Here is a 72,089-nt window from a genome sequence, read left to right as displayed (position 1 = left end):
ACCCAGTTAATCACCTTCTTTTTCCTTTATGAATGGTATCCCTCTCTGTCTTCCTTTTATGAATGGAAAAAACCAGGTTTATCAAGTCCTTCCTTGAGGCTTACATCTGATACACTACTTAAACAGCTGACCATGCTGAGAACAGCCAGTTCTAGCCGTGAGCTGAGAGTACTGTTTGTTACTAGAATTCTGTGTTACAAACTGTAGACCCTAGTTACTACAGTTTGCCTAATCTCTGTTACATTCCATTTTTGCCTTCATTGCCCCATTTGGCCACTTTGGTTATGCTGCATCATTTCATGCATTAGTAGCAGATCTGCTTTGTAATGCATGTGGATAGGCAGCAGTCAACAGTTTAGAAGTGTGTTTCCTTTTTTGTGTAATTCTATTTAGTGTCTAGAACATTGGGATTCCAGTCCTAATTGATAGTAGTTGTAAGAGAAATACATATGAGAAGCCCATGTGCTATCAGAGGTATTTCAACAATAGAAGGTCTCTCAACGGGTACATTTTCTTCTCTCTGCCATGGCAAAGGCCTCTCTGTATTCATGTATACCACCTCAACAGGAGTATGAACTGAATTCTGAGAAAACTTCAGCCATGCTGCTAATAAGAACAGAGTAACTCTTTCAGCAGTTATAAATGCATCACTGTTAGTAAAATGTCACCATCAATTAGCAGCTCCCTTTTTACTAAGGAAATATGACTTGTTTGATTTAGGACATTGTTTCCCTGGTCAGCACTTGGGATCTCTTTTGCTTCTGGCTGTCCATTTTTGGATTTCCTTTTAGCACCTACCATCCTCACAACCTCTAACAAGCTTTCTCCTTTGAAGGAGCATATTCAGTAGACGCATTCTGCGTAATACTCTGCATGATGACCAGTTTTTAAAAACACTTCTAGAGGCTTAATTTAAGTTTGTTATTCAAGAATTACAGTAAAGATCAGAGAGATGAGTTTACTTTTACACACAGACTTTTGTGGCCACATGCCACCAGACAAATTTTTATGAACTTTGACTAGTCAGTATGATACTTAGATGTAAAATTCAGCAAAATTACAAACGCATTCAAGTGTGCTGAACTACCTTCTGATCAAAGCCTCACAGACTCACAGAGGTTTTGTTTCGTGAGACAACATTTGAAATCAAGGTGTACCTTTGTAATAAAAACATTATTTTGAATACTGGGAAAACAGGTTGCTCAATGAATAGTGTCTTTCCTGTTATCTGTATTAGCGTGAACAGTTTAGTATTTTAGAGTTTAAGAAATGTTCAGAACATGTTCTCTACCCAAAAAATGGAGCCTGTAATTGATAAACCACATTAATGCAGGCCATAAAATGAATGTGTTTTTTCTCCCGCTAAGAGCAAAGTCTAATCAATATGTCTGTTTAGAAATCCGTTTAGAAATCCTGACTATCTACTCCTTAAGTAGCAATAAATAATGAATAGCGGCACAAACTTGTTTTAAAATATTGATATGTAAATGTGTGTGAAGAGTTCAGTGTAAAAAAAGTGTTTTATTGCATATGATACAGCAACAGGATGCTATTCTTAGTCTCACTTAGTCAATTTTTTGCATCTCTTCTTCATGAAAATAAGTATCAGCTACAATGAAAATTGCAAAGCACTTAGGTGTAGACTCCACTTCGCTCAAATATATGCATACATATGTGTATATATATGTGTATATATATGCATATATACATACATGCATAAAAGTGAAATGATTTTTTAAGTGTTTTGCTAAATAAGGCGGGTCGGTCGTCGAGAGCTTGCCAGGGCCGTTGCTTTCACTGAAGCCTTTCAGCTGTGTAAATTCAGGAGACGTAGTTTTGACGTGAAGTTTTCATATCTTGGATAGTTGCACAAGTTGTATTAATGACAATTAAGAGTATAACTCCTGTGTCAGATGTACCTTTCTTTAACCTCTGTGATAAGTGGGTTAGTGGGTCATGATTGCTGTCCTGGAGTACTTTTGGCTGCAAAGCCAAAAGCCGAAGCAAAAGGGCTTGGCTTGTCTTCCTTACAGTTCATCTCATCTCTAGATATTGCAGAATTGAAATACCTGACTGTGGGTCTTACAGCTAGCTGTACTGTGGAAAAAAAAAAAAAGCCTACATATAGAAAATGCCAGTTGGATAGTTTAAAAAGCAGACAGTAAAGCTTCATCTGAAAATACCTTTCTTTCCTTAGGATAATTCTGAATATAAAGAAACGGAGATAGCGATGTAGATTTGGATTATTTCCTGGGATCATGACTCACTGGATCACAGCGTAGGCTCCTACTGCTGTTGGGGATTCAGTGTAACCCCTTTCATAAATACATGAAACTCCCAATTCATAAGAAATCATTTTTTCCTCCACTGCTAGAAGCAGATTCCAGTATCTGGCTGCTTGAATGGTCAGGGGCTTCCTTTGAGGTTCCGGCCTAAATGTGTTTGTTCATGGGCTGCTTTATTCGCCACATAGGGGATATGGGGATTCGTCAGGATTCTCTGCTCCAGGTCCCAGTCCAGAACCTTCTTTTGGATCCATTTCTAAGGTACTTTCTTGTAATTTTTAATTTGTATTTGTTTTCTTCTAACATATTTTCTCAATTGAAAGATAGTTATTTGGATCAATAGAATTAGCTATCCAATATTGGACAAATATTGGGTAAATCCCCAATTCTGCAGCTTTCCGCTGTTCAGGAAAATGTGTGTACACACTGCTTTCAAACAGCGCTTACGTTCTTTCTTTGGTGGTATAGGAAGGCATTCTTTTTTATAGTAAATCACAGTAGCAGCATCGAAATTAATAACAACTTCGGTCAATTTGAGTCAAAAAAAGGAATCTCTCTCATAACCAGACCTCAGGAAAAAGGAAGTTGAACAGTTACTATCACCAGTCTGATAAATAAGCATCATCCTGCATGTTAAAGCTCTTGATTTGCTACAAAATTAAATGCTAGTCTCTCAATTAATTCGATAGTAATGCCTACAGTTAGCAAGAAAATCTAACAGTAAAGAAAGGTTGAAATATGATGGAAGACTATTATTGAGCAAATATGGCTCCAAATAGGCGTGCCTTTTCATGGGTTTCCTCAGCAGTTTTTGAAACATTCAGATTAGAGCAGCTGATCTTGGGTCAGTGAGCATCGCAAGTAGTCTTCACAAGGAAGTCCTGCTGTGACAGTGGAAGAGCACATGTTGGCTACAAATTTGGGACAAGCCATCTCACGCAAACCACTTTTCAGGTGCTTTGGTTGATTCCTGCATTACTGCTCTCCTGCTTGTCTCAGGATTGCATGTTGTCTCTACATGCAGTTCCCCAGCTTTGCTTTCTCTCTTTTTTTTTTTAAATGAAACCATCACTTGAAAAACATCTAGCTTCTGTTTAGTACTTAGTGCAGGATATTCTCCTCATCTTGTACTCTTCTGGGTGTGCACTCACCGAGTCATTAGCAGTACGATCTCTTAGAACTGACTGTGATGGCAACTGTACGTACCTTGTTGTCAAGATCACTTTATATATAAAAACAGGGTGTTACTGCTATTTACTTTACGTATTGTTCATTCATTGTGTCTGCTTTGCTCTTCTGACCTGGCTGGAAATAGAGTGGGCAGGTGCTGCTTTCTCAATTAACCTGTTCCTTTCAGAGAAAATTACATTATCATTAGCAATTGCTTTATATTGTCTCTGAGAACACTGTTCCTGCACGTATCCATTTGCCTCTGTTATTCAGATAATAACAGTTATCTTTAAAAATGTATGGCCAGTGAAAAAACTTTTTTTTGAATTTGTGCTTTTTCAGAATAAAACCTTTGAAGATTGAGAAGCATGCGTGCCTTACATTATCCTGATACACGTACGTACAAATTTTCCCTTCCGTGTGCCACTTCATTTCCTGAGGCAGGGGCTACGGTGCGGTGTACGAGGTGCAGGGCCCAGCGCCGGCACCGGGGGCTGCGGGGCGGCCCCTGGGCGGAGAGGCCGGGGCTGCCCCGTGCCGGGCACAGCCGGTTGCAGCCGGCTCCAGCCGAGCCGCCGCAGCGCACGGCTGAGCCCCGCAGCCGAGATGGCGGCGGCTCGGGGAAAGCCCATTTAGGAACGGGTGAAGAACGCTGCACGGCAGCTGTGAGAGAAGTGAGGAAAACATGGGAGCAACAGCCCTGCAGACACCAGTGCCAGTGGAGAAGGAGGGGAGGAGGTGCTCCAGGTGCCGGAGCAGAGACCCCCCTGCAGCCCGTGGTGAAGACCGTGGTGGAGCAGGCTGTCCCCCTGCAGCCCATGGAGGAGCACGGTGGAGCAGATACCCACCTGCAGCCTGTGGAGGACCCACTCCGCAGCAGGTGGACGTGCCCTGAGGGAAGCAGCAGCCCGTGGAGGGCCCACGCGGGAGCGGGCTCTTGGCAGGAGCTGCAGCCTGTGGGGGACTCACGCTGGAGCAGGCTGTTCCTGAAGGACGGTACCACACGGACGCAGTTCCTGAAGGACCGTGTGCCGTAGGAGGGACCCCCCGCCCGGGCAGGGGAACAGCACGAGGAGGAAAGAGCAGCAGAGAGGAGCTGTTATTGGCTGACCGCAACCCCCATTCCTCCTCCCCACTGCGCCGCCTTGGGGGTGCAGGAGGTAGAAGAGTTGGGAGTGAAGGAGTGAAGTTAAGCCTGGGAAGAAGGGGGGCTGGTGTTTTTAGGAGGGGGAAGTGGGAAGAAGGGGGCAAGTGTTTTTAGGATTCTCACCATCGTACTCTTATTTTTAATTGGCAGCAAGTTAATCTTCCCCAGTTGAGTCTGTTTTGCCCATGGCAGTAACTGGTAAGCGATCACCCTGTCTCTACCTCAACCTATGAGCTTTTCCTTCTTATTTTGTCTCCCCTTGTCCTGTTGAGGAGGAGGGAAAGAGCGGCTGGGTGGGCATCTGGCAGCCAGCCAAAGTCAACCCACCACATACAGCATAGTGCATTAGGCCATATGCCACAGTAAAACTTAGGTGTTTATTAGACTTTTCAAGTCTAATAATGTAAAATGAGCAGGCACTATATACAACAACTAAATAATTAAAATAGCAGCTAAAAATTCCTGCATCACTATGTCATTATACTTTCAAACAGCATTAGAAACAGTGTCAGCATGGTTTCTTGTGGGTAGGGGGTCTGAATCTGCAGACTACCAGTTGGTGCTCAATAATGTGTACAAAGTGATCTGTAATAAAGTAACATAAAAGACACTAAAGGTATATGTTCATGTAGTGAATTTATATTCAGCAGTTAACACATGTTGGAGAACACACAGAAATACCATTCCTGTTAGATTCTTTTCTCTGCCAGTACAATGATTTATATATGACTTCTCTAGAGAAAACTGAAGTAGGGCATTGGAGCTGCAAGCAGCAGAAAAGGGCATGAAATAACGTTCAGGAGAACAGCAGAAAAGTCTGTAAGAAAAGAACAATCTAATTCCAGATTGAAACATTGGCAGTGAAATCGAGGGAAAAAAAATAATTTACTTGTTGATCAAAAATATTTATATAAGCAATTCTTAGGTACCATCAAACAAATACCATCTCAGGACGAGGACACCATATTCTATACTCCTAGTCCTATAGTTCTATACCCCTAGATTCATATTTCTATTCTCCCACTCCTCCATTCCACCCCCCTCCTACTTTCACGTGCACTGATTGTGATGCTGGATTTTGTCCTTTAACATTTTTCAAACAATGAGCCTAAGATTGGCTGGCTGCCAGACTACTTTTTTTCTGGGTTGGGCAACTGTTACTGTGTCTTTTTATGTCACTGTTGTGAAAATATGTTTGTCCTCAGCTACAATTCTGAAAAATGTTACTGTTTCGGGAAAATCAGATGTTTCTCTTAGTGTTTTCTAAATGCCATCAACCATATAGACATTACAGTGAATTGCTAAAGTCCCAGTCTTCCAATTTCCTATACAACTGTCATTCTGAGACAGTTCAAGCAGAATTACAGACTCTTTAGTGAGTCACATGAGTTTTATTACTGTAATACATGAAGCCTCCTTATCTGTTTTGTGTTCAGTTTTTCAATTTGGATTGTATTGAATACATGTTAAGTACTAATAATACCAGCTTTTGTTTCTGAAAAACATCACTCCTCGGAGGCTCTTGAACAATAACATTAAAATTCTTCCTTAATTTTCTACTTCATCCCAACTGCTTCGTCTAGCCAAGTGAATCCAAAATTGTGTTGTTTCAGGCTCTTTTAAATAGTTACACATTTTAGATGGATGTCCTAAGTAGTGCTGTCTGACCTCTGAAGCAGTATCCAGCACAATGTGAAAGATTCGTGGTAAATAAAAAGAAGGTAAATCTCCCCTGGAGGAGAAGTAATAACAGGAAAATTAATTTTTTTACGAAGAAAACGGATTCTGTATTATATTAAAAAGCTCTTCTGCTGTCATTTTGTCTTTTTTTCCTTCTGCAAAACCAGTACCGCTGAACTCACGCAAATGGCTCCTATGAAGTGTAGGCCAAGGATGCAGACTACCACAGAAGAGGAATTTCCTATTCTGTGCTCTGCTTTAAAATTAGTACTCGTGGGCTTTTATTCTTTTTGACTGAGGAAGCATAGGAAAACATGATTCTGCTCAGAATGAGAGATACATCAAGCACGCAATTAAACGCTTTTATAATGCTTAACTCGAACTTGCAACTCAGGAGGCAGTTCTGGGCCTCATCACTGACACCTCTTTGAAATCACTGGCCTAGTGCGCATTAGCAGCTGAAAATACAACAGGATGTTGGCAATCACCAAAAGGGTGCTGAAAACAGGTCAGAGGCGTCTCCTTGCGGTCGAAACCTTGGTGAGCCCGTGGCTTGTGGGTACCATGTCCAGTTCTGTTTTCTGCATCTCAGGAAGGATGTAGTGGAGTTAGAGAAAGCTCAGAGAAGGGCAACTAAAACAGTCATGTAGTGGAACAGCTTCTTTGCAAGAACAAATTAGAAGGACCAGGACTTCAGTTTGGAGAAGATAAGCCTGACTGAGGATATGATTGTGGTTTAAAAAATCATGAAGGTGGTTGCCCAAGGGCACACAGAATTGTTATGTGCTAAATCCCACATTTGCACAACTAAGGGACATTTTATGAAACAACCTGGAGATTTTGTGTAAAAAATAAAAGTTCTTACATAGCAGGTGTTGAACTTGTGGAACTTGCTGCCCAGAAGCTTGTAGAGGCAGACAACGTGAGCAGCTTTGAAAGATGGATTACACAAAGTACTGGGTGAGAGGTCAATAATGGACAGCAACAGGACGAGGTGTGAATGTCCTCCTCAACGCGCCCAGTGAAACAGCTGTGGATGCTGGGAGAGTACAAGGGGAGCGGACTGCAGAAAAGGGCCAGGCTTTTGTGCCCACACAGCATTTCCATTGGTCACTGTAGGAGAATGAATATTGGGCTAGAGGGACACCTGGTCTGAACAAGAAAGATGTTTGTTGATTCTTATTAATTTCTGAATAGAAATTTTCTTTCATTTATAAGCAATAAAATATTTGATCTCTGACAGATCTGAAAACTCAGATGACGATTTTAGCAGTTCAGGTAAACTGTCTGAAACAGACTTAGGTTTTGTTTTATATGTGCTTCATTATTCTTGAAATTCTTAAAATGTTATCTTTCCATTATTTATCCAACCTTACCTAGTTCTGAAAATGGAGCTTAATTTGTAGAAAAATTGAATCTAGCTCTAAATTATTTAGCCTTTCTATGATTTTTTGGCAAAAAAAAATTGTCCTTGACAGCAGTAATGTTGCTGACTCTTTTAAATTTGTCCCAAGTATATTGAAATTTAGTGGTATCATAGTTCTTATTTTTGTGTGACGCGTTGCAAAAAAGTCATTGTAAAGCCTGAAATCTTTTCATGTGCAACAATTTTTGTATTGTTCTTTAAGTGCTTTTAAATAGGGAATCAAACTTCACATCACACTATAAAAATGTGGTGCTATGAACTTCTTCCATTATGATTAACTAAAATTAATCATACTTTAAGTGCACTGTCTTTTTAGTAAAGGCAAACGAAGAGTTAAAATATCAAAGTTTTGAAATTAATTTATACAAATGCCACAGATCATTACACAAAAAAACAGTAACATTTTCTATTTAAATGTGTGACTTTATTTCCTCAAAATACTCTCTTGCACAGTACAATCACTTTTGAGGTGTACTTTTCTGAAAGACAGGTGCTAAAAAATCATTCTTCCTGTGGTATCCTTCTCTCATGAAGTGAAATTAATTTTGCATTCTGAAGATTTGAGCATTCTCTAAGTAATGTTATTTGGAACTAATACTGTCCTTGTCGTTACAGTATAGTCTGTAATTTATTAAATTTGGGTTAGAAGTATGCAAGTTCATTCTTTTATTGCTTGTATGTCTTACATGTCGTAAAAGTTAAACTACTTTTATATTAAGAAATAAAACTGGCTTTGTAAAACATGAAAGGTTCTTTGGTATACTTAATTTTTTCTTTTGGCATTACAAAATTATCAAACTTTCTTTCCTTTCCTTTTTATATTTTTATAACTTTCAGGAAGTTAACAATTTCTTATTTGCATTTTAGAAAACTTGATGCCTGTTTCAATGCCTTGGCTAGATGTTTATGAAGTTGAGTGAATTTCTGTGGTTTTGGTGCTTAGGGCTTGCATATTTTGGGAGCCGTTCATATGCATAATGAACTAGCAAAGGATTTTTCTCAGGCGACAGGTGCAAAAGGTGTTTTAGGAAGATCCTGAAATAAAATTTTTGTTTGTTCAAAATAAAAATATGTTACTTAAGATCTTAATGTATAATTTAAAAGCCCAGTAAAAACAGCACAAATATTTATCTTTAATGTAAAAGAATAATTTACCTTGAGAATTTACTTTCGTGTGGAAATTGGTAAGCTTCACCTGAAAGAACAGTTTAAAAGACATTTCTAACAATTTTAATGCTTTTGAGAAAGAGTAGAATTTGATTTAAACAAGAAAACATGTTCCTTCCCTTTCACTGAATTTCATCAAAAGTTTTCAGAAAAATGGCCTCCAATTCAGCTGACTTACTCACATGAAGCTATTAGCAAAGAAGATGTAAAAACAAACAAACAAAAAGGAAATAACAGAAATTGCCCACTAAAACAATGTAACTTTTAGTGTAATGGGATTATGTGACGGAATACTGTTGCCAGAATAGATCATAATCCAGATTTCACAGTGGGTTGTCTCCTCAGAAGATCCTGATCTAAAGCTTTAAATACACATTTCTCTGAACTTTAAAATTTAGCTGCAAATCTAGATGGATATCTAGAAAATGGCACAAAAACTTACTAAGATGAAATTTTAGTTCATCCTTGGGAAAGTATAAATTATCTAGCGAAATATGTAGACAATATTACCTCAATACAAAATAATAAAGACTCTTTCTAATTGTTTTCATGAAGATTCAGAAGACTAGGCAATATTTTCTAAAAAAGTTCTGAATTTCTATGGTTTTTGTTACGAACTTTTGATAAAGGCCTTCTACATTTTAATAAAATACACATTCAAACCTTACTTCAGGTCAAAACCAAGAATACATTTATCCAGTTCCAAATATATTTGTTGATCTTTTAGTTCTCTCTTTTTGAAAGAAACTTGTATCTAGAAATATAAAATGGTCTATGGATTACCCTGATAGAAAATCTCTCAAATTCAAAGACACAAGAACTACCCAAGTATGCAAAAATTCTGAGCCTCAGCGAGCTTCATTTACTGTCACATGGGGACTTGCCATTAAAAGAAAGTGAGAAGTCATTATATATTGAGTAAAATGTCAGAAGTGATTATACTAGTAATGATGGAAAGCTGAGCAGAAGAAATACATTTATTATTATAATTATGCACTAAATATTTGAAGAATTAATTCAATTTCATTGACTTAATCCAATGGTATTTAGCTCTCTTACCCTCTATAGCTAAGTACAGGGCTGGTAATGAAAGCTGTGTAAGAACCATCTTCTGCTTCATCCTGCGCTGCTCGCTGCCTCTGCCTGATCTTCTCCAGGCCAAGGTGCGCAGGCATTCAGAGGGAATGTCTGGCTGTTCCGCAGCAGCGCCAAGTACGGCAGCTACCTGGGTGTCTCGGTTCCCGTCTGTGCCTCTTGGGAGTTGTTTTATCTGGAAAATTCTGTGTTCTTCAGGCATTAGGATCCCTTTGCAGTGCCATCTTATGCATTAATATTACAGAGCTGGAATGAGAATAGACAATATGCCTCCTTTCAACCATATAAATCCATGTGATTGAGCCTGTTGTAATCCATACGTTTCATCAGCAGATAGAAAGCATATCTGAAAGCTACCCTAATGAAAACCCGCATTTTCCATCCTTCTTCAGCACTGATACTCAAAATTACTACCAATTTCAAAATTAGTATATAGTAATTACTACTGTTACTGTAACTTACTCTGGCAGCTCAGGCTGTGCAGGTCTGTGCAGTGAGTCAAAACAGCATGACTAACTCTGTGCAGTGAAGCCTAGGAAATGGTTCCCAAGCTAGGAGACAAATTAAGGTCAAGAACAGTTAGCTAAAAGTGCATTACTTTCTTATACATTCATTGTATCATAAGTTTTACCTCCTTAATTATCTGTTTGGACAGAAAAAAAGATGTCATTTCACATATATTATTTTACATATTTAATTTATATTCTTATATATACAATTGTATATAATTATACATATACATGTTATATATTTTATCCTATTACGTATAGTATATATTATATCTTATTTAATATATCATATGTATCAAGACACAGTAAATGATGTTGCTATTTTTGTTCATACTTACTTTCTATATCCTCCACACTCGTTATTTAGTAATTTCCTAACTTTGGGGCATTTAATTTTCTGGGTGATTTTTTTCGTTGTGGCTTCTTGTTAAAGTTATAACAACATTTGACTTTCAGAATTGATCTTAGGTAGTTTTCAGTAAAACTTTTGGGGGAATAATGAGTTATTTTCTACGACTTTTGTACCTAGATGGTTGATTTTGTTAAACAGCAATTTTGAAAAATAGAAAAAAAGGAAAAATTAAAAAGGGAGACAATGAATGAGAAGGAGAGACAGAAAGAGAGAAAAGGTTTTCTGTACATATCTGATAGTGAGACGGAAACAACAAAATTACACTGCAGGCTAGAAACCTAGCTTTTGAGAACAAAAAGCAAGCCAGTGTTAGACAAAAGGAAAAAAATCCTATTTCCACTAAACAACTTCTGCTTCGCATTCAGGCTTCATCCCATGGACTTGGAGCTATTGCAGAGAGAAAAGAACTGAATCTATTTGGCCTATATCCAACTCAAGTTTTCTAAAACAAAGAATATTTACCCCTGCACTCTCGGCATACTTTTTTTTCTCCTTAGTCCGTAAGTATTTTATTCTTCCACCTTGGCCAACTTTCTCTTTCTCCTTTCCTTTCAGGCTGTCCAAGGCGTACTTCCTTACCACTGCTTCAGCCTCCAGTGCCCACTCCATGTTTCAAGAGTTTTTGTGCAATTGCTTATCATCAGAAGAACTTCTTTCTTCATACCAAGTTTCATACCTCTTTGGATCTCTCAGCGTGCCTTACTGTGAAAATTCACAAACAATGACTTTTTTTTTTTTTAATTTGACGGGCCTCTGGACTGCCCTGAGTTAGACATTGAGATTTTGTGGTTTGTTTTACATGTTTGTGTGCATTAAAGTGTCATGTCCTGTTACAGTATAATGCAATAATAAATAACACTGCGCATTTGTCATTATGCAATCATGAGCTTCCAAGAAAAATATGATAAAGCTGTCTAATGATGACACAATGAAATAATTATTTCCTCCTTGCTTTAAGCAAAAGATCTACAGGCTCTACCAATCTTTGCTTGAGGAACATTGCCACCTAGCAACAAAGTATCCACTCAGGCTTCTGGACAAAAGCTATAAAGAACTGCCCTAGCAGCAGCTCTTAAAACTTTTCCAAACAGTTTTGGAAATTTTGGTTTTGTCCTTTTGCCACTTAACATTCAATGCCAGCTGGCATTCTGCAGAATAGAGGAAAATTGCTAGCTATTTAGTTTTGGAAGCAGACTTTAAAAGGCTAGATACAGATGTTAAAAAAAAAAAAAAGGCCAAAATGTTAAGTTGTTCCTTTAACACATATTCTGCAGTAAGGGGTAATGTGGAAGAACACCAACCAAGTATACCAACCTGGATACCTGCCAGACGTCCTCATAAAGCCAAGAGAAAATATCTGCCGCCCACCCACTGACAGGGCAGAGTGCACAGCCCTTTATTTTCTCCGTGATGCCTCTAAGAAAGCTAACATTGGCTATGGTGTGAGTGTGACAAATACTTGTAGTGTTAAATCAAATTAAAAATTAGAATTAGTATACATTAAACAAACAAACAAAAAAAATCCAAAGAGCATATGGCCTAGAAAGATACAGGAAGAAAACAGTGAGAACAAGAATTAGTTCAACAAATTCAGCAAAATGATGACTGGTGAAGAAGACATCATTTGCCAAAGTGACAGAATTAGATCTGTTTTGGGACTGTTCTCTAGAGCAGAGACATCTGGTATCTCACCAAATCATTTCATATTTTTGAAGATCTAAAACAGTAATGGGAACTGTCTCTGACTGGAAAAGCAAGTAATGGTTATAGTCACAATTACAAAATATAGGACATGTTACATAAAAATGAGAAATCTAGCCAAAGAGAAAACATAAAACACTACAGTAAAAATTCCAAGTCTCATCTTTTTAATGCTTTAATGAGGCAAGTAAATAGCTTTCATAATGTTGTCAGAATATTGTCAGAAGTACCATGCAGGCAATGACTGAACATGAATAAAAGAAATACAGCAAAATGGCTTACTCCAAGGTCTAAGCACCCTAAAATGTATGTTTTTACAAGCATGTCATATATATTACATGCTTAAAAATATTTAAATACTACTTTAACTGTATGGATGGTTACTAAGAAACAAAAGAAAAGGTCTCGTTATTGCTGAGTGAGTTGGGCTTCTATATAGAGCAATGAATAAATGCAAGAAATGAAGAAAAGCTATTAAAAAATGCACTGTATTAGTATCTTGTCAATCACCAACAGTGTAAATCAGTTAAGTCTCAACTGTGGCAAACTTTGATGCTCCAATACACTTATTTTCTGCCTTCTGTTCTTTCTACATTGAGTATATGAGACTAGTGTAACTATCTGGAAGTCTGTGACCACAAAAGACTTATGGAGTACTTCTGAATGACAGGAAGATAATATGCCTTTTTTACAATTTGCAAAATAAGAGAGAGTGTAGTACATACCCCGTTCACATAATACTGTGGTTCAGGTTGAAGTGGTCATAGTTTGCCCATATGTTTTTTTTCCCTGGAAATCTAGAACAATCCTTGAATGACAATATCTTACTAAATTTTTTATCAACTGATCAATGATCCAAACCTTTATGTTATTTTCAAAGCACACAGTGGCTGTAAAAGAGGATTACTTTAGTTTGTAGGCTGTGAAAACCCTACAAATGAAAGACTGGAATGCAGAATGAGACACCAACTGTACATTCATCATTACACATATTACAGCTGCCTGCTGCATAAAGCCTGAATTTAGAGCCTACACAATGACTCATATACACAAAACACTTTTCACACTTTCTCAGTACCCAGCCCTTTTGGCAGATCTATGTCATGTGTACCAAAATTTGATTTAAAAAAAAAGATGTGAAAAAAAATCTTAGAGGAGTAAATAGTATGCAAAACAAAACCACTGAATCAAATGCTGAGGAAACGGATGCTCAGCATTATTTTTTAAAGAAAACGAAGTTTGGTAGAGAGCAACCTGCAGCAGGTTCTCTGCAATATTATGAATTTCAGCTTTGGAGATGTCTATTTACTGACAGGACAAATTCCCCTTTAACTATAACTTAATTATGATCTATGCAGCCTGCAGTTTTAGGGATCTAGTGTGATTGTTTCAAGGCTATATCCAATAAAGAACACGTTTTGACATGCCACAAAATAACAAGAGGTATATTAACAGTCTAATCACTCTTCATCTTGCTTGTATTTCAGGCTTATTCTTGGTGCACAACACATGACTAATCAATTGCATACAGATAAGCTTCTTGCTTCATTTACATGGCAGTGACAGTGCTGCTGTGATTCAAAATTCATCTTGAAATCCCAGTCTCTACAGTCGACAACATAATTGACATTGAAATTGACAACAAAATGCAAGGCAGGAGAGTCTCCAATATATAATGTCTGCAAACACCAGCTCCATCCCTCCTGGAATCTTCACAGCTGCTTTCTATTTTTCATAGCTTAAAATGCATAGAATTCAAAGTTACTACTTCTGAAATATCGTATCAAGCATGTTAGATTAATTTTCCAAAGGAAATAGATAGGGACATGCCTAAAAATTCCACCCCTAAGTGATTTTAGAAAATGTGGACACTTTTGATTTGTAGATAAAAGATGGTTTGTAGATGTCACCCTATACAAGAGCAAAATCCTGACTGAGTGAAAAGACTGTCCAGAGAAATAAGATGAGTAAAGGAATTTAAAAAAAAGTACAAAGGTGATTATGGACGTATTAATCAAAGAGAAAATTTCAAATGCCTGTGGAGTAGGAGTAGCACTGAAGTAGTCCCTACTTGTTAACTCCCTACTTGTTAAAAAGTGATTTAACTAACTAGCAGAAACAGCAATTCTTCAAAGATTCTTGAGGATATTTATATTTTACTTTGCTTGAGTTTAGTCTGTGGCACCAGAGGTATGACAAGCACCAAAAATATTTTGTCATATAGTCAAGAAATGAAAAACCGCTGTTGCCATTTGGCTGATTATGGCTCTGCGTCCCTTGTCTTTTATGTTCGATTCACAAAATCTCATGGTGAAACCACTTGTATGGATGGCGACCTCAGATTTACTGAAATAATTCTTGTTCTGGCACACTTGATTATAGCACTCAGGCTACTTCAGTTGCTTCCAATGTTAGTTAAAGATAGTGTGTAGTTTTACATCTGTGTGAACATAGCGTGTTCTCACAATGTTCTAGGGGCCTTAACCTGCTTTTCTCTTGAGTTTGCTCAGCTTTAGTTTAAATACTGAAGCCTATAAGCAGACTAGAAGTATAACTTTTTAAACAACCAAATCGCTCTTAGTCATCAATTTACAGTAATAATTTTCTTAAGTAGTTGGTGTCCCTATCTATGAATGAACTGCAAATTCTAGGAAAAGTGCACGGACTACATTTGAGTCATTTTGCCTGAAATGGCACGCCTGTAATCCTTTCTGCTGAACGTTGATGAGAACTCTGATCTGAATTGAAGTTACGTCTATCTAAACTAACCTAGTAAACTAATGAGAAAGGTAGCTGTGAACGAGGAATTTGTTTACCCTCCCTCAGACTGCTGAGAGCAGTTGACTGCAGCTACTGCTGCAATTCAGAATGTTTCAGCGTCTATACAGCTCCGTGTGTGTATGCTGTGCTGACAGTAAAGCTACGGGGTATGTGTAATGACATACTGAAGGACAGCATGTTTGCTGTCTTCTAGCACCGCATTTAAAGGTTTTTTTAGGAAACGGTAGTTTCCGCTGAGCTGTAAAATTTCTGTCTAAAGCCTCTGCTATTTTTAGACCCCTCCTGTCTAGCTCTGGTCTAAAGACAAACCACGCTCACGCGGGGAAGAGGGAGAGAGGAACGTGTTAAACTCTCTCTGCCCTCGGCAGGAGCATTTACGCGGCAGTAACGACGAGGACAGCTAACTGTACCTTGCCGATTCCTCAGGTACCGGTCGGCCTCGGGCGGGAGCCAGGCAGGCCACCCACCCGCAGGGCGCACGGCTAGGGCTAAGGGCTGCCCAGGACTAAGGAAGAGCAGCTGCTGCCGGCGGGCTGCGCCCGGCCTGCGGGTCCCAGCCGCTCCGTCGCGGGGCTGCGCTCGGATACCCGCACCCGCATGCACGGGAGGAGAGGGAGGGTGAGGGAGGAAGAGGGAGGGACGTCGCGCCCGGCCCTGCCGCCGGAGCTGGCAAGAGCGGGATGGTAGGGCCCCGAGCACGGGCAGGCCTCCCCGCCGCGGAAGGCCGCAGCCGCACCGAAGCCGAGGCGGCTGCCGGGACCGCCGGGCCGCCCGCCCGCCCGACCTCCCGCCGCGGCCAATGAGTGCCCGCCGCCTCGCAGCGAGGCTGGAGCGCGACGGGCGGGGCGGGGCGGAGCAGCTCAGCCGTTGGGCGCGGCCATTTTGAATGTATGGAGGCAGGAGGCTGGAGGCGTGGCAGCCAATCGGGGTGGCAGCCTGGCGCGCACGTGGCGGCGGGCGGGCCGGCGGCGGTTGGGATCCCAGGGAAACCGCAGCGCACGCGTGACGGGCTCAGCACCGTGCGGAGGCGGGCGGCTCCCATAACGGCTCGCGGTGGCCGGCGGGCTCGGGAGGAGGTGCGAGGTTACCGCCGAGGGCGGCGCCGCGCTTCAGTGGCCGATCGCGGGCTTCGGCTTCGGCTTCGGGTTTGGGGCGGGGGCCGGGGCTTGGGGAGAGGGCGGGTGAGTCCTGCGCGGTCGCGTCTGTGCCGCGGTGGAGGAGTGGGCAGGGGGCTGGTGGCCGAGCTGGGAGTCCGCATCCAGCCGATGAAGCCCCTTCCGGGAAGGTGGGACTGTCCGAGCGGGGGGGGGGGCGGAGAGGGGGGGAAGCGGGGGGAGGGGGCGTACGGGGCGGGAGGGAGCGGCTGTCACTGCCCCTCTCTCCCCGCCCCGGGCGCTTCTCTCGTATCCCCGTGGCTGATGGCGAACATCGCAGTCCCCGGTTCACGCTGGTTTCACGGTGTACTTTGTTGGGGAGGCGGAGCACTGAAGTAGTTCCCTGAGTGGGTGGCAGTATTGAGTGGGTGAAGAAGAAAAAACCTATTTTACCTCAAGTGTAACCAGAGTTGTTTATTTGCGTACGTTAGGTGGATGCTGTATTATATACTTAAATACAGTGGTCCAGCAGGTCAAATAAAATGTGTTTAGCCCCAGCAGACCACCAGGCCATGCTTAATAAAGTGTATAAGCAGAGAGTAAGCATGTCGTTAAGCTTCCTCTGTGTGTCTTGCAGTTCCGGATGTAGGGCATGGTCATTGTTTCTGTGGTCAGCGGTCTTGTATGGATTTTTTGTGCCACCCTATAAATTTGCCCAGCTGTTTTTTGAATCACTATAAACGCACAGCTTCCTAAAAACTCTTAGCATGGAACTGGATTTCTCAGTTTTACTGCGTGCTTTGTTTCTTTTTTTACTTTAGTTTGTCACCAGCTGGTATCTGATGTCTTCTTGCTTCTGTGTTGAAAGAGATAGTGAATAATTGTCCCCTGTGTACATTCTCAGAGCCAGTCAAGATATTCTAGGCTTGTGTCAGATGCACTAACTTCCACGCAGAAGAATTCTAGTTTACATAGTTGTTCCTCAACTGGAAGTTATTGTGGGTCTGACTAGTTTGGCCCTTCTCCTTTTTACCTGCAAGTGGGTTAAACTTCAGTGCTAGGGCCAGGAGAGCCTTGCTTTACTTCAGTTAGAGGCGTGGTGTTCAGGTGTTGCAATGAAAGCCGCTGTGAAAGAATATTGCTTACGCTCTGGAGATAAAAGGCTAATACGTTGCGCATTGATACCTCACCTGAAGTCAGTGGTGCTTTACAATTGATGGTCACTTTCTAAACGTGAAGTGTTGGATTATAATTTAGCTGTTTCAGTTGCTGTGGCCACAATGTGGTCGTTATCTAATGCTAGTAAATCAGAGCTCAAATAAAAGAAAGAAAAGGGCATAGAGGAGCTATTATTAGAGTGTCTATTCCTATTATTATTATTACAGTTTCAGTCATCCAACTACTAATAATGTGATTTTTTTTTTTCTAAATTACATTCTTACAAATGGCTATCCTCACATGCTTGTACATATCCAGTACTTCTTTGCCCATGTTGACATTCAGTGTTTCAGCAGATTGGCTGAAGCTTTCTAGTCTTTAACAATACGAAAAAATGTGAACAATGTGAACAATGTTTGATGTCACATGTGGGATACTTAATGCTGTCTTGAGTAATAAATAAATAAGTAAATAGATAAATAAATGGGTCCTCTAAATATACTGACAAATATTCCTATTGAGACCATGGAATTACTTCATAGCTGTGCCATAGCAGTATTTGGAGATTCTACTTGGGAGTTAGTACTGTTTTGCTAGATGGGTACTAATGTGTAACAAAAATTTATGCCTGAAAAATGCTTTCCTAAATTCAGTGGAATAAGTATATAAGGTATGCAATAGCAAAAATATTTAGGAAAACACACATTTTATTCTGTATTATGAGAATTTAGATTTCTGATTGAAGTAGCAGAGAAGCTCACAACTAATTCTCTATGGAATAGTCCCTTGTATCCCTTGATGTTGGGTCAGGGAGTGTCCAAGACTTTCAGGAGTCTGCACACCCTGACACTACAAAATTAAACTTTAAGAGGAAAACAAGAACTTTGCAGCAGTTAGTGCTTGAACATTAGGCTTTTTGTGTTTTGGGTATACCTATTTGTGTGGGAGAATAAAAATGCAGGTTTGCTGGTTGTTTTTTTTTCAATCCCTGATTCATTCAGCTGTACTTACACAGGTAGTGAGCATCACAAGATGTCAATGTTTTAGCTGCCACATCAAATGTGGCATGTAAATGCTATACAGTATGCATGAACATATGTTTTGGGTATGCGTGTTGAACTGAGACTGTGTTGCGAAATCAATTGTACATTGGAAAAAGTTTATATCTTTTTTTTTTTTCCTCCCTTATTTTAGAGAGACATCATATAAAAGAAATGATTGAGTCAGTCAAAATAAGAAGACAGTGCATGCTGGATTTCTACTCACACTATGAACATCTTTGTGCTCTTCAAGGCTCTGTCCCACTGAAAGCTGTGAAGGCTAACCTGACTCAGGGTGCTCTTGATGTAATTGTAGATCGCATCAAAGCTGCTGATTGGGCACCACTTCTGAATGCTATCAGGCATAATAAGACTCTGACTTCTATTGGAATAAGAAGTTTTCATCAACAGGGTCTTGGAGAATCAGGTTTGTAGTGATGGCTATAAAAGATAAATACGTTGATGTGTGCGTCTTAGAATTTGTTGCATAAAACTTCTGTGTGATTGAATACATGGGGGGAGGAATTGTAATACCTAAGGAATTATTTCTATTTAAGAAAAGCAGCAAAAACGCAAGGTGTGATTATGACTGGTTTTAAGTCAATAGGGACTGGATTTTACTGATGTGTAATTTTTGTTGTTTACTAGGTGTTGAAAGATACAAAACTTACTTTAGAAGGAGAATTCCAGCAATTCGATCAAAAGACTTGACTGGCCAACTATGCAAAGCTGTCAAAGGCTGTCTCAGTATATCAGATGTACTAAAAAATTTAGAACTGCAGGGTTTGCTTCTGAGGGAGAGAGATCTAATACTTTTAACAAAGGTGAGAATATATTAGTATACAAATAAATGGAAAATATGCTTAGAACGTAGAGAAGTAGCAACTAAATTTTATAAGTATTTGTCACAGACGAGGATGTTCCTCTTCTAAGATATCTTTGTGTTATCCATCGTATGAATGATTCTGCTGAGACATTTAGTATAACCTAGTCTTGCTGAACCTGTGAAAATCTCATAACCTTCTCTTGCCCTGATTCATCAAGGCTTATTAGAAAGTTCCTGGCAATGTCTCTGCCCTGTGTTTGGGGTGTATAACTTATGCATGTGACTGAAACCGCTGTGCATGTACATGACGGAAGGAAAGTTGTGGGATACCAAGGAGATAAAAACCAGGTCTTTCAGATGTGTTATTGGAACACTCCAGTTCGCTCTTGAGTGGCTTCTAGGAAAGGAGGTTGCTGCTTGTTGCCCATAGGCTACGGCTCCTCCTGTGCTAAAGAAACGAACCAGCTTAAACTGAACTTTGAGGTTCACTTGTTTTGACCTTCCTCTGAACTGCCTAGAGGTTCTTGTAGGAATCACAAAGAGTTCTGAGCAGTTTGGGTGACTTGGTCTTTTCTGCGTTTGTATTTTTGCTTTTCAAGCCAGTTAACAAACATTGTTTTTATTCTGAAGGGCTTAGCCACGGCTTCATCTCTGGAGAGTGTCTCTTTAGCCCACTGTCCAATTGGAGATGGAGGATTAGAAAGTAAGTTCAGAATCAAAAATGTGTAAATATACTTCTCTCTTTTTCAGTCCTTTAAATAAGTAAGTAAGTTTTTCAGTATTTCCATTCCTTTTTTAAATTTGTCTACAGTGATTAAAATAACAATCTTCACTTTATTCTACATGACTTAACGTTTAAAGACTTGAATTTCTTCACCTGATGCTAGTAAATAGCCATACTGCTTTATAATGATGTTTATACTTTTATTTAAAACAACAGTCATAGTATTTGGTGGAGGTCAACTCTTTCTTGATTTGTTCATGTTTATATAAGTAAACTGAAATAAAATATGTTCTAGCTTGTTCAGATAGTCTTTGCTAAACACTTGTGCTAGAAATATATAATCTTAGAACTCTTTGAAGGTATTTAAAATATACTTTGTATTTCAACACTAGTTCTTTGTCAAGGCTTTTGACTGTTAAAGCTGATTCAGCTTCTTAATATGGCAGTGAAAAAGTGCGTTCTGATAATTTGGCTGTGGTGTGTGTAGATAACATGCATGCTTTTGTCTTCTTCAGCAATCTGTCAGAGTGTAAAGAATTCGGCTACTATCAGATATGTAAACTTTACAGGATGTAGCCTCACATGGCGAGGGGCAGAACATATAGCAAATGTATTAAAGGTAATTTAATCACCTTTCTTAGAACCAAATGTTCACAAGAACTTACATACATTTGATTTTTTTCTTTTTTACTTTCAAGCTCTAAATCCATCAAAGCACTTTGTGAGTAGTATATAAGAATAGTGATGTTAAGTATGTGCATAATCCTGATGTATGCCAGAACTAGCTTAGTTTACTGGTGTGGGATTTAAATATGGTATTTCTTAGTAAACATCAGTTACAGAAATAACAGCTCAGACTGATGTGTTTTCTTTAAATGAGGATTAGGGCTTTAAATGTCTAACACCTGTTTTGGGGAGCGCTTCTTTCGTTGTCACAAATTTTGAAAAATATCTTAAGTATTTTTAAGCATTCATAAGAACAATTGAGTTTACAGTTTAGAAGCTACTAATTAACTGATTAGTGACCGAGTTTACAGTTTAGAAGCTATTAATTAATTGATTAGTGAGCTTGTGACTAGTACAATATTCTAATTAATGTTAAAGTTGGTTTGCATGAAAGCACATAATTTCCTAGTGTGTTTTTCCTATTCAAGATGCGTTGAAAGTGTCTGTCTGCCAAAAGAAGGTAGTAAGATGTTTTGTAGCCATATTTAATAATTTGCATTGCAAATTGGATGATCAGAACAAACATGAATTAACTGTAATGTTCAAAAATTATTTGTATTTCTTGAACTCAGAAATGGTATAACTGTGTTTCTTGTGTCAGCACTCAAGCCATTAAACATCAGTTACAAACAAAGATAACTTGTGATCTTCTCATCATCAATAATGGCTTTGCCTTTGCACTTGGTAACAGCTTCTTTGTTTGCAAAGCACCAGGCAATGAAAAGACATGGTGAAGCTTGGGCTGAAAGCCTACGTTACAGGCGACCTGACCTTGACTATATGACCGGCTTGAGGCGGATTACTTTCAACTGCAACATGCTTGTTGGAGATAGAGGAGCAAGTGCCTTCGCAGACTGTCTAGGAGAGGACCTTTGGCTAAAAGGTATTGTGAAGTATTGACTGTTTAGATATAGTAGTGGCAGGCAGAAAACTTAAAATTGTCAATTACAGCAAATGTAGCCAGAAGAATAACTCACTATTTAGCTAGGAGACAGTAATCTTTTTTTCAAAAGAAATTTCTCTTCCTCTTTTGAATTGTCAAAGTGTCCAAATACTATTGTGTCATCTAGAATTGTCCGCTAGTATCTTGGAAAAGTAATTTGTTCTACGGTATATCTGTACAAAATGACTAATGGTGGTGTTGTAAGTCATAGCATTCTGTACATGGAATCAAATACTTACCTGTGAAAATTGTTTTATAGTTTGAGCCACGTGTACAGGTAGCATGCATACTGATGGAAGAGGATCAGATTAGAGAATATTTAAGCAAACTGGACATGCCGAAGTCCATAGACCATGATGGGATGCATCCACAAGTGCTGAGGGAGCTGGCTGATGTCATTTTGAGGCCACGCTCAATAATCTTTGAAGGATCGTGGTGATTGGGAGGGGTGCCTGAGGACTGGAGGATTGCAAATATCAATCCTATCTTCAAGAAGGCTGGGAGGAAGGACCCAGGGAACTACAGACCAGTCAGCCTTACTTGGATCCCTGGGAAGGTGGGGATGTGCTGCCAGCCAGAGGGACCTCAACAGGCTGGAGAAATGGACTGGTGGGAACCTAATGAAGTTTAACAAAAGGAAGTGCAAAGTCCTGCACCTGGACAGGAATAATGCCATGCACCAGAACATGCTGGGGGCTGTGTGGCTGGAAAGTGGCTTTGTAGTAAGGATCCTGGAGGTCCTGGTGGACAACAAGCTGACCATGAGCTAGCAAAGTGCCTTTGTGGCAAAGAAGGCTAATGGTATCCTGGGCTGCAGAGACTTCCGAGCAGGTTGAGGGAGGTGATTCTTCCCCTCTGCTCAGCACTGGTGAGGCCAGACCTGCACTCCCCTGTACAGGAGGGAGCTGGAGCTGCTGGAAATTGTCCAGCAAATGGCCAGTAAGATGATGAAGGGACTAGAGCAACTCTCATTTTGGGAAGGGAGCTGGGACTGTTTAGCCTGGAGAAGAGAAGGTTCAGGGCGGGTCTCATCAAGGCATACAAATATCTGAAGGGAGGCTATAAAGAAGATGTAGCCAGCCTCTTTCCAGTGGTGCCTGGTGAGAGGGCAAGAGGAAGTGGGCACGGACTGAAACACTGCAGGTTCCTCCCGAACCTCAGGAAACACTTTCTTACTGTGAGGGTGACCAAACACTGGCACAGGTTGCCTGCAGTGGTTGTAGAGTTTTCATCCTTGGAGGTCTTTCAGACATGGTGCAAGGCGAGTGGCTTTAAGTGAGCCTGCTTGAGCAGGGGGATGGTTTGGCAAGATGACTTCCAGAGGTCCCTTCCAGCCTCAACCGTTCTCTGACTCTGTGCATGCACAACCTGAAATAAATGCCAAAACCATCATAATACTATTTCATGGTGACCACATAACTTACTGATGTGTGCAACCAATGAACTTCTAGAAGCATTGACTCAGAATTCTTTGACATAAGTTGCGTGTTTGTGCGTATGATGTTACCTTGGGCAGTTGAATTAATTGGTGCCCGGGATATCTACTAGGAGTTGTCAAAAACAGTGACTTAACTGTGATTTTCATATTCCTTCCTTTGCAGTTTTTTAGCAGTTACTTCTTGATGCTCATCTATAATACTGATTTAAATTTCTCGTTTTCTTCTCTGAAAGTAATATTCTTGTTTTTAGACACGGCATGTCCTCTTTTCTCATGCTTCATGTTCTATGAAATGGAGGTTTTCAGCAGGTGTGGATTAATTGTATTAGAGATTGACTACAGGTTTCGCCACTGACTATTTTTTTTTACCTTCTTAAACATTTTAGCACTTGATTTGCAGCAGTGTGGAATATCCAATGAAGGAGCAAGGTCATTATTAGATGCTCTTCAAACTAATACAACATTAGTGGTACTTGACATAAGAAAAAATCCATTAATTGGTATGTATATGTATCTACCTTTGTCCTCTTTGTGATTTTTTTGTTTGTTTTTTTCAGTAACTCTGGGGGGGGAAATAAACCGCTTTTAAGGAAAAAACCTGCAACAGTATTTTGCTAAATATTTTTAAAATGGGGGAAGGGAGCAAGGTAGGTAATGTGTACTGCTTATTCAATGATCTGTTTGTTTGCATAAATACTTGTCTCATACAAGAAATTCTTAATAAGTTATCTTAATTCATTCTAGATCATGTTATGATGAAAAACATTATTGAAAGAGTTCTTATGAATGGAAATGGTGCTAATTCGGAGGTATGTGGTAGGCATTTTGCAGTGAGTTTGGGGTTTTCTTTGTATCTGCTATTGCATTTTTTTTTTTTTTAAGGGACAGTTTTGTTCATAATGAATCTAAAACAGCTATTGTAGTTATACAAGAAGTCCGACTCCTAAGTGGTTTAAAAGACAAAAGAACGCTAGCAGCAACATGATATTGTATTTGGAATTTTGTATGATTTTTTATGTAATTTAAGATGTAACGTAATAAAACAAGGATATCCATTTAACGAAAAAAAAATTGAAATGTGTGCGTATACTTGGGCATTACTGTAGAACATTAAGTAAATATTGCTGCTGGAATGCTAGAAGGCTCTCTACTACATATGTCTTTCTTGTTAACATGGTAATAATAACAACTTTTCATTAAAAAGTAAAGGAAATGACAATTTAAAATTTAAAACTTAATTTATAAGATTTTTTTAAGTTACTCAAGACTATCCTTTCCGACACTAACCATCTAAGAAACCAGAGTTTAGTTAATGTACAGTACCCCTTGCCATCTTTATCTAATAGTCCCTAGACAGTTCACAATAATGTGCATAAACTGAATATCTGGACCATTTATGATTAGATATACTGTTTAAATACTGAGTCTTTTGGTTATAACACAGAAATCAGATTCAGTTCTCACAGGAGGCAGCAAACGAGTGTACTGTTGTTCTTGTTTTCCCAGAGCTGTAGCAATCCCAGTTCTTGTTCTGGAACTTACTGCTCTTTTGGTTTTGAAAAGGCTTAAAAGTCAGAGCTGTGGATCATAGGGAGTATCTAATAAACTGAGAAGATTGTGTATAGAATTCCTTGAGAATTAATACAGTTCCCCACTTCAATCTCTTAAATTTTGGAGAAATTGAGGTTGGTTGTGAAGGAGTACATTTTCTCCTTGGCAGATGCAATCAACACTTGCAAAATGTTGCAGGGATCACATGCAAATAGCATCTGCCTGGAGATGCTCAAGATGATTGGAAAGTTGAACCATGAAAAGAAGCAACTCTCAGGGGAATCTCCCATATACTAAGAGATCACTCAACTCCAGACATTTGTTTTATATTCATCCAATTAGTGCAGTATCTTAAGTCTTATTGGCGACGCTAGTAATTCTTCATACCTTGTTAACAATATGAATGAAAAAGGACTGACCACCAGCTTGCTAAGTAACTTTGCTTCTTGCATAAATAAAAACAGCCTAGATCCTTTATTTTGTAAGCTCTGTGAGTAGGGTGTTGTAAATAACATTTGCTTTTATCGTGGCAACAGTGCAGACAGAAAGGGATAATCCACCTGTTTAGCAAGATGAACGCAAACATTTGATGTTGAGGTTGATATTCTTTTGAAACGGAAACATTTACAACCTAATTTAGCATTTACAGTTGGTTTTGAGCTCAGTTACAGAAGCCTGGATATTATGAAGAAAAAACCAGTTGAGTTTTTTTGAGGTAGTGTCTTGATGTGCTCTATATTGAAAGTCAGTCATGTAGGGTTTTGTTTTGTTGTGTTGTGTGTGGGTGTTGCTTGTGTGTTGTTTTGTGGGGGTTTTTTGTTGTGTTTTTTTTTTTTAAGGAGTCAAAACTCAGGGAATAAATTAGTAAATCATCAGAGGTATTAATGAAGACAAATAGTTGGTCATTAATCTCTGTTGCAGAAAGAACTGCAAGGACTGTTTCTTCGTTCTATCAATAGTCAAAACTCAGCCGTACAATTTAAAAAAACCATATAAGTAAAAACAATTTAAGAGTGTATTTGTGAGAGCCTTAATGACATACTCTAAACTCTGGATGTTTTAGTATGTACAAAAATTTCACTTATTTTTCAGATTTTCCATGAATTTTTTTCATGGAGGATCCATTATAGACTAAGTTTACAAATTTAAAGAAGCAATGTTTGTTTCTTGTAGCTTAAACTTGTCAAACAGAATACAATCAATTAGCATCTACATTGCTTCCTTTTGTCATCTGTGTACTGCCTCCAAACCTGTGAGGTTTTAAAAGGGTCCATTTTTTGTAGTGGAGAAAACATGGGTATCTATCTTGGAAATTACTTAATTTAGTAGGGATTTTTATTTTCTTTTAGCTATTGTAGTTGCTAGAGGTTCTGGATTTTATATTGATAGAAAATGAAGACTCAGTTGGACTAAGTTTCGTCTATGTGTAGGGACACATATAGGTGTAAGATGTGATTTTCTGTGTGAAACTCATCTGTAGCTTACTCTTGCAGCAAGTGGCCTAACTGATATTGTTGTCTGAAAAGCGGATTCGTGCCCGGCGTGCAAGTAACCAATTCCACACGCTCAGGAGAGATATTGTTTTATTCAGGCCTGGGTGCTCGGTGGACTTGCCACAAATCAAGCACACCTGGTCTAGTCACCTTTCTGTTTATATCCATGCTTCTCATACATATTTTAAATTTCTCTTTTACATATTCATTACATTTCCGAGAACTAATTATAATCTTACATCATCTTAAACACGTGCGCACTAAAGCCTTTAGGGTCTTCTTGAGGGTCTTGGGTGGTCTCTGGTGGTCGTTAGGGTAGTGAACTCTTCATGAACTTATTTCCTCTTTACCTTATAGGATCGCAATTTGTCCCTGAGCCATGCTTGGACCACGTTTGTTTATAGTTTCCAAGGTTATTCTTCACTAGAGCCTAACGATGCTTCCAGGATATACAATTTAGACTAGTTACAATTCTACACACCTGGAAACACAACAGCTGCTAGTTACCTAACTTCTAAGCAACAAGTCTTCATTGTTTAGAATTACAGAAGCTAACAGTAAAATTACAGAAGCAAGCAGTATGGAATAGTAGATACTGTACCTACTACATCAATACTATATCTCACCCACAGATAACTAAAGAGTTGCATGGATGATCATCCCTAGTACTGTGTACAGTTTCATCTACTCCTAGTTGCAGCTTTTTATTCTGCCAAAGGCTAACTGTCATAATTCTCATGACTAAAACTCAGTTAAGTGTTGAATTTGTTTATATCTAAGAAGTGGCAGAGCTAGCTGCATTTTGTCCTATCTTGTCATGGCACCTGTTGTGTCAACTCCATGGTTTTGCTTATGCAGAAAACATAATAAGGTGCTGCTGTGTTGCTTTACAAAGAGAAGTTTGGTGGGCTTTTGAATGGCCTCATAATAATAAGCCATCACAACTACAAAAGATCATGTCTTGGCTGCCACGTAACGTACTGTCATCACCTGCTTACTGGATACCAGTCACAGCAGCCCTTCCATCCTGTTCTGCATAAAAGCTGGTTGTTTCTCTTTGCTTTTCAGTAGCATGTAGGTGCTAGCTTTTGGGTTGGGTTTTCAAGTTTGCAGGAACAGCTGTCTACTGCTAATGGATGCCTTTAAATTTGGTGGGCAGCTCAAACAGGAAAGTTGTATTATCCTGGCAGCACTGTGTAGCTGGTATAGTGGATTGTAATCGTAGATATGATTGAGTGTAATAGGTGGTAAAAGTTTGTGTAGCTTCTGAGAGAGACTGAATAACTTAAAGGAAAAATCCACTGAAGCTGTCTATAAAACAAGTTGCTTTCATGGTCTCAGCTCAAGGACTTAGTAATTTTTCAACACTGTCTTAATATGTTTGCTGTCTTTATACTTAGATGTTGTACAACAGCAGCAGGCAGCTAGACAGGAGGCAGGCTACTTGGGCTGATGAACTTTAGGTTTAACCTAGTATAGCTGCTCTTTTATGTGTGCAGTAAAACAAAATTAAGATACTCTTGCTCTAGAAGTTTACAATTTAATTTTACTCTTTCTGTCTGTTTTTTGGTTTAAAATGAACAATTCATTTGTCTCAGAAGCTAGATCAAGCTGTAGACTCAGCAAAAATTACACAAGGATTATTTGAGTTCAAAGTTTAAAAAAAAAATGTCTTGCCAATGATAAACTTGGACCAAACTAGGTTAGTTAGAGCACAGTAATGGCATTTTAATCTTCCCTGTGCATTTGAGGGGAATAACTTTGGCATACTGTTCCTAGTACTCTGATGTGGGGTTTAGGGCTGTCTGAGATAAGCTTTTTGTTACTGTCAACTGCATTTCCTTCGATGGCTGCTTCAGTGCTAGACTTTGTACTAACTGTAGTTTGATGCACACTGAAAAATAAGTGACAGTGTAACTTAAATATATCTACCTGGAATAATATAAGTTTTACTGGGGAAAGGGGAACCTTTAAGAATAGAGCTGTTGCTGTAAGGAAATTAAATTTGAAGTATAGCAATTGCCTTTGATTATCACTATGTCTTAATTTTAGTTTGGAGGCTTTTACTGCGCAAGGATGAATTTTCATTACAGGCAGTGAAAATTAAACGTAATATTTTTTAATATACTAACTTCATTGGTAATAGAAAATCATGTTAGGGAGGCTTTTATTACACTGGAGAACTTTGGCCTGAGCCAGTCATTCCTAGCAAGCCAGCTTTCTGAGAATGAAAGGCAAAAGCAAGAATTTCCTTTTTATAGGGTTGATGCCATTTTTTTTACTATAAAAGGAGAAGTGTTTTGCACAGGAGAAAGGAAAATACTGGATGGGATATTATAGTGGTGTTCTGGGAACACTTTCTGATAATGTAGCACTCAGACTTGCATTGAATCTGCGTTTGAATTGGGGCTTTGTGTGATTTTTGTTTTTCCTTAATTTTAGTTTATTATTAAGTTTTCTGTAACTCCATATATCTGACAAAAACCCCTCTAACCTTAAATGAGCACCTCTTTAAATATCAGTTATTAACACAATTTGTCTGTCTTTAAAAAAAAAATTTCCAGTACAAGTGGCTGACGTCTCCAACTTCCAAGGATGCTTTGAAAACTAGACCAAAGAAAAGAACTATTGTCCTAGGAAGTGGTCGAAAAGGAAAAGCTACTATTCGTATTGGTAATACTGTCTTTATTTTCCTGACTATAGTAAATTTTGTCTACAAAATAATCTTTTAATGTTTAAGAGCTTTAATTATAAATGTCAGTGTTCTGCAGAATACTTGTCTTCAAAAAAATTCCATTTATTCTTAATTCAATAATGTGTCTTCTACCATCAGTGGTTTCTGTAGGAAACTTGCTCTTGTTTTTAGTGCTGCTAGATATGTGGCTAGAAATGGTAGGATATGCTGACTTAAATATGTGGAAGCATTGCACGTTTTTATTCAGAGCGCATCCTCTCTACAAGCTTTCACTTCTAAGAAGCGTGGCGGTAGTAAGTAGCCTAATTTTTCTGACGTTGTAACGTTTCTGTAGCAGATTGTCCTCTGCCAAAACAAACAAGCATGCATTTGTTACTGATGGACAAAATGTTTTAAGACTTTTTTTTTAACTTCATGTAAACCTATTATAAATAGTATGTTTAAAATAACATAGGTATCTTGAATATTTATAATTAAGTACTGATAGCTGCATTACACTAAGTATTTTTCAATAAGTTACTAAAAATTTCACTGTAATACATTTGGCTGTCTTTCATCTTTGCTCTAGTTATCTGGAAGCAGAGAGGTAAGGATGAATCAAATTGAAGTTTTTGTACAAATAAACTGTGGTGATCAGGATGATGGAAGAAGAAAATGTCCAACTTAAGTACAGTTGTGGTGTTTTGTTTTTTTCTGTTTTTTTTTTTTTGTTTGGTTTGGGGGTTTTGTTTGGTTTTGGGTTTTTTGGTTTTTGTTTTGTTTTTTTTTTTTAAAGGGAGGGAGGGAGTCAGGAGGTGAAAACTACTCTATCCTGTTTACTTATTGAGAACGAACTGAAATTTGGAATCCCATTAACACATGGGATTATGCACATTAGTTATGCATTTCTATACCATTACAAAACTAGTTGTTTTACCGATCACAGAGAAGCAACAACCTGAGTTCTCAGTAGTTTAATTGTATGAAATACTAGGTGAACAGTTTTCTGGGCTTATTAGTTTCTGACTTACACAGAACCTGGGGTAGAGTGATCATCCACACTAGGTATTTATTCTGAATCTACTTTGAGTGATAGTGTATGATTTAAACAACAACAAAAGGCTAGACTAGTGAACATGACTTCATTATTGTTCCTCTTAAGTGAAGATATTGCTGGTGTTCTGTGGAAGCGATCAACATGAGTACCAACTTTAGCTTCAAGCATTTTGCCAGGTACAAAGCCAACATTCTTCACGCTAAAGCCACTAGAGGGCAATTTGAAGCATATAGATAGCCTTTTGTCTACGTGGACTGTCTAAGCTCCCACTTGAGACAACGGAGTTAAGTATCTGAAATTGGTAATGTGAATAAACCTCTTCAGCTACAAAACTTTGCTTCCTTTTTTGAATAACTGCATGTCTTAGATCAACCTAACATAACAGTTATGTATACCAGCTTATAATTGCAAGCAGATAAGCTGTACACTCCTCTTTTTGAGAAGCAAAACAAAAGTTTTTGAACACTTTAGCAAAATTAGACTGAAAGGTAGATTTCCTACAGTCCCTTCTGTTACATAGGAGATTTTACTTACAAACAGTAAGCTGTGAATTTATATGTAAATAACTAGGTATAATGAATTCTCTTTTCTCATATTCTTGCTCTTCAATACAGGATTAACATCTAAAAAGTCTGTAAGTCCTGGGAAAAAAACCACATCTGTGAAAGATAGTTACTCACCAAAACCACTGCCACCGGGCACAAAAGGCTTCCTTCCTTGGCGGACTGCAGAACGCGCAAAGAGATGCAGGTGGGGTTTTCAGAGTACAAGGGAAAATATTAAAGCATAAAACCTGCATGATAAATGTAGCAGAGAGCAGTGTTAGTTTTTTAAAATATGTATTTGAAAGTTACACACAGAATTTTATATTGCATCCATTTTTTTTTCTGTTTATATAAATTTTGAGGATGTTACATAAATTCTATTCCAATAAGTTTTTAAAATACACAAAAAGATGTAATTTGATGGCCACAGGAATACCCAGGTGTAGCAAACACCCCCCCAGCTCCCAACCCACCTTGCTTGTTTGTTCTCTTGTTACTAATGATTTATCAAACTTATCATAGCTGAAGATGCTATTTAATTTTCGAAGCTCGTAGTATAGTTGATTTGGCATCCAGTTCGAGGTGCCTAGATTTTTTTTTTCACCTCTTCTTTCTGCTCCATCTCCCCCAATGCCAACATAATTACTGTGATTATCCAAGCCCTGTGAAGTAAAATTTAAAAAAACAAAAAAATTGTTACACATGGAAGCCTTAATGCTATTATCATGCTTCCTTTTGAAACAGTTTTTGTTTTGTTTTTTTAATGTATTCCCTAGATCTTGGCCTCTCAAAATGGAGCCTATATAATATTTAAACAAAAAAATACTTAAACTTTATCATAGCTATTTTTATTAAGCTTGTTTTTCAAAATGCTGAACACCAAATCCTCCTGTTAACTTTAGTTCATAATAATTAACTAAGCAAGATGCCTATTGAAGATATTAACGTTAGCATCCAGTTATGTTGCCGTAATTCATGAGTACTAATTGCTCTAATTCATAAGTAGGAGTACTAATACAAAATACTAGTACAAAATGAGGATCTAATGAGTGTTAAAGGAATACAGTGCAGTGCCTGAGTTTTTACTCTTACTGCTTCACCTGTCCTAGAATCCTGTGTTTGGAAATGGAAGTAGCAATGGTGACATTTCTCAAAGTGTTTTTTTCTAACTTTAGAGGGGGGCCAGCGGATAGTACTGAAGAATTACCAGTGAAGATTCAGGTACTCTCTGTCTCATATGATGGTTTATTTAGTAGATGAATGCCTGAAAAAAGATGGAAGTGTTCTCAACAGAATCTTACTATCTAACAGTTAAGACTGGAACATACTTTTAAAGTTTCTTTCTCATATAAGTGCAAAATGATAGTTTACGTCAGCATTTGGTTGAAACTTCTTTGATACTTAGTTTATTCCTATTACTGTATCACTACCTTTTGGTTTCTTAGCCTTACGAGCAAGCACGGTTTGAGCATGGGGCACAATCCCTCCAGAGGCCGTAAGGAGAATTAACAGCATTTTTCTCTGAAAGGTTCTGCTCCCCCCTTCCTCTCTTTTCTCCTTTTGCTTTTGGACTACATACTTGTGTTTGAACCCATCTGTGAACTGCTGTCGTAAACACACCAGCAGGGGAAGAAAAAATCGCCTCTTTCTTCCTTCCCCTTCGCATTTCATTTCCATGTTCCCCCTGCCCCCCCACCAGAGTAAAGCTGGAGAAGTGTGTTAGTGTGTATTAATGAATTAAACTGGCTCACAGACGGGTCTGGTGGTTGCTGAAGCCAGCACGCTGACCCCTGCTCTGGCGCAGGCTTCCCACGGGCTGTAGTCCTTCGGGAAAACCTGCTCCGGCACAGGCTGCTGATGGGCCGCAGCTCCTTCAGCCCACCCCTTTGCTCTGGCATGGGGTCTTCCCTGGGCTGGAGCGTGGGTATCAGCTCCACCATGGAGCACCTCCTCCTCCTCCGAGCCTGGTGTTCCCTCTGCTCCTTCTCACTCTTTTTGTTCCCTCCTCTTCTGCCTGTCTGACATTTTTCACCCGTTCCTAAATACACTTCCCCTGAGGCGCCGCCATCTCAGCTGCGGGGCTCAGCCGTGCGCTGCGGCGGGTCGGCTGGAGCCGGCTGGAACCGGCTGTGCCCGGCACGGGGCAGCCCTGGCCTCTCTGCCCAGGGGCCGCCCTGCAGCCCCTGCTACCAAATCCTTGCCACATGTACCCAATTTATGCACGCATATGTTTTTTTTTTTTTTAATATTGCTATATGCAAATTTATTTCAAAATTGCATAGCTGGACGATGTATATGCACTGTAAGGGACTCTGGGAAACGACTGCATTTAAATGAAGCTTTTGATACTATTTAATCTTTGATTTTTATTGCACAGTGTAATGCTGTGAGTGGGTGTGTTTTTCTTTTCTGATGTAATTAGACAGGTATTCCTGTGAAAGTGACAGTAGAAAGCACTTCTACATCTGAAACCGAAGACACAGAAGATTTAGATGATGTTATCCATCATCCTGATTTGGCAAAATCATTAGATAAGATTAATGTAACAAAGTATCAACAATTACAGGTAAGAAGCATGTTCTGTGCCTTAAACTCCATAAAGGCAAATTATATCAATTAAACCATGTTTTATTCGGAAAATTATGGTTAAGCTAATAACCAGTCACAGAGCAGGACTTTGAATAACTTCTAATTATCTTGCATTATGTCACACAGGCTTCCGTTTCAAAAGATGTGTGTCAGATATGTGCTGGATTTCCAATCTCTGAATAGTTGTCATGAAGATGTGTACGCTATAAACATATTGTCAAATCAGGGCCGTAACAAGGAAGAACTTCACTTCACTTAATACACACAGCTGCAATATGCGTAATTTCTCAGTTCCAGTCTTGAATCATGTTTCACAAATCTTTTGATCAGTGTTATTGCCTGTAGTATTTCTTTCCAAGTCTTTCCTTTATAAATGTAATTTAATGTTATTTCTAAGAGCTAAAATATTGTAATGATTGCTGTGTAAAAATAATTTAAAAAACCCCTGAAAGTGTGTTAAAGCTCCATTTTATAACTGAGCTTGGTAACAAACTTTTTTCATTTGCTTTTTATTATTCCCTCTACTTCTCTGATAATTCTAAAAAACTAGAAGTAGTGAGGCTGACTATTGCTGCAAATGTCTTGATAGGGAATGTTCTTATAAAAGGAAGGGAAGACAAAGGGTGTGTTTCAGTGGCTCAGTAACACTACTGAGGTAATCTAGTACTATTATAAAGTAACATCCTCATGCTGAATAACTGGGTTGTTTCTGAAGTGTTAGGATTTGAATTTTGTTCGGAGAATCTGCATTGCCTCCAAATGAATACTGCTGAAAAGACAACCAGTCTGGTTTTAGTGGTGGTTGTCATAGAGCACCACACTGGGTGAATGAACTGTTAATGTGGATAAATATTAAGACCATATAGCTGTCTTTATATGCAAAGGTCCAAGTGAATATATAAGCAAAGTGAAGTTGCAACTTGTTGCAGATCTGTATGTAATGGGAGAGTTAGGGTGGCTTAGAGTTACTGTGGAAGGCAAAAGGACTGTACAAATACTGCATAAATAACTACCTGCCTTTTTTTTCAGCTGATGTATACCTTTTCTTTAGGCCTACCCTTTTTCTCTCTAGAACTTTTGTTCAGGAAGATTTTCAAGGTTTTCACATGTTGCTGGGACTTAAAGTTGTATAGCGGCTTTCTTCTCTGTAGGTGATTTCATATTACTGCAATATGTTGACATTGTGCTGTGCAGTGGCTTCACCACTCTTCAACAAGAGCATTGTGTCTGGAATCGTGGAATTCCATGTCATGTGCATATTGTGCCAAAAACTTCTATGCAGCAAGCAAGGTGCTTTCAGGAAACACTTGATGTATTTATTCTTGGTGTTTGGAGAGGGAGGAATATTACTTTCAGGGCACTTTGCAAAGGCAGAAGTGTTTTGTGCTTTAGGGAAGGATTGTCGTATCGACCTATGTTGTCAGTGTTACCTGTAGTATTATGTATAGAGCAACTGTAAGGAAGGGATAATTTGTGATTAATTTGAGCTTCCTGGGAGGTAAAAGTACAAATTTTAGGAACTTACCCCAAAATTGGTTCTAAGTTTCCTGTGTTTGTAAAGGTCCAGATTTTCCTGATTTTCTGAATTTGAAAACCAAAATACTTTTTTAGGCCACGGTTGCATATCTGACAGCAGTGTTCAAGCAGTCTTGAATGGTTTCTGTGCCTCACCCATCCTTTTTGTTTCGGTGATGCAAAGCACAGTTTCACGTTATGGCAGAACTGAACTAACAACTTGTCACCATTGAATTGTGAGCTCTATTTCCCCTCCCTCCCATACTGCTTTCCCATTTCTTGCTTCAGTCTTTTTCTCTTGTGTCTTTTTTCATGTTTATCTGATCATAAGGCAAGTTGATTCAACTTGCTGATGCGGAGAAAACTCACGTAGTTCAACAAGGAAAAGTGCAAAGTCCTGCACCTGAGGAAGAACAACCCCATGCACCAATATATGCTAAGGCAGACCATCTGTAAAGCAGCATTGAAGAAAAGGCCCTGGGGGTCATGGTGGACACCAAGTTGAACACGAGCCATCACTGTGCCCTTATGGCAAAGAAGGTGAATGGCATCCTGGGCTACATTAAGAGGAATGTTACCAGCAGGCTGAGGGAGGTGATCCTTCCCCTGTATTCGGCACTGGTGAGGCTACACCTGGAGTGCTGTGTCCAGTTCTGGGCTCTCCAGTACAAGAGAGACATGGGCATACTGGAGAGAGTCCAACGAAGCGCCACAAGGATGGTTAAGGGACTGGAGCATCTCTCCTATGAGAGAGGCTGAGAGAGCTGGGACTGTTCAGCCTGGAGAAGAAAAGGCTCGGGGGGGATCATGTTAACGTATATAAATACCTGAAGGGAGGGTGCAAAGAGCCAGGCTTTTTCCAGTGGTGCCCAGCAGGCGCAAACTGAAACACAGGAGGTTACCTCTGAACATCAGGAAACACTTTTAGTGTGAGAGTGACTGAGCACTGGCACAGGTTGCCCAGGGAGGTTGTGGAGTCCCTCCTCAGAGATACTAAACATCTAGACATGGTCTTGGGCAGCTTGTTCTAGGTAGCCCTGCTTGAGCAGTGGGTTGGACCAGATGACCTCCAGAGGTCCCTTCCAACCTCAACCAGTCTGTGATTCTGTGATACCTTTCTGGGTTAGTTTTCAGCCATCTTAAAATGACTCACATTGGCTTATGTGATTGGGTGCGTTCCAGTGGCAAGTGGGAGAAGTCTATGGCTGATAATGTGAGAGGGGAAGTGGAGGACCCTTTTTATCTGCGTTAATTGGGCTTAGGTACTGTCATTAAACAGCTCTCACTGCAGGGCTGCTTGAGTGGGGAGCTGACTTGAGGAACTGATCTAGCTGAAAAGTAATCCAGCGTATTTGGCTGTGGCAGGCCTTGGCACAGCCTTTCAGTAAAGTGGGACAACCAGCTGTGCTAGAACAATGACGGGATTGCAGAGTGGGAATAAACAGTAAGAGGCAGAAACTGCTTAAACTGCCTCTGTGCCAAAAAAGCTCGCCAAACATCCCTTGATGTGGCTAAATGACCAGACTTTCACTTTAGTATGCAAGTCCTTGAGAACTTTTCTGCATCCTTCTGCTCAAAAAGGGGTTTTAAGCATACTACTTAGTGAAACATTAGTTGTGTTTTCATTTTTAAAAAAAATCCCTTGGCTAACAAAAAGCTTGATTTCTGCTTAAATGAAAAATAAGAACTGATAAATATTCTTTCTTTCCACTAGAGGGAATGTGAAATGTCAGAATTGCCTCACATGAAGAATGTAATTAAGGAAACTCCCACATTTTGAAATTTTAACTAAGAGTATACATGGTGAACTTCACTCTTAATATAGTTAGCAGGGTAACTCTTTCCACACATTAATACTGTGTGAATTACATAGAAGTAGAGATTGCACTATAACTTTTTTAAAAATAAGGACAACAATGTAATCAAGTAGATAAACATGGCTAATTAGTTACTAAATTTTTTAAATATTTTTAGTTTTTAACCTTCAGTTTTATACCTCTGCCTAGTGTTGAGTAGTCATATTGCATACAGTAATTCTGAGGGCTTGGATGTATATTTAGCGTGCTCTGATGTATTTTAACAAATTTTTTCTTTACAAAGACTAGAGGATTGTGTAAGCTAGTGAATTTCTCAAAAGCAAATCAAAGAATAAAGCGTACATATACTAGTAATTTAATGGTGACAAATATGTTTGCACAGGTGCAAGGCATCTTCCTTTAAATGCAGACTTCTGATACTGCTTATGAGGAGATGTAGCTGCAGTGTTTGTCAATTTTTTTTGTGAAGTCATCCCATAACCATCAAATATTGTGTACATGTACAGTGTCATAAATCAAGTTTAAACAAAACTACAAAACCTCCAAATTCCTATTTAAAAAATCTTGATAATTTAACTATGTTCTAAGTCTTTGCCCTTTGAAAATACAAACCAGCAATCTGAAGAAAAAAATCAGTGCTGCCACCTTTAGAATTGTCTAAAATCTGTCCACAACAAAAATACTATAGAACTAAGGTTTCTGAAGTAGGGTTGCTTGCTAAAAAAACCTACACCCTAGAAACTTTAAAATGTGTATATACATATGCGTACACACTATAAATGGAATTGTAAGATTTCTGCAAGTCTGTGGTACTTGTGACTGATCTTCAAAGCTAGGTTACAGGATTCCAGCTTACATGTCAAGGTGTGAATGTAGAACATTATGGTTGCTACTTTCTGTGCTGTGCTTCTGTATCTATAAAAGGATTTCTAGCTCCTATTATTTCCACGTGTTCTGAGGTAGATTGCAGTAAGACTGTGGTATTTGTTGAGGTTTCACCTTAGAGATTTCCCCCCCCACCCTATGCCTGGAGGCGATTTTGTTACATCATGGCAGATAGATATTGTTAAATCTCTTCCCAAATACTGTCTGAAATGTGGTTTTCCTGTACCTTCTGACCTCTGAGAGTCTTTCTTGTGTGTTCAGATGATAAAGATATGACTAGTTTTCTAGTTCCAGGGTTAGCTTTGTTGATGCTAGTCTAGGGATCTTAGGAGTGCGCTTCACTGGACAGTAGTGACAGGCCCGGAATCTTCAATCTCAGTGGTTGTCACTGGGAGGGCTGTATCTAGGATATTTTAGAACCTCCACCTTTGAATCGGATGCAAAAGTCTCTTGCATCATACAAGACCTGTGAGGACCCCTTTGCATTTGTAGAAGGATTATTTTTACTATGCATTTCTGTTGCACACCAGTCTTCTCAGTTGATTGCTTGTATGAAGTGCAGTAATATGTTCTTGAATAAGCTTTTGATAGTAAACAAAGGATTTCAGTACTATTTAGATCTTTGCTCCTCTGTAGAACTGATTGATAAGGTGTGTACAAAAAGCAGTGTCCTATATTACATATATATGCCTGTATGCAAGGTGTATAGAGAAAAGAAGCAGCTTTGTATACTGTTAATTCATATAGGTTACCCTCTGAAAAATAGAGCAGCTTGATAATTTTAATAGTTTTCACCTTTGGAACCAGAAGACTGTGTTAAGGCATGCAAGAACAAAAAATTCCTGTTTGTTCTTCGACTTCAGATGCTGTAATTAAAGATCATAATGCTCTGCTATGATACGAGAAAACGTGGCGATTGCTTATCAAATCCTGACTACTGTCCACTGAAACTGAGAGATTCACTACTTGGGACTAAAAGTTAAAATACAAGTGTAGGCATCTCATGAATAAAACTAGAATATATTTGTTAGATGTTTGGGTTTGTTTTTGTTGTTGTTAATTCAACACTAAGTTGCTTAACTCACTCAAACAACATAGGATTGTGAAAAACTTATTTATTCTGCTGAAGAACTAAATAAAACCAATTGAAAAGAGTACAGTTCTTACAGTTCAGAATTTTGTATTCCTACTGCTGTAATAAGGAATAAAATACTGGATGAAGAGTACATTCTGAAAATCTAGGTATGGCTACTAAGGATTTTCTTTATAGCCTAATTTGGACTTTTGATGAGTAGATGTATTTAGTTAAAAATGAGGTTTGAAAAGGCAAAGGGGAAGAAGAGGAAGTAGAGAAGAACATATATTCCTGATGGTAATGTCATAGGCTCAAGAGACTTGTGCTATAATCTCGTGTTATCTATTGCCATATTGCAAATCTGTTAAATGAATCACACTTACTTCCACTTTCCTGTGTTAATTTTTTGCATCCTAGAGTTATGTGCTGGTAGACCTCTGTCATGTATTTTTGTAGAAGATATGTTATTGCTTGGAATGCCGTGTGCTAGTTGTTAATTGGACACGTTGAGGTTTTGCATAGTATTGCATGTTGATCTGACATTTTGAGATAAATTTCATGATAGTTTATCTGTGTTATGATAGTTGGAGCTGGAGGAATGCATGGAAAAATTAAAGGAAGAACAAAGAGCCAGAATAAAGGCTGAGGAACGGATAATGGAGGTAATGATACTTAACTGTTAATCATCTTTACTTTTAAAGGAGGCACCAATCAAACTATCCCCTTGCTTAATTAGGAGTAATTATGAATGACCTCTAATGTGGTAGCTTCCAGAGTTTCAGTTCAAAGTCACGTGGATCATTTACTAGCCTAAGGGCAATGACGAAATCTGCATTTAGTAATGTGTGTTTGTTCTCTTGATCCTATTCCAGAGCCTTGAACTCCGGGTCAAGCTACTCTTTCAATGTGTTTCATTCATTCGGTGTATTACTTATGATCTGGGGCATCCTGACGTTTGTTTTTCTTGAGAAAGTGATTAAATCTGTTTGCAATTTGCAGCAGATGGATAGTTCTTTGAGGTCTCCTACCTTCTTTATCATGACATGCGCTGCAAAGCTGTTTGTTGCAAATGTTGTTTAATTTGGCTTATTCTGTCCCTTTGATTTTTAAGTTTTGTTTCTGCAGGCAATAAAAATGTTGGATGGTTTTCTGCATAGCACATTGGCCATAGTCGTTAGTTGTTGTGAAGCGCAGTTTCGCATTATGACAGAACTGAACTAACAACTTGTCACAGTTAAATGATGAGGTCTATTTCCCCTCTGTCCATTGTTGCTGACCTAAAAAGATCATTTTGCATCAATAAGCAGAATTTCTTGTAATAGAGCTAAGTGTAAGATAGTGTAGATGAACGGATTTGATTCTTAGATGTGATCTGGAGTGGAATGAAAGTGGTGGTGCGCTTTGTAACTTGAGCAAGAAGTGGTATCCCGCAGTACAGGGAGCAGATACCACAAAGGACTCTGCACTCTACAAGGTTCATTGTAGTCCTCCGGTGCAGCCATCCCCATCCTCCTGTAATGTGAAGTGCACCAGTGGGCTCTGCTGGATATCTGTTTTTTGGATACTTAAATGCTTTTTAGGCTAAATACTCACTGCAACAAATCTTTCTCTGTCATGCTAGACTGCTTGGACCTAGCACCTTGTCTCAGAAGAAGGGATAAACTAAGTAGCAGTAACCTCTAAAATTGTTTGGTTTAGCTAGTTTAACAGCTTAACAGCTACAGTGCACTACACAGATCTATAATTTTTTGTCCTCTTACAAAAGATGAAAGAAGGAAAGCCTGTGGTAGCAGTGATTGCATAGCTGTAATCTTAAATGAGTGTCTGAGTTAATGTTTCCCTCAAACACAAACCCCTGTATATCCTACAGTTATCATTCAACTGTCAGTTTGTCATTGATTTGATTAATGTTCAATATGAAGAAAAATTGGATCATCTTAAACTTCCAATTTTGGGATGCACAGTGGAGGGGAGAGATACAGTAGTATGCCTTTCCTCTGATACAAAGGGGTGAATATAAGGAGAGCACTGACCTTCATTTAGGTTTTTTTATTAGTAAAATAAAGTCTTTGGTGTTAATGTGTCATATAATACATGCAAAAAACCATGATATGAAAGCTAATTTTTTTGCTTGGATTTGCTCTGCAACATTCTGTACATACTTAAGACAGGGCTGAGCCAGCAGTTTTCTGTGCCTGCAGCAATTTCACTATGGTAGCATAGAATTGCAGCTGTGGATAAACAAACCTGCACAGAGCTCAGTGTAACAGTGCCCTGAACATTTCTGGTAGAGGAAGCTCTATATCAGTTACGTCAGTTACTTTGGGTATTTCTCTCTGTGATAGTGCTCTATAGGCTTGCAAAGGTGGGGTTGGGTTTTTGGGATTTTTTTTTTTTTAACTGACAATGATAGAAATTACTTTACCTTTTTTCTTTTCTTTTTTCCTCCCTCCCTCATAGCTGGAAATTGAAAATGCAAGATTAAGGAATCTAAATATCTCCCTATCTGAGGTTCTTCACGCACAGTCAGTAACCAACATGATTTTGGAAGATGAAGGTGTTCTAGGCAGCATTGAGAATTCTTTCCAAAAGTTCCATGCCTTTTTAGACCTCCTTAAAGACGCTGGGTAAGTTGTCACTTTACTTAAGTCTTACTGTTTCTGCTGAGATCTCTTTTCAAAATTATCCTCCCAATGAAGTATGCTGCCTCGTTCCCTCAGATCTCTAGGACTGTACTCACAAGGAGCAAAGGAAGAAAAATTAACTGTATCTACCTACTGTTTAGTCTCTTCTCAGTGGGAAAAACGTGATCCAAGCACTGTCCAGCTGAATTAATGTTATCTGTCCCTGGGAAAGGCTTTAGAGAAGCCCATTCCAAAAGAAGAAAGCTTCTATTAAAGCATGTTTCCAAGTCTTTATTGAATCACCTGTGGCTCTTAGCATTCCCATAATATGAAAGGCTCAAAATGCAGTTGAACTGGCTTCAGAAAGTGTCCTGTTGCCTTGGGCCCCCTTTTACTAATTGAAGTACAGAAATCTAGATGGATGAATCTGGCCTCTGTACTTAAATTCTGGATGACTTATTAGTACTTGAAATATTTTAGAGAGTGCTGATTAAAGTTTGTTTTAAGGCTTTACCACTGTACCTGCAGTTTCTCAGAGGATGGTTCATCCTTCCCATTTGTCAAAGAATTTCAGCTTAAGTTCTCAAACCTGTTTTGTAAAGCTTAGGTAGCCAGGCATGGCAATCTCGTCCAGGAGAATGAAGGAATGATGAAGATACATTGTAGTCTACTCTGCATGTTCAGAGAAGACCACTGAAGATTTTATTTGCCCTCCCTGCCTCCTGCTTCCATCCACCTCCAAATTGTAATAATGTAACTTAAGCCTGTGTTCTAATTTTGTGCCAATCAACTGGTAGAGTGCCATTACTTTAAGAATGAATTTCAAACTTTGGAGGAGGGAAAAAATGCTCTCTCACTACATAAAAAATAAATTTTTCATCTGTTCATGATAATAGGGATCTGCTCTGAAAGTTACAGAATCCCAATCACAAAGACTGCTTTTCTCAATAAGCTCTAATGCTGTGCTACCAATTGATGGTTGCAACTTCTCACTTTTCACTGTGGCTTAAAACACCCAAGTAGTAGGTTTGGCCAACTTGTAAGCTGGCAGGTGAAACAACATGACTGTATTTGTGAAGCATGTAATTGGATTTGGCTGTTAGAGATTATGCTAGTTTGGGAGATGTGCACCAATCTTCTGCTTGAATAATCTTTGTTCTGCCTGACAGGGAATCTGCTTGTCAGCATCCTGCTCTGAGATCAATGCTAACTCGGAGAACTTCATTCTTAGCCTCATTACTTCCTCACTTAGCCTCAGTGAGGAAGACTGACAGTTTTGAACCTGCAGGCTAATTTGTGCGCAGATAGAAAAATAGCTTCAGCTACTTGTTTTCATCTTTATTAAGCTATTTTCGGCTTCTCAGAAAATAATGGAAAAACTATCTTCAAAGCTTCAAACAGATTCTGTTTCTTCTGGTTTTGAATGTTTAGATCTTTCACAGGGTAAGAATTTTTTGTGTTATTTTCTGTTAAACTTTATTTTACAGACTTGGACAACTTGCTGTATTAGCTGGTATAGACCAGTCAGATTTTGGTCTTTTGGGGCATCCACAAATGAATTCTACTCTCAGTAAGCCTGCTAACATACTAAAGGAGAAGTCTTTTGAAGAAGAAAGACAAGAACATACCCAGAATAGTAAAGTAAGTCTATAGAGGGAATGCTAGTGGCAATGTACTTGATACTATTTAATGTACTTTTCAGCTGTTATCCCCCTCTGACTGAAAGTAATGATTACCATATCCATGAAGTTATTATTGCAATCTTTTCCTATAGCTGTATTTATACAGATCATAACAAGTCAATGATTAATGTAAGCTTTTTAAGTGATTACTATTTGGAACACAAACCATAGTATTTTGTAATGTTCTAAAGAAAGTGTTGGTGGTAATTATATTGTTTCTTATTCTGAAATACGAAGTTCCAATAGTGGTATGCATCCATTAAAAACGGAAAATACCACAACTAGGTTTTTTAGAAACATTTGATAGCAATATATAGTGGTTTTAAAAAACTTAGTTTGATAATAGAGGGTAGTGCAATATGCCTATTGAAAAGCAGGAATTTTCTTAAGTTATTGCAGTGTATGTGTCCAGTCCTGTTAGATTTCTGTGTGGGCCATGCCATGAATTTCAGGCAACTACAAATTTGCAATGTTAACAACAAAACGGTTTTGGTTTCTACTCTGAAGTCGATAAATAGAAAACCTTCTGAATTTTTCAAGGAAGGTACTAAAGTTCCCTTAAAAAAAAAAAAAAAAAAAAAAAAGACCAGCTTTAAGTTTTTAAGGCAATTAAAAATTAAGATATGGGCAGTGTACAACCTTGTCCAAGTTGGATAAAACTGTCATGCTAAGAATCATTCTACATTCCAGTATGTTTCTTATACCCAATGTCTTCCTTACTAAGTGTTCCAAATTCCACGAGAACAGCATGAGCTTACATGATGGTAAAACGTGTTGGGTTTTTTAATGGTGTGCAAAATAATTTCCAGTTTTGCAGTTTGAATCTGCTAAAATTATTGAAAGTAATAGAGTAAGTCTAATTATAGGTTCTTTGACATTTGTTATAGTTTGGCTTGCCACAGTGTTTTCAGATGTTGGACTCTTCTGCACTGTGACATTAACTTGTTAATGCAGTTTGTTTGAATCATTGTTCTTCTAGTTCATCTACATTTAGAAGCCTGAGCTTAAAGTGTTTTTAAGTATACATGGCAAAGAATGATTACAAAAAGCTTCAACTAACACTTAACACTACTTTCATATTTATCTCCTAGTATTGGTTAGTTCAGATTCTTGTAGCAGCTAGGAATTGTGGGATAGACTATAGGGATCATGCTACACTGAACTGTGAGCAAACAATGAATTGTGGGTATTTCAGAATGATAGACATGATTAGGCTTTGGCTGCTTGGTATCACTGACACATTTCTGTAGTATAAAGTTCAAGCTAGTTGTGAAACTGTAATATGCTTTATCTGTGTCATTATCATCCTAGCAATCTTCTGAAACTTGCTTGCTTTGAAAGGTAATAAAGGTTGTGTGATTGCTATTATCTCTGAATCTTTTCTATATTATGTAAAGACTTTATTTTGCTTTGCAGATTTTAGTAGATGGCAGTTGCAATACTGTTTTTTTTTTCTCTAGTTGCATCAATATCTTAATTGGAATCTCTTATTTCAGAACAGAGCTGGGGACATCCAAGTTTCTCTTCCTGGCACGTTTCAATCCCAGATGGTTGTGAATAATGCCTTCTCTGCTCTTAGAGAAATACAAGAACTTCAGACTGCTGGGCAGCAATACCAGCCAGGTTCATGGAAGGAAAATGAAGCTCAAACAATAAACCAAAATAAAGAGGATAAGCCTCGAAATAGTACTCCAACATTCTCTGAGAGGAGAGTCAAACAAAATGAACACGCAAAGGGACATCACTCAGCCAGGCAATTGGTTACCAGTCTGCATTCATTTTCTGATTCCAGTGTACATATTAAAAGTAATGGTAGCAGAATATCCAGTGGCGCTTCTGGTGAAAAAAGCAAAAATTGTTCCTCAAAGAAATACATCCCTAGAGCAAATGAAACAGCAATTCCAAATGATGGAGCTAGAGGAGACCAAAGTAGACTGCAGACAGTAAACCGCTCTGGAACGGATACTGTAGGATCTGGCTCTGAAATACAAGAAAGTATCCAAAGTGTTACCAGCATTTGAAATGGTTCTAAAATGTTTGAACTGTTCCTTACACTTGCAAGACTAAAAATAAATTTTGTATGCCTCAGTATAGTTTGTGAATTTTTTGTAAAGTAATGTAGACTTTGTAAACTTTTAAAGCATTGCATGCTGTTTAGTATTCCTGTTTCATGTTTGCATCACTTGTCACTAGGTTTTTCTTTTTGGAAAAATGTGATGCACTGGTAGAATGGGACCCTTCAGTTTGTACTACATACAAAGGATTCCTGGCGTATGGATTTTATTGTGTATCACAGATCTTGTTTTGAGCTAATAAAATTGATTTAAGTACAAATTTTGCTTTTCATTTATTTCCACTGTATTGCAATGGAAGTGGAAAAATGGTTTTAAGAGCAAACATTAATTTACGCCTAACAGTGTGTGGGTATGACATTCCCAAAGGCAGTGAAAGTTTCAGACTTGAAAATGAGCCCAGAAAGATCTCTAAAAGAAATACTTAAATACAGCCATTCTTCCTTATTGCTATGACTGCAGATCATAGAATAATACACATTAGAAGAAAGCTCTAGGGGATGTTTAGTCCAACTCAGTTAGATTGCTCTCAGGACCTAGAGAAATATGAGAACATGAAACTGAAAGAGTATCTTCGTTTTAAAACTCCTGGGGTTTGACCCCCATCTTCTTGTTCTTGTCCTTTTGCACAGGCAGCCAATTTGCAGCTTCGGAACTATGGTACAGAGTAACATAGATTTTGATTTGCCTAATGTGGCACAGACAATCATACTGTTTTGCACCAGGAATAGTAAGAAGATGCATTTCAGTATGGCCCTGAAAAATAAAGCAGTATCTTTCTTCATATTTGTACACCTGCCTGAGTGCCCTGAGAAGGCAATCAGGCAAGAGCCTTATACAGTAATTATGTAATTATTAGTTTCCTTCAGTAACTATTGTTTTGTATATAAATGGGAGTTCTGTAAAATTAAACATGAGCAAGGGTTGTAGTGATGAGGAAGATGTTAAACATTTAAGCAAATTTTAGGAAAAGTGGTTTTAGGCAACATAAAATTTGCATTTGGAAGAATGAAACAACCTAAACTTTTACTTTAGGGTTTAAGCCTAGGTCATTTGGTTCAACAATGGGAGTAAATTGTGCTTTTGAATGAACCAGTCAACTTCATTTTCTTAAAATGACTTCTATTACTTTTTTCACATGCACATGCTTGTGTCAGTCCTGATTTAAAAGGAATTTCTGAAATTGCAGTAGCAAACTCTGGGAGATTGGGTAGTAGAGTCTGACATACAATGCTTATCTTTACGAGAAGTTCAAATACTGAAAACATCACATTGTGCAGTGGTTATGAAAAGCTGCCTTTTTAAAAAACATAAAATTTAAATATTTTGCCTTTATTTCATTATTTAGAGTGTTAGCTGAGATTTTGAATGGTCATAATATTTAACCTGTTTGATACGGACTTTTTTCTTCTTGGCAATGTGATTTCCATTTGCAGAGTGAAGGGGACAGAGGGTGATGGAGCAACAGAAGGTATTTTTCACATACAGGAATTAGGCAAGATGATTTGGGTTGAACTGGGGGGGGAAAAATACTGTGTAGCTTTCTTTTTACTCTGTCATGTGTCGTGAGAGTACTGGAACATAGAAGATCTGTAGAAATTCCTGACTCCCAATTGCTTGACAATTATGGAGAAACTCATGAATCCTCAAATGGAAATTTTCTACTGAGCAAATAGCACAAGATTACCTTAGCTATTGCAATATTGCACAAGTAATTGCACAATGAAAGTACATTATTTATACAGACTTTGTCACTTCAGAATAATAGCAGGTAGTATATTAATCTATGCGATTTTTTAGCTATTCTCCCAAACATTTGAGTTCTGTTGCTTCAGTCATGATTCTTTGCTTGTGATTTTGATTTGATTGAACAATTACAGGCAATCGGTTTCTTCAGCATTAAAATGCTACGTGTTCCCTTTTTAAAACTAAACTCTAAAGCTAATCACTGTGAAATGGTGGATAAAATTATAAATTCACAAGTGTTTGGATTTGTGAGATTAGGAATTGTGAATCTGTTATTTGTCCCTAAAAATACCATAAAGAACTTAAAACAGTTTATGTATTGTATGCCTATAAGCAGGTGGCATAAATACACTTTATGTTAAACACTACTAGTATTTGCTTTTGAAACATGAATTATGTCACAAATCATCATTTAACATAAAATTGAGCAGGCAGTATATAACTCAGATGGGCATATTTTTTTCAGTGGGATTAGTATTTAACCATTATTTTTCAAAATCTGAAACATGAAGGATTCTCCATCTCATCATTGGTGCTGTTGTGTAGCACACTTACTGTGAGAATCTGGAGTGTGTACTTCATATATAGTTGAATGTTGGATCTGAAGTCAGTAGAGATAATGGATGTAAGTTACCTGCGGGAGAAGTATTTTTTAAGACTATCACGAATATTTCAGAAGTGTCAAAGTTTTTACTAATGATTTAAAAATGCATTTCCAAAAAATATTTTGTATATGTAAATAAAAATCATTTTGTACATATAAACATATTTAAGAACAGAGTATTTTAATAAAAAGTAAGAAAAAAGATTTTTGTGTGTATATATACATACATTTTAAATGATTATGAAACCATTTTGCCCTGAGTTTGGATATAAACTGTTTCAACCTCTTGGTATTAGTTAATGTTTTATGTATTAGTCTATGTTCTTGTTTGACATAAAGACCTGAAATCAATAGGCCAGCTATTTGCTAAAGAACATGTTACTGTTTACTTATAAAACTCAAGCATAGTTTCTCTCTTCATTGGGGCTTCCCAATAATTACTTTTCACACTTCATAATTGCAGTATTTGGAGCGAGATCTCTGAAAAACAAAATAACCCCAAACCCTTGTCTGAACTAGCTGCATCTTGTTTTAAGTCCCACCAAAATTTGCTGGTCTCACTGGTTTGCTGGACCAGACATCCCATCTGCCTCCTGAAACAGCTGCCAGGTTGCTCTGTAGTCAACATTATTTGTCTTCTAATAATGACGTCAGGATGTCTGTTATTGTACCAGACAGAGAACTCGTGTGTGCTTGCTCTCCTTGAGTGAGCTGATTCTTTTCCAGCAGTGGACGATGAAGGTTTTTCTGCCCAGCACAACACGAGGTCACGATGAATCCTACAAAGTTCACTGAAAACTGAGAAACTTGATTTAAATATTAGACTTTCTCTGATTTTGTTTTGTTTTGTTTTGTTTTTCCAGTTACGCACCATCGTAAACACAGCTCTCTCTGCTTTTGTATTAATGATGCAAATTCACATTCGTCTGCAGGGATTTGTGGCATTTGAAGGGCCAGGTTCTCTGTGAAATGCTGGAAGCCAGAAGCATTCCTGGAAGTCATGGTTTTGAAAGCTTGTATTTTATATTGGGTGACTATGAATATTGATGCGATGAACTTACGGTTTTTGATGCAATAAAAATATGAAATCATAATTGCTGGTAGCGAAATACTAAAATAGGAGAAATCTCAATTCAATAGAAATGACACTCTCACGTAGCCTTTACCATTCCTTTTCATTCTCTCCAATTGTAAAAGCATAATAATTCCTTGCATGTAGCAAAAATGGACTATTCTGTGTCCAGGAAACTTTCTGGTTTACACATCCTTATCAATTTTATTTACTCCCCATCAATGCACAATGTGAAGTAGATTCTAAAGCTTCTAAAGCTCTGGGTGGCATGGCTTCCAGCACAGTTGTCCTCTGATCTCACGGGAGCTGCTTTTTTTGACCCTTCTGGTCAGGATGGGACTTTCCTGAACTGAAAAACTACAATACCTGATATTTACTCCCTGTGCTCTGAGCCGATACCAGCACCAGCTTGCCTAGTTTCTATTTTTGTGCTCTAGCTCTTTCTGCCAGAGGTGCGAACCACACTTTTAATTCCAAAGTTTTAACTTACCTTGTGGTTTGTGCCACACAGTTAGGACTCGAGACTGATCCTGTTCGGATGTCGAAGCACTTCCCGTAGTAATGGCCAGGCTTCCCGACCTGAACCACCAACCTAAACTATTTCTGACTGCTTCCACTATCCCTTCCTACCTAGGATACCTCTACCCCAACAGGCTGGAGTTCGAAGCTGCCTCTCCGGGCAGACGTGGGTAGTCTGGGTTTAATATTGGGAAAAGCCCGTATGAGGAGCCCGTATCTCTTAAGCCTTGAGACTCTAGTAAAAATAATTATATTGTAGTCACATCTATGTTGTTACTGAATGTTTCAGTTGAGGCTTCTGTTTAATTAGAACTAATTTTAGTAATTAGAAGTAATGTAGTTGTTCTGGGTGTTGTGGTCTGAGACATACTTTAAAAAATACCTTGGTGTTTTAAAAATACCTTGGTGTTTCGAAGAGGATGTATCCAGCTTGTAATGTCTGTGAAGTTTGCTATTCTCTCTTTAGAACTGAGGAGGGTTCTAGTGTCTGAAAGCGAGTTCGGTGGGTTTTTCTTAAGCTTATAGCCATTACTGAATGAAGGTTATCTTTGCTCTAAAACCACTGTCTCTGTTCACAATCTTTTAAACAAAATATCTTGCATAAGATGAAAATCTGTTAACTAAATACCAGATCAGGCTGTAATCTGTAAATTCTTTTTATTGTTCTAGGCATGACCTGGCTTGACAGGAAAACGAACAAATTCAAGTAGTCGGTATTTCTTCAGTGAAATAATTTGTAACAAAAAATGACCTTTTATATAAATCTCAGTATTCACAAAATAATGGACATCAACACTTTCATTTCTGAAAAAAATGCAGGTATGGTATACAGATGATTCACGTTTAATGATAAGCTTGGTGAACGTGCATGGGACTAAAGTCGGATCAGCATTACGGGTAACGCTGGGCGGACTAAGGTGTTCAGGAGCTGTGCTTTATGCAGCTACATATGAGAATCATGAATCTCATCCGAGATATTTCAGAATTATTGGACACTGTAAGCCCATCTGTTTTCAGTTATACTTAATGGCTTGTTTTGTCAAAATCGATTTACTGCTACTGCCTTTAAAACCACTTCTGAAAACTGATTGTAAGGCAGTATGTCTCTCACTAAGACCATTAGGAGAAATTGGATGAGCTGAAGTCCTTCCTTCAGTTACAACAGTTTAATTGTATTAACTCTTATGTTTTCAATGATTTTACAGCAAGGTATCTGTGGGAAGAATGTTTAGTATTTAGGAATAGGGTTTAGTATCTAGCGATATCAGCCTAGGATTTGGCAAGTCTCAGCTCTGCTATCCATTCATGAAATTAATTAAGTTTCACAGCTCTCCTGGTTTTATTCCCTTCTTATGAAATCCAAATAGCAATTTGCCTGCCATGGGCTGTTTGGGGAACCAGTGCACAACATGCGGATACTCCTTGCATTAGAGAAGGTAGGGATCCTGCTCCTCTACGAGAAAAGAATTTCACAGAAAATAGGAAGACATTTAGGTACTGTGAAACTAGCTCTTTCAAGACGAAGCGTCGCCTGAAATTCATTGTAACTATGGATTGCTGCTTTTCATTTCTCATGCACTCATACAGACTACTTTTGGAACAAGCATCCCAGCTCTGCAGCAGCAACTGCATGGGGAAAAAACCACTGTAAAGGTACGGCAGGACACGCATTCTGTCCTCCCACCCACCCACCCACGGCCGTACGTGCAATGAAACCCTGGCAAGGGGTACTCAGGCCTTCCAAACACAAGGCACGTTCAAATCTCTTTCATCGCTTCGACTCCTTCCCCGGAACCCACCGTTATTGGCTCCTTGGGGTGCAAACAGCGCCCCCGCGCCCCGGCGCCGGCCCCCGCGCCCCAGGCCCGCCCCGCCCCGCAGCGCCGCCGCGGGGGACGCCCCGCGCTCCCCGCGCTCCGCCCCGCGCCGCCGCCAGCCTGATCACGCTGCCTCCTCGTGGCCGCGCTGCCAATAGGCGGCCGGGGCGCTGCCCGGGGGGCCAATGGGCGGGGCGGGCCGGCGTCAGCCCCGCCCCCTGGGTGTGTGTGACAGGAGCCAATCGGCGGGCCGGCGGCGGGGGGTTTATATCGGCGGGGGCCGCCGGCGCGGTGGGTGGGCAGCGGGCGCAGCGGCGAGGGCGGCAGCATCAGCATCGTCATCATGGAGCACGGGCGGCAGGTGGCGAACTTCGGGGCCGGGCCGGCCAAGCTGCCGCGCTCCGTGAGTAGGGGCCGGGGGCCCTTCCCGGGGCGGGCTGGGGCGTTGCGGAGGGCGGGAGTGAAGGTGGGCGTCCTCGTCCCCCCGGCGCTGCGGGGGAGCCGTGCTGGCGGGGCAGGCGGCTTTCCCTGCGCGCTGAGGGGGGCTCTCGCCTGGACTGAGGCGGTGGGCCAGCGGCGGGTTCTGCCTCCCAGCCCGGCTCCCCGGGGGCTTCCGCGGGCGCCGGCTGCACAGCGAGGGCTGGGGAAGCTCGGGTAAATAGTAATAAAAAGAATGACCCAGATGGCAACGAAACCTTACTTCTTTTCCCCCTCCCCGCCCAATTAAATGCCCTGGTAAGCCTGGTTTTTTGAAAACGCACCCTAATTTTAGGGTTTAATGAGTTTTTTCTGAATCTGATCATATGGTCGTTCATCAAGGGCTGTATCAGTTTTGGGATGGAAGGTAGATCCTGAGATGCACAAGGGCAGCTATGTTGAGTGTGTTATTTGTCAGCTGATAACTAACATGGTAATTCCCTGAGAAGTCTTTATTTAAAAAATGATAATGAGCATAGTGTAGGCTCAACCTTCTGAAAAGTTGCATCAGCAGCCATAGATTATCCAGTTACATATGGAGAGGGGGTGGTTTCTGCCAAATTGTACGCATCTGACTTTCAACTTAAGAGTTATGTATTGTGGAAATTTTTTGTTCTTAGTTTCCTTCATTATTTTATGTGTTATTTCTTTAACAATTCCTTTAGGTAGACAAATTTGCTGTACAGTGGCTTTTTTTCCTTCTCTCTTCTCATGGAAATGTCGTTTGTAGATTATGTGCAAAGAGATTTGTTGTTCTGTCTTGAATCGTTGGCTCTGAAAGAGGCTATTAGAACTGCTGCAGCATCCAGCTCTCCAACAGAGAGTACTGAGAACTGGGTTTAGGGTTTGAGGAGAGGATAGCTGAGCTCCATATTATTAACCTGTTTTCCCCTCTTGAAAATGCGGTAGTCTTACATGGACAGCTGTATTGCCTCAATTGTTTCACCTTGAATGTGGGCTGATGCCGCATGTGAGGTGCTCGGACTTGCTGAAGCAAGAAGGTAGGCAGAGCTCTTCATGGCTTTTATAAGGCCTATCGTTAATGTCTATTGTAAGGTCATATGGATGCCAAATGTGAATGGACTGGATTTGCCTGGATCTGGACAAGACTGGAGGTATAAGTCTTGTGTGGGTATTTAGGAAGGCTCAGCAAAAAAACATGGGAGTTGGAACTGGGAATGGGAGCCTTCAGGCATTTTGGGTCTGTAGTGTAAAAGGTTTAAAGCTTAACATAATTTTTAAATTGCATTCATGTATTACCATTTTGTTTCATGTTATTTCTTTTTTCCTTTCCGCCAAAGAAATGAGCCATCGGACCTCAGATTTCACAAATTGTCAGATAAAGAATGTTAGTAACTAACAGTAATAGTTAGTAACCAACAGAATTGGATTTTATCAAGCAGTTTAGCAAGCACTTTATAATAGTCTGTGTGTTCCCTTTGACTGTTTTGCTTCCTCCTCTGGCATGAATAAGTTTGCACGTGAAACATGGTGGTTAAAACTTCAGTCTCCAACACGCAGCGTGGCACAGTTGCTTCTGGTTGACCTCTTGGTGACCAGCGGTTACAGTTGACAGGCCATGCAGATGCCCTGACAGCAAGGTAGATTTCTTGTTCCTGCAACTGCCCAGAGCATGTGGTTTCTTGGCAGATCCTGGGGCACGTGCAGGATTTGTTTTGGTGGCTTTTCTGCTGGGGCTCCCTCTCCTCCTGCTTCTTTTAGGAGGAGCTAAGAGTGTTCTGACTCTCACACAAGGATCTACTGAAATTGGAAGCTGCAGATCCAATGGTTAGAATCTAATTCTACTTTCTTGATATGCGAGAGCTATGGGAGAGGAAAGAAAAATGGAAGGCTGAAGCAGCAGATTACCTGGCTAGGGCTCCTTGAAGTGACCTGTGCTTTTTGGTTGTCTCAAAATTTTGCTTAATTTCTTTTTAACTTTCAATAACAGAAAGAACACAGGACGTGAGGATTTAAGATGCTTGATTAGAAAGAGTACACATGCAAACACTAAGCGTTCTGTAAAAGGTTAGGAGTTCCATCCCACTCCTAGAAATCATTCTGAAATCTGGAAGTGTAACTGTTAAAATAAGAACTTAAAACATGGTCTCCACAACAAACATATGATTCAATTATGCTATCTTACGAAGAGCCTTCAGCTACTAGTTACAACGAAATTATATTGGTAACTATACTTCTGTTAATCTCACTTGACAAGTGTCAGGTTATTGCAACATGGAGCTGCTGGCATATGCATCAGTAACTCCAGATAGTGGAAGATTCTTTTAATTTATTTGTGGATTTTTTTCTTTTGTTAGGTATTATTAGAAGCACAGAAAGAATTGGTGGACTACAAAGGACTTGGTATAAGTGTTCTTGGTAAGACTTTTAAAATTCTATATTTTTTAGAACGTAGATGTTTAACTAAATTGTTTAATAAGAGTTTTTGTTCTTGATATTTTGGCTCCTTTTCTCTTCTAATACCTTATTCTGGTAACATGTATGTCCAGAGAATACTTTTTCGTACTGCTTTTCTACTATTCATCAGGAGACCATAAAATGACTCATAGCCAGATGTTTAGTGATCCAAAACAATGGACTAGAGACAAAAAAGGTAACTAATCATATGTAAAACATTAGTACTTTTGGATTGTTGGGCAGGGATGTGTGTGCATGTATGTGTGTGTGTATATATATATAGGCAATATATAAAAAAAGAATTTATATATATCTGTAAAATACTATACCTGTATATACATACTGTACACAGATATACACATACGATACGTGTGTGTGTATATATATGTATATAGATACCATATATAGTATCTTATATACTATGTGGCAAAACGTTTCAGATGTATTTGATGTATAGCATCCTTCCCATTAGGAAAACAATGCTGTCCTATCATAAGGAGGAGGTGTCTTCTGTGCCGTATGCGTAGCTGACTGGCTTTTCAGCCCTGGTTGCACAAAAATTTTGTGCAAGAAGATGGTCAGCATTTTACTAGTGCTGTGAAACTGGTTGGTTGCTAAAAGTAGAATGTGCAGCAGTCTCTGCAGATTGGGATTCATGTTTAAATTGTACATTCTTACAGATGGAAGAAAGAATATGGATTTAATAAAAGGAATTAGTATTAAGCATCCTTAATGATTAATTAGGATTACTGCATGAAGAAGCCTTGTTAAAAATAAAAGAACAAAACAACCCCCTGTACCTTACTCTGTACTTGTAATAGCATTAGTAGCAGACAACATTCTTCGAGTGAGGAGAACCTACACCTTTCTAGGGAGTATTTTTTTCATGGAGATGTAGTTGTTCCTGGGGGCAGTAAGGTCATATGGATGCCAAATGTGAATGGACTGGATTTGCCTGGATCTGGACAAGACTGGAGGTATAAGTCTTGTGTGGGTATTTAGGAAGGCTCAGCAAAAAAAAAGGGAGTTGGAACTGGGAATGGGAGCCTTCAGGCATTTTGGGTCTGTAGTGTAAAAGGTTTAAAGCTTAACATAATTTTTAAATTGCATTCATGTATTACCATTTTGTTTCATGTTATTTCTTTTTTCCTTTCCGCCAAAGAAATGAGCCATCGGACCTCAGATTTCACAAAAATTTTAAATACAGCTGAAAATCTCATGCGTGAATTGCTGTAAGTGGATTACTTCCTGCTTATTTTTGTTTCATGCTTGTGCTAGTTGCACCAATAATGACTAATATGGACACCTTTCCTGGAAAGAACCTGTTTGTGTGTGGTGTTTTTTTTTCTTGTTTAGATACTGTGTCTGATAGAGTAATAATCTTGGAGAGGACGTTGGTCTTCTGTTTGTCTGACGCTGATTTATTTGAATATGACAAAGGGCTTTTATTAGGTTAAGATGCTTTTTATGTGTTTATACACTGACTAGTTCTAGTTACTATATACTAGACTTTCTTCTGAAATTCTAATTTTTGTCACCTTCATAGAATTCATGAAGGGCAGCAACTTTCTTCAAGAAATATGTGGAAACAATAGAAATCAGTTCTCTAGTGGTATAGAGGTGATCTGTACATTACTCATCAGTCTGATTTTACCAACATAAGCTAAGGATGTGTTTTAGAATCACTGATCAGGAGCTGTTTTCCTATTTGTAGTGTGACACATTCTTAAAAGTTTGAAATAAATATATTATGTATTAGAATTAATATTCTCATAGTAGTTAATAATGATGGTCATTTCATATAAAAGCTTGACTCAGTCATAGCCAGAATTTTTGACAGAGGGGTTTTAATGAATAATTTGAACAAGTAATTTTTGTGACTGTATGAACAACTTCTTATGGCACTTGCTTTGCAAGTACAATCTACCATACAGTTGCACTTGCAAATTGAAGGGTCTCAAAGCTGAATTCTACTGAGAGCACTTTAGTGTGAAGTTCTTAGCCTGACAGAAAAGCCACAAAGCTAGCAGTAGACAAAATTACAAGTGAGCATTACTTCTGCTGGAATATCTTTCAAGTTTGTGTGCATTATGACAGTAGAGCTACTCAGGATTGAATTTGTTTAATGCTATCCAAGGGTGGGAAAAAACCGCTTGTTTTCAGCAAATTTTTTATCCGTAAAATGTATAGCAACTTAAGTATTAAGTTGTTACTCAAGACCAGTGCTGAGATAAGTTAATGGGATTTGGTCTAACTTCTCGGCAAAGAGTCTTCTAAAATGACAGTGTTCTTCCTCAGTTGCTGTTAAATGCATAATATCAAGTAGTATGCATCCTGCGTCTTCTGGGAATAATATAAATGGTTATTTCTTGCGTGCAGAAATATACCAGAAAACTACAAAGTTATTTTCCTCCAAGGAGGTGGATCTGGTCAATTCAGTGCAGTCCCGCTTAATCTTATCGGTTTAAAGGAGGGAAGACATGCAGATTATGTGGTTACTGGAGCTTGGTCAGCAAAAGCAGCTAAAGAAGCAGAGAAGTATGCCAAAGTGAATATCGTTCATCCAAAACTAGGAACTTACACAAGTAAGTTGATGATTACATCCATCCATCCATGTGAATGCTTAGCTTTTTGAATCACTCTAAAAATTGGTCCAACTCAGCTATTGGGTTGTTGAACGTTAACTAGAGTTGACTGCCCAGCACTCAAAGGATTGCCTGCCACATCTCTCCATGTTCATCACTGGGAGGTCTGATAGATGGCTTAACAGCCTCCACTAGAAAAGAATTGTGAAACTAGGCTGAGCAAATCCCAGAAAATAAGTGGCAAGAAGCAAATGTGTACTGGTAGGGAAATGGTCTGAGCGGTCTGATTTTTTTTTCTTTCTTTTCTTTTTTTTTTGTTGTTTTGTTATTTAACTGAGTTCTTAAGCTATTTGTAGGGATATTGCAAAGTATTTCAGTTTCAGGTACACTCAATAATGAGATTGCTCTGAAATTTAGAAGCATGTCTGGGATCTTAACCTTGTTGGCTCAGGACAGGAGAGACTTGCATTCTGTTACCTTCTTTCAAGGGTTCCCAAATACTTATCTTCCCCACCCATGTGTCGTAACAGGCCGTTGGCTCTGGAATAGAAGAGGCATTTTCAACTCCTCTGCTTGAAGCTTGTTACTGGACATGACATAATCTGAATGACCACAGTGTAGAAGGAAGAAAAAGGTTAACTAATTGAGGCATTGGGAATTTTCATGAGAGTCTGTTTCAAGAACACTTTAAGTGTATAATTTGTCACTGGATATACATAAATAATTCTTGGAGCTGGGACACCTGAGTTCTGGTTTCTGCTCCCGCTAGTCATGCTTGCTTTTCTTCCCTCTGGTCCAAATTATAGCATTTGAACTGGGAAGAGTGGCAGCAGGAGAGACAATATCCACATACGAGTTAGTGTATTAACTGGTCATTAGGGCACTAACTTGGAAGATAAGTTTATATCCTCTGAGGCACAGCAAGGAATTGAACCTACAACTTCCCAGTCTAGGGAAGTGTATTCATCATTTGGCAGCTGTAGATAAAGGGAGAGGCAGTAAATAATGGTGGAGGCAACAGGAGCACTTCTTCCCTCTCATGTTTTGGAGGAGAGAAGAAAGGAAGAGCAACCATTTGTTCTGTGCAAAACCTGTTCTGTGCTGTCAGGACATGCCTGTGTATTGCCTGTTGACAGAGGAAATCTTAGTTTTGTAAATCAGTTGCAAAGCTTAAACGGGAGGTAGGTAGGTGTTCAGCTTGGACAAGACTGAAATGCTTCTGGGGATGCACAGAAACATGGCTTTAGAGAACTTTGCCAGTGAGAATTTGGATGCTTAGTGGTTCCAAAGGCATCAGGAGGATTCTTGGACTGAGTGCCCAGATTCCTCTGAAGTGCTTTATTGGACCCTTAGGGCAGTAGCTTGTAGTCTGGGATTGCAAACCTGATGAAAATCCCTTGAGGAGTAAGGGCTGAAAAGCAGAAGGGTGTTTGCCGGCTTAATGATGGCTCACCACAGAATTTTGGGAATGCACTGGTGTATTTCCTTTGCAGATAAATCGTATTTTCCTGGTAACAGATAATTAATACTTTATACTGCAAAATCATTCTGGGTTTGCACTGAAGTCCTGTGTTCATGTAAAATTGCATGCCAGGAAAATTACTTGTCTCCAGTGACCTTTGGTTTTCTTTTTTGTCTGTCTCAGACATTCCTGACCCAAGCACTTGGAATCTTAATCCAGATGCGTCTTACGTCTATTACTGTGCTAATGAGACTGTTCATGGTGTGGAGTTTGACTTTGTACCTGATGTCAAAGGAGCGGTCTTGGTGTGTGATATGTCATCAAACTTCCTGTCCAGACCTGTGGATGTTTCCAAGGTACAGTATTGGATGCAGTGGCTGCACAAGGCATTTTCAAACTTGAATGCATATAATTAGGCACTTTGAAATCTCTGGATGGCCAGAGGTGCTGAGCAGTGAAATTAAGGAGATCATATTTTGTTAATTTGGTGTCTGATGGTGGATACAGAAGTCTGAGATTTCACGTCTATCTGTTATCCTTTTTTTCAATAAAAACATACTGAACTATGTTGAAATTGTTCATGTTAATAGCTGTCCAAGATTATTTGTCTACTGTGTGGTCTTCACTGATGCTGTAGCTGAAAAAGATACCTTCTGAATCATATTTAGTCTGTAGATAGTGTATATGGCTATAGCAGGGAACTGTGAATCAGATGTTTTTCTTCCTGCCTCTTACATGGAAAATCTGTAACCCCCTTTAAGCTGCTAAAGGTTCCTGTGCCTCACAATTACTGTGTCTGTTTCATAGATAATACAGAGGCAGAACATAGTACTTGCCAATGTTTGTAAAGTGTGTTACTGACTAGTGAAGTAGCATGTTTGACCTTTCTTATCTGTGTGTAGCAAAAAGAAGGGGCAATCGTTAGTGCATTCATCTTGGCCTTTCCTGATCTGCCTCTTTCAACAGGTGGATTATATGATGCCTGTTCTGAAATACCAGATTGGTTGAAAATACAGTGATCTATGTATGGATTTATTTTTAGTAAATTTGCTTGGAGTAGCGTGAAATGGGGACAGGCTGCCTTGAGAATTATTTGTGGCTACTAAATAAATGTTTAGCAAGTCATTGGGAAACTTGTGACAATCTTCCTCAGTTGAATGAAGATACATGGTTCTGACAATAGACATACATGAGATAACTGTAGCTGTAAGTGCACTTTGAAATTGGAACTTCTCCTAACTTCTTTGACCTACAACTTGTTCATTTTCAATACGTTCTCCAAGCTGTTCAGCTGAGTTCTATGCCTGTTTTATAATGATACTGGTGTATTGCTACATGCATTCACTAGATCTTACAACTGAGTAAGTCCTTCTTTTCTTCTTTCTGCTAAAGTTTGGTGTGATTTTTGCTGGTGCTCAGAAGAACGTTGGCTGTGCTGGAGTTACTGTTGTAATAGTACGTGAGGACTTGCTGGGATTTGCACTGAAAGAATGCCCTGTAGTCCTGGATTACAAAACACAAGTTACGAATGGCTCTTTGTATAACACTCCACCGTGCTACAGGTAACTTACCCTACTATTTAATATCTCTTATTCAGAAAGCTACTGCACTGCCATCTGCTGCTCTTATCGAGCAAAGTTTCAGAAGTTGCGTATTTGCCTCCAAGTCACTGATATGTTGGAGTGTTTCACACGATTCCTGTGAAAACGTGGAAATTGTCCAGCCATGTGACTGTACTAGGCTTTGATGTCGCCTAGTGGGAATCAGCATTAAGGGACGTAGCATTTTTAGGAGTAAATCTTACGTGTCATAATTCCATTGTAGAAGTTTCAGGATCCAGTTCTGACTTACACGAACAAGACTCTAGTCAATTCAGTGGTGATGCTTCTGTCGTTGCAAGTGGGTAATTTGGCACTTAGTCTTGCTTCTTGAACACTCAGAACAGATTTGATTTAATTTCTTTCTGAGGTTGTTCTCAGCATTTGAACCTCCAGATACCTGTGCCTGTAAAAGATTTTTTTTTTTTAAAATGGCATTTTAGTCATTGCTTTGCTTTATTCTCTAGAACAACTTTCCATTATTTCTTTAAGTACCGCCTCAGTATTTGACTTGGCATCCAAAAATAAAATTGGGCTATCTTTGTAATCATTGCTGGCAATCAAGATCATAAAATCAGTGTGTACCTGGCGATTTCATGTATACAAGAAGCAGAACAGACTACAGCTTGCTCTTTTAAAATTAGTGTCTCCTATCTTCTGATAGCTAGTGAAATGATGCTTTGCTGGTGGAATATTTAGGTGTTGAGCCAGTAGTATCTACCCATGCTTAATCATGAGCATTTTTATACCAATGTCCACTAAAATGATTATTTTAAAAAAAGAAAATCTTCAAACCAGGTATCCTTTTTTTCCCCAGAAAAAAATTTTTTAAAATTACTTTGAAAATAATGATTTCTACTTTTAAAGATAAGATTTCCTTTTGATTCAGATAATTTGATGATGCAGTCTTATATTATTGATCTTTAATGTCAGCTCTTACAGCTTTTTTCAGACATGCCAGAATTTGCGAACTTAAGTTGCCTAATGATGTTCAACAGATATCAAATGCACTGTAGAGGCATAAAGTACAGTGATTGCTGCGTATAAAGCCTACCTTAATGCCACCACTTACTTAAATTCAGTAGAATTTTAAGTGATACTAATTGTATCTCTGAATCTGCAGATTCTCACTATGAGGTGTACTGTTGCAATGACATAGAGGCAGTTATCTTAATTTAACAAAAGAACAGTAAATCTTGTAAGCATATGTTTATTCCAGGCTTGATATTGCACAACCAGTTTTTCCAAGGAGTGTGCATACTGTAGAGCTGTAGTGATGTACTCTTGCTGTCAGTCCATCTGCCCTATCAACTGACTACACCCAATATCCTTAGGGCTGGTGTCTAAGACAAGAATTAACCTTACAATGTTTCTAGATTTTTGTCTTCTTTCTGAATGTAGCTGTGCAACATGGGCAGTATGTGTGTCTTTTTTCCCAATGATTGATAAAGCCTCTATTTCATGATCGATTATTTTCCTGACTGCCAAGTCACACATACTGTTTTGGACGCTGTGTACTTGCACATGGCAGGTTTTAAATCCAGCCATTCATGTTTTCCAAGTACAAAGCTATTTCCATTTGAAAAACAAAAGTTCTACTTAATCTCAGGCTTGATCACAGTGTTGCTCCTCTGGTTTGAAAAGCAAAACAAATTAAATTCTGCAGCTTTATTTTAGCCACTGCAAAGAACTTCTGAAAAGAAAGTGCTGCTTTAGCTGTAACTCAGTATCTGTCAGTAACATTAACAGGGTAGTGGGAGATTAAGGGAGCAGAAAATAAAGTTGAACTAACAGTCTGTCTCCTTTCTGATCACTGTCTTGCCAGATTTCGCTTCATGCCACAGACCCACATTGGAGTACACTCCAGAATCCAGAATGCAACACACACTGAAATGTTGGCAGGGCACACATCTGTTTGGCTTGGCTCTAAATGCCTGTTCCAGTTTTTGTAAGGAACTGGCAAAGCTTCTTAGCTCTCTTTTTCCCTGCTCTTTTCCTTGCACTCTGTAATGGTTTGCTGGCAAACAGCCAGGAAATATTAACTTAATTTGCAAAAGCTACTTCAGCAGGATGTTAAATTAAATTAAGGTGATGCTAATGGCTTTAACCGCTTGGCGCTACAGAACTTGACTTTTTGACCCTAATCTGCCTTGCTAAAATTAACAATGAATTTGCTATAAAAATCTCATTTCCAAGCTCCAAGGATTTATTTTGCATTTAAAATTGCTTCAGAAACATTATTTTGACTGACATGAAAGAAGGATGAAAGATTTCAGCTGGTTGGGTTTTGTGGATGACTCTAAGGCTGACTTCTTTAAACCTTACTTGTCCAAGAACTTTCACTCAAGGAAGTGAGGGCAAGAGGTGAATGTGACCCTGTATATTTGGCAAGGGCCTAGGCTATACTTCACTTAAATCCTTTACATTGGGGTAGTTGACAGCATGCTGTCATAAATGTGGCAAGATTGTGCTCTCAAAGCTATTAGGTGATTGTATAAAAGGCAATCTGTAACTTCAGTTACTCTGCAGTCTTTCTGCAGAGTTCAAAGATTTGATGCTGGCATCCCTTGAGAAATTAAAAGTAGCAAAGTTTAAAAGAGCCTCCTGCTAGATTTGTGTTAGGGAAACTTGTAGGGTAATGTTCTCTGAACACTCCCTTGGAATCTGTAATGAAGGGATTAATAAAAGCAAACTTGTTGGAAACGTGCCATAAAAACTTGTGAACAGTTTATTATGTAAAGTGTTGTAGTCGTGGGAAATGCCTGAACTTGAACAAGCTGCGTTTTGTAGCAAAAGCACAAAGGCAAAAGGCCTGGGGGATTTTTTATGTTGCGCTTGGTAACTAGCATTGAAATACTTGGTCCCAAGCCACGTGATGCCAGTAGGCTTCCAGATCTGTACTTAGAACTTGAATGGTAATGAGTAAGTAAGTGTAATACATCATTATTTGTTTCGCCAGACTTCATGTGGGAAAAGGTCTTTTTAGACAGAAGTGGGATTATAGTTTTTATTTAACATTTGTGAAAATGGAATTAGATTGCTGGTACTACTAATGTACACGCATTTGAGATTCACCCCTGCATCTTTGCTAGAGCAGCTGCACAGGGTGGATGCTACTAACTTTTGCCCTAACTGGCTCTTTCTAGGACTTGACAGGCAGTTTTGTGGTCAATGAACTGGCAGTCCATGCAGCATGTCTGGGGATGTCCTTGGGAGCCCTGCAGGGCTGCAGGAAAAGTGCAGGACTTGTCATTCTGTGGTACAAAGGATTAAGTTTGGTCCCACAGATCTGTGTGACATTTGAATTTCAATTTGAATTGCTTCATCTGTGTCCAAAAACATTGCCTGCTTAGAATTGTCATAATTTGTAAAATAGTCCAGATTCTGAATTGTTAATCTTAAGCACCCTAAAACCAAACATAACATTTTGTTGTGAAACATTTTGTGAACTATTAATAGGACTGTTATTTTTATCTGGTTTTTTTTAAATAATGTGATTGAAAAATGTTCTTTCCTCTTGCAGTATTTATATCATGGGATTGGTACTGGAATGGATAAAGAATAATGGTGGAGCTGCAGCCATGGATAAACTTAGTTTAATCAAATCACGAATGATTTATGATATTATAGACAAATCTAATGGATTCTATGTGTAAGTTCCTATGCTTTTTCCCCTTGGTTTCAATATTTGTTGCAGAGCCAACTTTTAAGAGTGATTGCAGCATATTTTCAAAGTTACCTTTCCAGTATATAGAAGTTTTGAGGAATCCTACAGGAATTATCTGTGCAAATATTGACCTGATAACTATCCAAGGATGAGTCTCATTCCAGCAGGAAGTTATTTCAAGTTATCCCATATAGATCATTTGTGAAGCATATTAATAACATATGTTCTAAACTTAATAAAATGCAGAAGCCTGGGAGAAGAGTATACAAAAACCAGATACACAGATTCTGGTTTGTACGCTTACTAAATCTCTTAGGGAAATACAGAGAAAAGTGGCTTGTAAGAAGTTGTAGAGGCCACTTTTGCATCAAATTCTTCCTACCATCTCTTTCAGTAGTCAAAGACTCTTCTTTCTCTCTGTCAAGCAGAGCATTTTTATTAGCTAATTGTGTGACGTTCTGAAACACTTTCTGAAACAAAAAGAGGAAGATCGGACCTAGATGTAGTCAAAATGTAATTTCTTTACATACAGTTTATTTTCTTCAGTTATTTTTGATGGTTTTCCAAAGCAGACTTAACCCTCTGATTTTTACATATTGTTGCAAGGTATTTTTGAGCTCACAGGGCCCAAAATATATATAGTTAAAAGCTGATGTTGTAATTTGGAATAATTCTAATACTTGCCAAATTCAAAAAGTAGTAACTGACTATGAAATTGCAAAATATTTTCCTTCATCTTCAGTATAAAATGAACAGTTTTGGGACCTAATTAATTTTCAAGTCAAAGTTAGGATAGGGCAAATTAAATTTGGATTTTAAATTAAAGCTGGCTGCAACCTTAATTGGCAGGGATATAGTTTCATCATAATATTTAATACATTCTGCTTATCCATTTAGTTAATGAGAACAGCTTTGCCTTTAGCATTGTCATGATCAGGATTGTGATCCCACTCTACTGAAATCCTGAGGGTTTTTCATAAACCTCAGTAAGCAAATGAAGCTTTGAAAAAACATTTTGTGACAAATAGAAATCTGTTTCTGGCAAGCTGGTCTGTAAGGCTGTGAGTGGGAAATGCAATGCAGATGGGATGGTAAGTAGTCAATTGGGAAGGCAAAGCAAGCTTTGCTAACTGAGCTGTATGCATCTTACTAAGCAATACAGTTAAGACTGTGGATTTTTTTTTATTGTATCCATGACTAAAAGGAAGATTTATCTGAAGCTGCCTTCCCAGCTGAAATCTGCCACCTAATCTGCGGCATGCTTCACTGGGTGGGCAGTGTGACAAGCCATTTAGCAAATGGAGACTTTCTTCCACAACGTGCTGTATGCCATTTGCAGCTTGCTTTCCAAAGTCTGTGCACTGAGTTACATCAGATTGCCTGATAGCAACTGGATCTTCTAAAAACTATAGTGTAGCTACAGTTGCTCAAATGTGGCAATGCTTACTAGCATAGGCCTTCTTGAAGAGTGTTTTACTGGTTGCATCTGAAGCAGAAAATTTGCATAGGCAGATATTATGATTGATTGGGTTTTTTTCTCTTCATAATGGAGACATCTGTACAAAGGAGCAAGGGAGAAACTAAAAAAGAATGATACCTATTCTTCGTCAAATAGAATAATAATAGGTATGAAATTTACATGCAGTTTGTGAGAAAACTTATTCCTAATTAATCCCTGCCAGAATCTACAACACAGCCTTAGGAAAGAATGAATCTGGAGGCTTCGTATCTTCTTTGTAATAGAAGCCCTGAAGAAAAATATTTAAACCTTCCCCCCCCCGCCCCCTGCCTTGTTCTTACCTTCACAAGATAATTAAAAAGAAATTCTGCTTTAAATGTATCTTGAATTTTCTACTTCAGATTAAAAGGAATTTTAAGAGGTTAGAGCTGTCGTGCACCTCATGTCTGTTGTGGCCATGTATGCAGTGCAAGATTTGTTCTAGAGATGTCTCTTTCCTTCTTGAGATGTTCATGATTCTGAATAATACTAACGTAGAAGATGGACTGCAACCACTAATAGAAGTCGCTGATATCCATCGAAATTTCCTTATGCTATGTTCTTATACTTCCTTTAGCTTTGTTTAGCTGAGTCAAGCTCAATTCTGGTAGGACCTGTGACTAGCTGAGTAAAAATAAGTGTGTCAGTCTTTGAAGTCGAAAAGAAGAAACTGCCTGAGACTTAGTCAAAGTTCACTGTAACTAACCTCATTTACCCTGGGGAATGTAACCAAGACTGTCGTGGGTGAGGTGGTGGTTTTCATTGTTTTTTTAAATCAGGTCTGTTTACAAGCCTCCTGTGCATTCCTCTGAGGAAATTTTGAGTAGGTCAGGAAGGATTAATAAACCTTCCACTTACTGTTTCTGTCATACTTGGTTAAAAAAGGAAGGTTACTTTTTCTCACAGAAAGTAATTTCAATTATGGAGGCATGACTTTGGTGCTAAACAGATGCAATTACTGACCTTCTAAAATTGTATATAGCTGAAAACGTAAATTTAGCACAAAATGGGTTAATCATTACATTCTGCAACTCTTCTAGATGTCCAGTGGAGAAAAAGAACCGAAGCAGAATGAATGTCCCTTTCCGTATTGGCAGTATCAAGGGTGATGAAGCGCTGGAAAAGAAATTTCTTGAGAAAGCTGTGGAACTTAACATGATATCTCTGAAAGGGCATCGGTAAGTATTAGTCAGATAAATGCCTTTCCTGTGCAGAATAAACTTACTACAGTGATACAGCAGCAGGCATTGTGCATTGACTTACCAGCCTTTCTTGCTCACAACCTGTTCCTCGTATTGGTTTGGCATCACTTGGGAATAGCAGTCTAGAGATGGTAATCAGTGGCTGCTGGTGGCTCAACTACTGCTTAGGTGTGGTGGGGCTCAGAGCTTTCTCCTTAATTCTGCCTTCTCCAATTTGACAAATCTGACTCTGAGCAAATGCCAAAGAAGGTGGCTCTTGAGGTGAGATTCTGTCGTTCTATAAAGCCCTTCATTACAAGGCTTGTCTATGGTTGCAAGAGTTCCTTCCCGTGTTCAGTGGTGTTTGTGGGATTAAAAAAGATAGCTTTTTGATATCACAGAGCTACAGCGTTGGAGCTGTAAATAACTTATAACCACTGAGTTTCTTTAGATTGCAAGCTTGCCTTGAAGAATTAAATGTTGCTTCTCATTCACACAAAATATGAATTTTATCCCTTTGGAGCAGGGGTAGGTTTAAATGTCTGTGAATGTTATTAATGCCTTTTTTTAGAATTTACAAAACCTTTCTATTTTTTTTTCTCCCCTCCTCTTTTCAATTCAGATCTGTGGGAGGAATCCGTGCCTCTTTATATAATGCAGTGACTGTAGAAGATGTTCAGAAGCTTGCAACATTCATGAGAAGCTTCATGCAGATGCATCAGTCATAAATGCCCACGGGCTAGAGCCATGCTGCACATCTATGAAATAAAAGCTAAAGGGTTTGAAAGTTACTGTGATACTGCACAGCTGTAGCACACAAGTTATATTTTCTTCTAGTTCCTGTAGTATTTAGTTAACTGCACGGGATTGAGGCCCAATCTTGCAATGACTTGGCAGCCTTGGCTTCACTGAAGGTGAGGATCCCCAGACTGATCAAGATTGGTTCCAAAAGTTGCAAAACAGAATTCTTAAGTTAAAACACAAGTAGTGTTGTAAAATGCTATGGATCTGAGTCTGTTTCTTGATTCTAGTCACAAATGACTTCTTCAGCAATGCCTTGTTTTCAGTAAACTTCCGGAGGCAAAATTTGTTAAAAGCTTTCTGTAATGCTTTACAAATACTCTGTGACTGCACAGGGAAGCTAGAACTAACGTTAAGTGTTCTCTAAGGATATCTTGTTGGTTTATCAGATATATTCCAACAGTATACCACCAGCAGTATTTAGGAGTTAATATCTGTCTTCCTAACTTAAGGACCTTGCCTTCGGACTTCTGCTCCCATGCTTGAAGTACTGTCATAACTGTTCCATATGGCAATACCCATTGTGGGTAAAGTCTTTGTAGGACTGGGCCTTTTTTCGTATTATCATTTATTGGTTTAAAGCTAAGATGCATGAGTCTGTAATTAAATCAATTTATAAGATGTTTATTTGTCTATGCATTTTGTATATTAACTTCTCTAGGTCATTAATTTTATATTCTTATTTTGGAGTGTGCTATTTGCTCCTGCCAAAAAATTGTTTTTAATTTGTTAACCTTGTGCCAAACTGGATTGCTGTATTCCACTCAGTGGGTCTGTGACTTTCTCTGCACTGACTTCCTAGCCCAAAGTGCAGCAGACTTTCTTGTCTAGTGCTTCTTAAATGTCTTCCCTCTCTAATTGCTCCAGTATTTTCTCTGTGTTTTCATTGCTTCAGTTCTGCAGCCTTTTGTATGTGGGGCTTTGCCCAGCTGCAGTAAATAAAAGTCTTGACTTCTCTGCCTTTTCCTGACACTACATCACACTTTTGATCCAACTTTCTCACTTGATCCTTCTGGCTTATTCCAGACACTGGTACTCGGGGCAAGGGAAGGAACTGTGGTTATGCAAAGATCTTCAGAAGATCTTCTGTTACAGTACCCTTGAGTTACTTATCTTTCTCAACTTGTGAATTTCTGCCAATGACCATATAGTGACACTAGCCTCCTATTTTAACTTTGTAGAAGCTATCTGCTAGTATCATAGTGTTCAGCATTACTGCAGCTGGTTTCAGACTGTAAACTCTTTGTTACAGGATTGGGATTTTTTTAATTTTTATGTAACACCAGTACAGTGGTAACAATTTAATAATGATAATGATGGACTGTTCCTTTTTTGGTGGAACCTCACAGCAAGTCAGTGCTAGAGTTGAGTTACATTCCTATATGAAAAGTCATCATTTTATGACTACTGTTTTGAGATTTTTGTCAACTTAATGTAACTCAAAGTAATTAAACAAATTGGGTGAAGAAGATAAAACTTAATCACAGCATGCTGTGAAGTACTAGTGTATCTGAAGCTTTTGTTTTTGTCATTTTCAAAAGGATGAGAAGTCATGCATAATGTGTATTAGAATTTTAGATTCCAGTATAATCCTTTTCCCTAAAAGCAAGCTTCCTTCATTTATGTTTTATTTCTTTCTGAAAGTAGTCTTTCCTACAACTAGCATGGAAAGAAGAGTATTACTATGAGAAGGCTTTGAGAACCCTTTTTGACCTGCCAAGTTCTGTATTAAGCTTTTTAACTCTCTAAAATTCTACTTCCTCTGAATTTTGTGTACTTGTTTTCAACAGTAGCTGTGGCTAATTCCTTTTTCCAAAAGTTAGTAAACCTTTCTATTTTATAATAGCCTTGCATTCCCCTTAGCAGGCACACTTTTATGTGTGATTACAAGACAACTTGCACTGCTGTATGCAGCTGATTCATGAACCCCACAGGAAACCTCCTTGCTGCTTCTGAGTTGTGCCTGACATCTTGTCAATTAAAGACTTTTTTTTTTACCCAGGAAGGCAAAAATCATGTAAAAACAAAATGGGGAGTGAAGATTACATTAGCAGGCAGTGATTGACTGAATGTCATGTGAGGGGGATGCAGGAATGCTGGGAAGTCTGGAGCATGTGCTGAATGAGTTAGTTACTTGAGATTTGTTTCAGACTCATCCATGCAACAGTTCTGTTCTTCCAAGCTGCATCCCCTCATCAGATTAGTGGGAGGAATTTCAGCAAGGGGTTGCTGAGAGTCCTGGTCTGTTGTCTGTCCCTGTCCTTATGTCAGCACTTCCAAGCTGGATCAATAATTGCCGTGTTTGGAAGTAGGGCTTTTCTTGGTGTGATAGGAATACTCCTGAGGCATTCAGAGGTGTTGAAAAATAGAGGTAAAATATTGGTCTCATCTGAGTTGTGCATGTAGCGAGGGAATTCTAAGACGGGCTCTTTTCAATGAACACTGCTTTCAATTCCTCTTCTAGTAAGTTGTCTCTATTACATCGCCTAGCTTTTGTGTTTGGTTTCACAAAAGCAGTTGCTAGTATTCTCTTTAGTTTGTACTATAAAAGTCCCTGGCCGCTGTCTTTCTCAGGCCTGGCCTAAAAAGAGAAAGCTGCCGAGGAGATTGTGCACTCCCTCTGTTCCTGCCCCGCACAGTGAGGAGCGCTTCAGCCCAGGTGAGATGGACTGTAGATCCGGAAGGCACTCTGTGCCGGGGGACTCCTGTCAGTTGTCAATGACAGGGTCTTTGCATGGCAGTTGTGGTGCCATCTCTAAGCCTAGCACAAAAGAATTGAATAAGAATTAGAAGTCTGGATTGCCAAATCCTTATTTAATGGAGATAAATGATTCATATGGACAGCAGTGTGGACAGTCCGGACCCTGTGTCAGCTGACACTCTGTATTTTCGTATTTTTTTCCTATTTCTGTTTAATCCTGTTTTTCTTTTCAGTTTGTAACTGGCTTAATATTTTTAGATGTACCCAGGGATGTTTGGATGTAAAAAGTTCAAGCCTGTTCCTGACTTTCAAGTAAATGTTTGGAATGAAACAGCAATAAAAGACATCATACACTGATGGATTAGAAGTTGTCAAAGTATGCTGAAAGCATTATTAGGTCTGGCACTATATTAATGTATGATGAACGTTTGCTGTATTTCATTCTCTGGGTAGAAAATAAAATGAGGATGAACCTCTTTGTATTTGATAAGGATGTACCTAATTAAAAAGTGAAATGTTACAATGTTACATGAAATCAGTCACTTTAATTGGAAAGAGGTATCCCCATTCCTGTTGGTAATTGGACTCTTGATAATTTAAAACCAGGATTCATGACAGTCTGTGATAAATTGGTCCCTTTTAGGCTAAAGAAGCTAAGAAGTTATAATTGCCGATGGATTACTGAATGGTTGGAGGAGCGTGATCAAAGACATGCAAGGAGATATATAGAAGAGCTGGTAGCTTGTGAAGGTGTATTTATTTTTTTAAGTAGCTAAGGAGTAAATGTGTATTTGATGTGACAAAAACAAAAGCTGTACAGTTTTTGAAATCCCAGAAAATTTAAATTCAGTCTCCTACCTTTGCACTATGCATAAAAAGCAAAAATTGAGTGTTTTAGTAAATGGATTAATTACAAAACGGATGTGAAGAAATCATGTGAGGAAGGTTGAAATTTGCTAAACTGTTATAAGAGAAATTACCATTAAACTGCTTAGAATTTATAAATATAATGAACAAATCTGAGTATGATTCTTTGTTTTAGTTCCATGATGTAAACTGAAGACATTTGAGAGACATACTGCTAAAACTAGGGATGGTAGTAACAAACACTTCTTGCTGTATAACTGAATAAGTATTTTTCCATAGTGTGAGCAATAGTTTTTGGACTTGAAACAAACTGTATGAAACTTTCAAACTCTGGTGCTAGGTTTTGTAGCTGGGCAAACCAGAACTAAAGAACTATGAAAGCTGGAAAACTTAGTTCTGGGCTGGCACTGCCCTGCCACTGTAGGGTCACACTGGCTTGTGGCTTTTCTTCCCTACTAGGGCAGCCCCAACCATGCTGGTTTTGGACACTTTTTTTTTTATTGTGAAAACAGACCTCCTGTCTGAGTGCTAGGCAGGTGTTAATGCTTTTCTCATTTGTGGTTGTGCTTCACCTGATGTCCCAGTACTGAGTTGTATGTCAAGTCTGGTCCCTCTGAGAACTGAAATTAAAGGTTTTGGCTATGGAGATATTTCAGTCAGCCACCCAAACTGTAACTCCTCCTTCTTGGTATGGCATGGAAGCTTGTCTTCAATTCCCTAAACCTGGCTGGTGATGTGAAGTAGTTTGAGGTAAGACAGACGTTGCTCTGGTGGTGTGTGGGGTCATATGGTGTGGCAAGAGAAAGGCTGTTAGACATCGACAGTAGAGCTATGTGCTCTGTGGCTTCTGGAGGAAGCATTGGACCAAGGTAGCGGTGAAGTATGTGCAAGGTAAATGCTGGTGACAGCTGGTGAGTAGGAGGATATATTGCAAGGCTTTGGAATTAAGCTGTTTAAAACTAAAGGAGACGAATAGAAACAGAAGAAAAATATTAGGAGGGTAATATAAGATAAAGTTGTTATTTTGGAGTAGCCGTTTTACCTGTTGGTGTACGAGTTAGAATCACTTTAAGAAGTAGCCCCCTGCCTTGCTTCCCTGCACCCCTCATCCAGGAGGGGGACTACTTATTTTGTGGCTCCATGACTACTAATGTCACCATAAGGGATGTAGCAAAAATGTGGCTAGAGTGGGAAGTGTGGCAGAACACAGCTATGTACGTCAGTTAAATGTGAGGGTAGAACTACACTCTCACTTTGCATGCACAGCCACACAATGTACCCCCAATGTGTAATTTACTTGATCCCTATTGTAACGATAACTGCAGATGAACAAAATTCTCTGTTCAATCACTTCTTTACATCTCTGTTACAATCGGAGAAGCAGTCCCATTGTGTTCCGAATGCCCTCTAGCACCGGTTTTAATTACCGCATTACTTTGAAAGGGAATTGCTTGTTTGACAGCACTAGCCAGAATCTTTAACTGGCAGTTGAGTGTACATTTCAGTAAGTGAAAAATAATCCACTGTATTATCAGCAAACCTTTAGTCTTTTCATGCAAAATACACAAATTTGTGTGTGTACACTAAGCCAGAATACTACTTTTATCCCTACCACATTTGGCACAGAGAGGCAACCCTATAGCTGGGATTCTGACACTAGCTTTCCGCCAAGTTTGGTTTGGTTTGATCTCTCTCTACTGGTCGGTAGATGCTCTGAACCACACCTGAATGGAAAAAAAAACACAAAACCAAAACTATTTTCTACACATGTGAGGGAATGCATCCCCAAAACCAGCCACAGATCCTTCAAGTTTTAAAAGATATGTATAGGTGAATATTGGGTACCCTTGTTTTTGTGAAGTTTCAATTTGTGTTCTGATCATGTTGATTCCCATGATTTTACATATATACTGAAAAGTGACTTACCCAATATGGAAACAGTTCTACAGTTGTTCCATGGATATTGCTTTCAAGATGTTTAACAAAAATCTCTGTATTGGCCATGTATGAAATTATGCTCTGGTGAGACCCCACCTTGAGTACTGCGTCCAGCTCTGGGCTCTGCAGTACAAGACAGGTACGGATCTGTTAGAGCAGGTCCAGAGGAGGGCCACAAAAATGATCAGAGGGCTGGAACAACCTATCCTACAAAAAAAGGCTGAGAGAGTTGGGGTT

General features: G+C 38.9%; 2 protein-coding genes across 3 annotated transcripts; both read left to right on the top strand.

Annotated features, from left to right (window-relative positions):
• Nucleotides 1-16,406: 16,406 nt before the first annotated feature.
• On the top strand, nt 16,407-45,160 carry CEP78 (centrosomal protein 78). Its single transcript, XM_075136296.1, has 16 exons — nt 16,407-16,449; nt 18,820-19,092; nt 19,314-19,489; nt 20,122-20,194; nt 20,731-20,834; nt 21,650-21,824; nt 23,709-23,822; nt 24,067-24,131; nt 28,931-29,039; nt 30,712-30,847; nt 31,818-31,863; nt 33,065-33,208; nt 39,108-39,185; nt 40,984-41,150; nt 42,635-42,788; nt 44,326-45,160. Exons 2-16 carry the CDS (start codon nt 18,840-18,842, stop codon nt 44,848-44,850), a joined length of 2,319 nt encoding a protein of 772 aa, XP_074992397.1. The 5' UTR covers nt 16,407-16,449; nt 18,820-18,839; the 3' UTR covers nt 44,851-45,160.
• A 5,735-nt stretch (nt 45,161-50,895) lies between these two features.
• PSAT1 (phosphoserine aminotransferase 1) lies at nt 50,896-70,051 on the top strand. Of its 2 annotated transcripts, XM_075138480.1 has the most exons (9): nt 50,896-51,062; nt 53,455-53,515; nt 54,717-54,786; nt 55,934-56,139; nt 57,785-57,957; nt 58,994-59,163; nt 62,723-62,851; nt 65,405-65,542; nt 66,168-70,051. In XM_075138480.1, the coding sequence occupies exons 1-9, from the start codon at nt 51,003-51,005 to the stop codon at nt 66,271-66,273; spliced, it is 1,113 nt and encodes a 370-aa protein (XP_074994581.1). In that variant the 5' UTR covers nt 50,896-51,002; the 3' UTR covers nt 66,274-70,051. The 2 variants fall into 2 exon arrangements, with proteins under 2 accessions (XP_074994581.1, XP_074994582.1); XM_075138481.1 differs by lacking the exon at nt 62,723-62,851 and having other exon boundaries at nt 50,935-51,062.
• The last annotated feature ends 2,038 nt before the right edge of the window (nt 70,052-72,089 follow it).

This window comes from Calonectris borealis, chromosome Z, assembly GCF_964195595.1.
Source record: "Calonectris borealis chromosome Z, bCalBor7.hap1.2, whole genome shotgun sequence".
Classification (NCBI taxonomy): Eukaryota; Metazoa; Chordata; class Aves; order Procellariiformes; family Procellariidae; genus Calonectris; species Calonectris borealis.
The sequence above is the reverse complement of the archived record's forward strand: the minus strand, read 5'-3'. Positions and strand labels throughout refer to the sequence as shown.

Coding starts and splice junctions, on each gene's coding strand:
- CEP78 (XM_075136296.1), top strand. CDS start 18,840: ATGATTGAGTCAGTCAAAATAAGAAGACAGTGCATGCTGGATTTCTAC. Junction 29,040..30,711: donor AAAAGCTACTATTCGTATTG/GTAATACTGTCT, acceptor TCTTCAATACAG/GATTAACATCTAAAAAGTCT. Junction 41,151..42,634: donor GACCTCCTTAAAGACGCTGG/GTAAGTTGTCAC, acceptor TTTATTTTACAG/ACTTGGACAACTTGCTGTAT.
- PSAT1 (XM_075138480.1), top strand. CDS start 51,003: ATGGAGCACGGGCGGCAGGTGGCGAACTTCGGGGCCGGGCCGGCCAAG. Junction 51,063..53,454: donor CGGCCAAGCTGCCGCGCTCC/GTGAGTAGGGGC, acceptor TTCTTTTGTTAG/GTATTATTAGAAGCACAGAA. Junction 57,958..58,993: donor GACCTGTGGATGTTTCCAAG/GTACAGTATTGG, acceptor TTTCTGCTAAAG/TTTGGTGTGATTTTTGCTGG.